Genomic DNA, 72089 nt, shown 5'->3' with positions numbered 1-72089 from the left:
AGGAGTTTTTCCTTAAACCGTCAACTCCAGGGTAGTGGCCTTTTTTCTAAAGGCTGGAAAATCTACCTTGGTCTTTGAAGATTTTATCTGAGGAAGCAGTCCACCTGCTGTTCCTGTGACTCTGGGTACCAGGGTCAGTCTTCTGTTTTGAATGCATGTCTTTCAAACTAGCCTCAGGACACTAAGTGGAGTCATGGGAAGGCGTCAGGGAGGCACCGTCTAAAACTACTCTGCGAACCTTCAGATATCTTCTGAGCCGAGGTGGCTGTGGGTGCTAGGGATGTGTGAAGCGAGCGAGTGAGCGAGCCTCTAAGCCCTGCCTTCATTGCAGCCCCTTTTGTAAGACCCTCTGTAAAGCCACCAACCACATCAGAGCGCTAATGGACATTAGTAGCAAGGGCGAGCAGGGTAGAAAGCCCAGCGGCTCAATTACCAAGGACAAAAGATGCGTGGCCCGTCGCATGCGCAGAGATCTCTACCATACGGTGAATACAGGTGGTCTCACCATCCCCACCCCACCCTAGGACCCAACCCCAGGACCTCATGCTTTCTACCACTGAGCCTCACTCCCAGGTACTGCTTGCTGATTTCCCACACAGCCTTCTTATTCTTTTGATAAGACCGAGGAAATAGCCCAGAGAGGTGAAATAACTCCTCCAAGGTCACAAAGCGTCTAAGTAGCAGAGTTAGGATGCAAACTTTGTTTCCTGGGCTGCTGGGATGTCTGATTTCCATGCCACCTGCCTAAGGAGGGGGTGATCCCAGCATGTGAAGCTGTGTGTTCTCACTGGGAGGTCAGAGAATAAAGAAATCATTGAACCCCTGAATTAAAAGCCTCAAACAGGGTCATTACAGTGAGGAACTGAGGGATGGAGGAAGTTCCGACTAGAAATGAATAGCCCTGTGAATTGTGGCTGCTTAATGGGAAGGAGGCACAGAGACAGGAGAGGCAGAGGTGAGCCTGGGGGGGGGAGGTGCGGGGGGGATCTGAGCCCCATAGAAACAGAAACAGTGCAGGAAGAGCCGCTGATTCCAGACTGGGAGCAAAGAAGGGCAGAGCAGCCCAAGACGGTGCTGGCAGCCCTTGTTTCCGAGCGACTGGTTGCTGACTGTGGGACGCTGTGGCTACGTTTCACCTTCACATTTATACCGCGCTTTTCGCCCAGAACATCATTCTCTGAGCTGAAAGAAATGGGAGTGAGCCGTTGTGCAGTGGTGCATGCCTGCTCAGCTTATTAAAACGTGGGGAGAAGGCAATATTTCACCCCCCAGAAATAAAAAAAAAGAAGGAAAGATAGACAAGTGAGAGCGGCTAATCCATCGGAAGAAATTAGCAGGCAGAGTCGGTAGCTGTTTGAGATGATGAACGAGGCTGAAATGGCTACACAGGCTAACATGCACTTGGATAATTACTCCAAGCTCTCGGGCTAAAATCTGTCTTGGAGGAGCTGGAAGGCTTTGATGACTCAATTTCAATGGGGATGCTTATGAAATACATAGTAAAACCTATTAAAATTGAAATTGTTCTTGGTAGGTATTCTGCGACTGGGCTGGTGACCCTGTCAGGCGGCTTTTTAATAAGGTACACACTATTTTTATTCTCAAAGTGGCATGCACTTCAGCTGCTCCCATACTCAGTTTTAACCCTGTATGGACCTGCCTGGGGTTTCCCCACATGTGAACGCTAAGCAGTCTGCATTCTCTTTATATAAAATGATGACTTTCCAGTTGAATGTGGATATGGTTGCCTTTCAGTCTGTGTTTCTTTCTTACTCTGGGATATTTTTCTGCTCCACAGACAAGGACTTGCTTTGTTTATATTTATTTATGGGGGAGGGGCATTTGTGCCATAGGACATATACAGGTAATAGCTTATAGAAGGAAGTTCTCTCCTTCCACCGTGTAGGTTCCTGGGACTGAACTCACACCATCAGGCTTGGTGGCAAGCACTTTTACCTACTAGGTCATTTTGTCATCCCAAGAAGGATTTGTTGGCAAGGTTTATCATTCCTTTGTGGAAACATCTGTAAAGATTTTGATACTATGTATCCACCCGTCTAAATCGACTTCTTTATCAGGTCAGTGGTTCTTGTGCTCTGCTGTGGCCACGATGAAACTACTCATGTAGACGATGTCCAACCATAACCCAAAACAAACCCTATATTTACAAATGAATTAAAATGACATCATTGTTTTAAGGAACCCTCCTCCCAAGCACCATAGCAGCTCAAGGGTTTCTCAGGCTGCAATACCCAAAGGGTGGTATCCACACCACAGCTCGAGGACCCAGGAGCCTGCAGGCTGCCTCAGATGCCAGAATCCTCATAGTTATTACAAGATTCCAGGATCATACACACTCCTAGGAAAGCTTGTGGCACACTATGCTCATGCTCACTGTTTCTGATCCATCTGTCTGCTAAGTGCCCAGCCAAGTGTTTCTCATGTAATACATGTTTGTGGGCCAGTGAGATGGTTCAGAGGGTGAAAACACTCGACAGACAAGCCTGGTGAACCATTTGGTCCCCAGAACCAACTCCTGCAAACTGTCCTTTGACCTCCAGAGGCAAGCCATGCCATTAGAGTACATGCAGACTCTCTCTCTCTCTCTCTCTCTCTCTCTCTCTCTCTCTCTCTCTCCCTCCCTCCCTCCCCTCCCTTTCTTTCTCTCTCTCTTTCTCTCTTTCTGTATCTCTCTGTGTGTCTTTCTCTTTCTGTTTCTCTCTCAATAAGTTTTAAGACAAGTTTGAAGAAGACATTTATGCACAGATTCGATCCCTTTATTCAAAAAAAATGTATAAAGAGACCCAAAAACTATGACAAAGAAACCAAACAGCACATTCAGATGCTACACAAAACCATAGGACACAGAGACAAGTTGAAACATAATTAATTTTCCAATTAATCCTCTCAGAGACCTCAGAAGCAAAACTGTGATTCACAAAAGAACAGGCTTCTCTGAGAGCGAGCCAGCGGCAGAAGATGAATGAGCACTGTAAATGAAAACTAGAACTTTCCAAATGAAAGATCCGCTTCACAAAGACTGGAAATGAACACACAAGCCAGTTCAGCACAGAGAACCTTGGGGAGAGGATGGAAATGTCCTCCCTACCCATTCCTTGAGCAAGCATCTACTGGATGACTCTGCCAGCCAAGGGCGTTAAACGTGCCAGTGAATAGGAAGTGGGAAGCCATCCTGGCTGCTAGCACTGAGGAGGTGAAAATAGCATAGAAGAGAGAAGACAAGTCAGTGGTGGAGACTCATTCACAAGGAACTTCAAAGGAGAGAACAGAGAAAATAGAATATACCAGAAAACTGAACAGTGCCTTAAGCAACCATTTGTCTCCCATAAGTTCCGATTTCTGTTTTTTTGCTGGCTGGCTGTCATCAGCTGCTAAAGCCCATGGGGTAGCTGGTAAAGCCCACCACCGCTCAGCTGTCCTTCCAGGTAGGAATCTGAACTCCCTCCAACTCTGAGCTACTGCCAGGCACACATACACATCCATATTCTTCATCCTTGCTTGACCCCCTCCTCAAAACCCTCATGGCCTTCACCTTGACCCATCCTTGGCTCCAGGGTTACATCATGGAGTATTTGTGTATTCTTTCCAGCTGATTCACAGCCTCAGAAATCTCAAACTCTGTGCCGAAACTCCACAGCACTCCAACCTTCCCTTCCTTCTGCTCTATCCCAGGAGTCCCCAGTGCTATGAACTGTTCCTGGTCTCTCTCCACTAAAGCCCTCCTGGACCCATGGTGGATCACAAGAACCCCAGCACTCTTGTTTTCCCACCAGCCTCTTCATCTGGTGAGATGTGGACTTCCGTTGGCCAACCACTCAAACCCAAGCCTTGGGCTTTTAGAGAAAAAAGCAAGAAATCGTTTAACTCTTGAAAATCTCTGACTTTATTATCACTCTGAATCAAGCCTTTCCTTCTCACCCACCCATCTGCTCTCTCCTTTCCTTCAGCATATGTCAACCGCTCACCGCCGTCCTTCCACTTTCTTTCTATTCCCATGCCCCTCTGTCTCAAGCAACATGTCCTTCCCCACTCTTGTTTTGGGTTTCTGCTCTTCGGTCCTGTCTGTGTCCTTAGCAAGCAGCCCTCTCCAGCCGACTCTATGGCCTTGACTCCTCAGTCATCTCCTTTCTTCTTTTCCTTATGTCTTCAGTTCTTTTTCCCTCTTTTCTGGTTTATTGATTTCACCCTAAAATTATAGCCTCACTTCTCTCAGACAAAAAGGGAACAACCAAACTTAACTCATTACCATTCCATTTTGGAATCAAAATTCCCCCATGGTGTGGTTTCATTTCATATTTTCAACACTCAACTCAACTCATGGCATGTCTGACTTCTGTCAACCAATTGCACAGGCTGATGTGTTTGTCACCTCTTATTGCCAAGTCTGAATTGGCATCTTAGCAAATTCCTCTACAGTATCTGGTCTTTATTTCTCTCTTTGCAACCAAACTCTATTGTGCTGGCTGTCCTCTCTCTAACCATTTCCTTCTCCTGGTTTCAATGTTGGTATTTCTGCACTTAATCCAAGGCTTAATAAAAACTTTAATGTTTTTTCTTTGGTGATCGTATTTACACACTTCTCAAGGGAGTAAGAGACTAAGTGTGTATGAAGGGCAGATGAGGAGTCCTTAGCCAGAAAAAATGTACCGGGAAGTCTGTGGCTGCATTAAGACTAGAGGCAACAGATTTAGACTTTCTAATTCCTCCAATCATGTTATTCTACTCATGTTCATCCCCCATATTGGCTCCTCTATTTATACCCATCCTGATTATTCTTGTTTTTTTTTTCTTTTTTTTTTTATCTCTTCTAGACCAGGCTGGCCTCGAACTCACAGAGATCCGCCTGCCTCTGCCTCCCAAGTGCTGGGATTAAAGGCATGCGCCACCACCGCCTGGCCCATCCTGATTATTCTGACCATGTCCATGCCCACCCTATCTCCTCCAATCTTACATCTTGACCCCTCTAGTCATGACCATGCCAATCCATATTCCTCTAATATACATCCCGATACCTCTACTCAATTTCATGCTCATCCTGGATCCTCTTATCATGTTCATGCTTAGCCTGGTTTCTGAACTTATATCTGGATTCACTTTGATTCCTCTAATGATGTCCATGTTCATGCTGGTTCCTCTAAGTAATTCATACCCATCGTAATTCCTCTAATTTGTATCTATACTTATCCTGATTCCTCTGAAAAACAACATATTCATTGTATACTGCTGCCTTTTGAGCCTGTAATCACAGCGGACATGGAAAAGTGACATGTGTGGTAGAAGCTGTGGGATGCAAATATTTTATTTTCATCAGGAAATATGTGTAATTTATTGCATCTCTGACTGTTCATTTGGGAGGATTTGGTGTTAGTGGAAAGAAAAGCATACAAGCACCCTAATCCCTTTCCCTGCCACAAGGTCTTATTCCCTGTGGAATGTAGAACAATTCTGTCGTTGGCATCTTCTACTACATGAGGGTTTTATGTTGCTGTAGTATTTGTGGCTTAGTCAATGCTCATAAAACAGACACAGCGACTAACAGAAAGTAGAGATTTATTGCTAAAGAGTTAAGTCTCTAAGACCTTTTATGTGTTTATTTTTATGGTCATGTTATCAGAAATTACACAACCTTTTTATTTCTCTTTCAGGAACAAAGGAGAGTGAGTATTTTTTAGTCGCAGGGGCATGGCTGTGTTTCTGTTTTTATTTGCTTGTCATTTGGAATTTTGCTTTTTTTTTTTTTTCGATTTATTCACTACCCAAGCAGTGTTTAGATTGTGTCTGTGGTATACAAATATGACATGTGTTTTCCTTTGCTGAGAGAGATGTTATATTTTCAGTTCAAAAGATGTTTTCCAGCTAAGTGTAGGAGTCCTCCGGTGTGATCCTTGCACTTGGGAGATAGGAGGTAGGTGGATCAGAGCTTAAGACCATGCTGAGCTGTGTAGGAAGTGTGGGTCTGCTCTAATTCTCTTTACTAATAGAGCTTCTGTTTGGGGACAAGTTGAATATTCACGCCATTGAGGAGCTACAAAACAGTCTCATAGGTCAGTGTCACTTTTTTGTATGAATCAGTCAGTGCCAGTATTAGTCAAGCTTGAGTTTGCTGTCGTCCATGCTCAGTAAGCAGCTGCTCAGCAGACGTTCACATATATAAGGTGTGTCCAAACTTTCAATGCGGTAACACAACTCTTGTCATCTCCAAAGTATACATTAAAAAAACATGTAAATGGTTTACAAAGTAACTGCAAAACACATCATAATACCTTAAGTAGCTTATGAATTTTCTCCACTGAGAACATGCATAGATATCCTGTGACACACGTGTATCATTTAATAGCCTTCTCAGCTTCTCATTTAAGGAGCAAAACATGATAGATAGCATTCTTAAATTAAGGAAAAATACTAGGTAAGCCACATTGAATCACAAAAATGAATAGAATTTCTTTGAGACCCATAAGTCATCTTATTTCATTAATTCAACACTTTCAAATTTTTGTAATAAACTATCCACTTGACTTTATTTTAAAAACTATATGCACCAGAGGACTTTAATTGTGTTTTAAAGCAATATTCCATAAACAGCTAAAATTATTACTTTACTTCCTTCTTAATAAGTAAAAATACAAAATCTAACTGATAGATATATCCCACCCCAATATGATAATATGAAAAAATATTTATTTAAATCAGCATATTTAAAAGATTTTAAAATTAGCTTTATAGAAGAACATATATCAAAAATGTAAAAATTATTCTATTTGTATGTGCAACAGATGCATACAACAAAATTGAAATTAAATACAATACAAAAGATAAAATTAGATAAAACTTTCAGAAATTTAAGGATGCAAATCTCTGTGAAAGAAATTGAAAAGACTCCCCAGGGGGTATAGATGAGGGTGTGCAATCTCCAGAGGTTAAAATGAGGGTATGACATCCCCTGGGGCATAATGGGGGTGTGCAATAATAATAATGGGAGTTTATATAACAACATGTCTACCTATCTATAGATTGATCTATAATTTATGTTATAATTGATCTATTATCTATCATCCATCTACCTATCCACCATCAGTTATCTCATATATATATATATATGAGATATATATATACACAAAAGTCTATCTATTTACAAAAGTCAGCAGAGGAAAAGTAGAAAATGATGGAAGAATTTTTGTACATTAAAAATTATGTCTTTATGAAACTAAAATAATAAAAACATTGGATTAAGTGGTTAGTCCAGGACAATGGAGCAATGACTGTATTAGAATGCTCTCAATGATACCTGTCTCATGTAGGAATTTAACATATTACGGGTGTTTTTAAATCATGTGTATGTGCATGAGTCTCTTGACTACTTGTACTTATATGCACTGCATACATGCCTGGTTCCCACGGAGACTAGAGAGGATGCTGTATCCCCTGGATCTGGAGTGGATTGGAAGTGTTATGTATTATTTCACCTAATCTTTGCAGTAACTCTTTATCCCAGCTAGGGACATCCCACTTTTTCAAGGTAAAGAAACAGATGAGGGGAGGAAAAGTGGGTTGTCCAGCTCTCACTGCTAGAAAGTAAGTTTAAAAGTAGGCAGATAAATATATTGGCTTATAATCCCAGCACTGGGGAAGCTGAGACACAGATCCCTGGGGCTCACTAACCAGCCTGTCTAGCCTGCTCAGGAAGCTGTAGGCCAATGAGAGGAAAATACATGGTGGGTTGCTCCTGAGAAATAATAGCTGAGGGTGACATCCATATGCACGTGTACATATGTGCACTCAGAACTGCACAGAAGTGGGGGACACAAAGCAAAAAACTGGAATTCCACCTCAGAAGTGCCTGGTTAGTCTCTGCTGTCAGCTACTGTTCATATTTTTCTTATAAAACAGTGTAGTTGTGTGTACTTCATTGTGCCCTAAGAAAGCTTGAAGACATAAATGCTAAATATATAAAGATTTAGAGGAAACATAAGCATAAAGATTTCTGTAGCAGAAGTTTCTGTCCTGCCTGGTCCCACATCATTCAGTCCCAAACACACACATAGAGACATATATTAGTTATAAACTGTTTGGCCTATTAGCACATGCTTATTATTAACTAGCTCTTACAACGTAAATTAACCCATAATTCTTGTCTATGTTTAGCTGCATGCTTTGGTACCTTTTCTCAGTAAAGCATTCTCATCTTGCTTCCTCTGCGTCTGGCTGGTGGCTGCCTTTCCTCTTCCCAGAATTCTCCTAGTCTGGTCACCCTGCCTATACTTCCTGCCTAGCTACTGGCCAATGAACATTTTATTAAACCAATAACAGTGACAAATCTTTACATGGTACAAGACCATTGTTCCACAGCACTCCTAAATGACCTTGGCTCCACAAAGCATTGTGAATGAAGCAAGCACGTGATGGAAGAAAGGGATAAGGAGAGGCCAGTACTTCTGAGTTCTATCTTCTTATCTTTGCAAACAATATAGGAATAGTCCATCTGGGAATCTCAAGACTTCTCACAAGTAATAGGTACAACTTTAAATCCATAAATCCATCTTTCTTCTAAGGTGACTTTTCTTCTATCCCCCCCCCCGTGTGTGTGTGTGTGTGTGTGTGTGTGTGTGTGTGTGTGTGTGCTACTAGTACATATAGACTACAATGCCACTCCCTCCCTACAGACTAAGTCAAAAATCCCGAGCTGCTTCTGTTCTTTCTCCCTGCTACATTGTATTTCTAATGGTTTCTGGGGGCTGGGGAGGACAGTTTGGTGTGTAAGCATTGTACAAGCACAAGGATCTGAGTTGGAACCCCAACTCCAGCACAAGAAAAGCTGGGCACTGAGGCATCTGAGACCCCAGTGATGGGGAGGCAGAAATCAGTAGGTTAGCCAATCAGAGAGGCCTAAAATCCATTGAGAGACCTTGTCTCAGGAAAGGAGGAGAGTGTTAGAGGAAGACACCTTGTGCCCGATATTGACCTCTGACCTACAAACACACTGGTATGTGCATCCCCCAATCCACAAATGCATAAATATGTCACACATGCACACACACACTGATAATAAATTAAATACTCAGTCTATAGTACAGTAATACCTGTTTTATTGGTCATTCAGCATCTTCCTTTCAAATGAAAGTATTTTATAGGACACAAAATTACTTTATCCTAATCGATTGTAATATTGAAAAATAACATCTCCATGACTAGATGTCTGTACCACGTAGGTAAATTTTAATCAAACATGACAGAGTTGGGGGAGAAAGCAATGTCAGACTCATAAAAGCCAGCTGATTGGTGGAAGCAAATGTGAAAGCTGACTGAGTCCAATCATTTTAGCTGTTTGGGGTTTGCCGTGACGCTAATGTCACCGAGTGACTTCAAGGCGCACATTTATGGTTTTGTTACAGATTAGGAAAATCAGAGTTTACTGACCTCATCACCGACCTTCCCAGGACCTGAGTGGAAACCTCCCTTTGCACAGATCGTGGGAGTGTGAACGTGGATCACATTCTCAGCCCCTGATGGAGGAGAGATGAAAGGCACCTGTGCAGAAAACAATCCCTCTGCGCCATTTGGTTGAAATGGCGCTGCCTTTCATAAGCAGGCTGTACTGCTCCTCCACGGAGTTGAGCGCTGGAGTGTTTAACACATAAACCTGATCAAACCTCATCAGCAAGAAGCACCCTAGTCTTAAGGGGGACACCCCTCCTCAAAAGGCCTCTGGAGCCCATTTGCCTATCAATTTGTAGGTAAATACAGGACAACTGTGTGCTTCAGGCTCAGCCGCCCTTGGTAGGAGAAAATAACAGTCCAGGGTATGCAAACTGGGCATGGAAACCTAAGAGATAAGGAAGTGCGGCCTTGGGAAGATGTGACTGTTAGATTCACTGGAAATGAGATTTCTGTCATGTTCAAAAATCATGGTGGAATTATGTCCATTTCCCTTGTGGTTCCTAAAAAATCCACAAGGAGGAATTCTTGTTTGTACTATTGTTTCTAAATGCTAAAGATGTGTTCAATGACATATTTGGGTTAAAATTCACTTTATGGGGAACCAAGGTACAAATGAGTACCCGTTAAAGAACACAGGACATAGCGGGACATCCTCTTTTCCTCCTTGTCAATCCTGTGACAGACAGCCAGGGAGGGGACCTTCAGCAGCTATTGCTGCCTGAGTTTTGTTTATTTCCTTTGATCCCACACTTAGAATTGTTCTGGGTAAGTGTGCTTCATTCCTTGACTTCTAAAAAGCAGATCCAACTTAACCATGATCTTATAGAAATTTAATTGCTAAATTAGAATAAAAATGTTGGTTCACCATGCACCTACATGATTCATTTTCTAATAGAACATGTTTTTTTGTTGTTGTTGTTGTTGTTTGTTTGTTTGTTTTTTTCTTGACAAGGAGCAGATGAATCTCACATGGGAGACCTGTCAGTTTCCAGGATGTTGCCATGGCTTCACTTGGGCCTATTAGCATGGGTTCAGGGTTAATCTGAGTCCACACACACACAGCTCTCATCCAGTGTCCTAAAGAACTGAGGAAGTCATTGAGGGGTCATAGCTTGGTGTCCAGTGACAGCAAAGTGACCCTGGGTAGGCTTATAGAAACCCTCGGCAGTGAATACCGTCCTGATTTCCCCTACATCCCTCTTGGAGAACTTTCCATGTGAACCTAAAGCTGAAAGTTAAGGCTCTTTTTCTGTTTTACAGGTTATCCTGCTTCTCTCTCTTAGATCTTGGCCAAATCCCTTCATGGTTTCCGAATCTGTTTTGAGTGTAACGTTCCTACATTAAACTTACTTCAGTGTGTGATAAAAAAAAAATAGCCCACTCAACCCAACAGAGAGGTTAATCTGTGATTAATCCCAGAACTTTGGAGGCTGAAGTAAGAAGATTGTGTGTTTTAGGTACTGTGATACATAGCAAAACCCTGTATCAAACACACAAATAATAACATAATCAACTTGTGGATTTTTCATAAAAACAATAATATTCAATTAAAGTGAGAATCATAGTAAAACTCATTTGTACCAGAAACAAATAACAGTGTTGAGTCATTTCATTCACAGAATTCCCAACACAGTTTTAATTTGAATCAAAATAAACAGCCAAGTGATTGAGTTATCTATAAAAACAGACCCCCACAAATAAGAACTATAACATATTATAAAATTCGTGGGATGCTACTCATGACCAAGGGAGCATTACAAAGGATGTGTCTGCTAAAAGACATATTCTAAATAAAAGCAAATCATAAAGCATATTTCTTTTGCTTTTAATTACTATTATGTCTCTCTGTGTGTATGTGTGTGTGTATATGTGTAAATACAGGAGAATAGTATATACTGCCTTTTCTGTTTCATTTGTTCCAATTGTCCAACCACTGGTAAGAGAAAACAATATCTTTTTTTTTTTTTCGAGACAGGGTTTTTCTGTGGTTTTGGAGCCTGTCCTGGAACTAGCTCTTGTAGAACAGGCTGGTCTCGAACTCACAGAGATCCGCCTGCCTCTGCCTCCCAAGTGCTGGGATTAAAGGCGTGCGCCACCACCGCCCGGCAAGAGAAAACAATATTAAGAATCACTTTATTCTCTATCATCGTAACATACATAATATGGAAAGATGCAAATAATTTTCTGATCATATTATTGAGGAGCTTTGTGCATGATAAACTAGACAACATCTATTAAATGAAATATTGAAGATAAGCAATTAAAGCTAAATTCTCTGCCTTGACCAGTAATTTGAGTATTCCTATTTATAAACATACAAATAAATCATATCAATAAGGATGGAAAATTAATTTGATACTTACAAATGTTTCTATGTATGTTTATATAAATATGTGTGTGTTTATCTATCTCTAGTCCATCCAGTCCAATCAATAACTAATGTTCAAGCAGAAAACTCATAAAAGCCCATTTCTCTATGATGGTTCTTAGTATCAACAAAATAATGATGGGAATGCTCAGCCATGCCTGACTAGGTCTGCTCGGGAACTCACTTTTCCTTCTCATTTTTGCTTATATGGAATATTGATCTAAAGTACTTCCTTCCCCCTGGCCTGTTAGTGCACATATATGCATACATATATATTCTCAGCCACTCAGGAGGCTGAGGCAGGCAGACTGTAAAGTAAATTCAAGAACTGTCTAGGCCTACATAACTGATTAAAAGTCAACCTAGGAAATTTAGTGAGACCCTGTCCTCAAAATACAAAATTAAAATATTTTTTCAAAAGTGTTTCTGGCTGGTGAGCTGACTGCATAAGTCAAGACGTTGGTAACACAAGTTTAAAGATCTGACCTTGGTCCCAGAGTGATACAAAGATACCAGGAGAGATTCAAATTCACAAGCTTTCCTCTGGTCTCTGCACACAGGCTATGGCATGTATACCCTCCCTTCATGTGAAAAGAAATGTACACATACACACACACCACACAAACACACGTGTGCGAGTGCGCATAAATATAACACAGATTAAGTCTGGCGTAGTTCAGCGGTAGAGTGTCTGCTTAGTATATCTTAGTACTGGAAGAGAAAACTTCCCATTACAAGTAATTTTTGTAAAATGCTTGTCATAAATCTTAACAATTAAGTATAAAATAATGCTTTTGTTGTCCATATCTCTTTGGAGAAACAAAACACAATTTGAAAACTCACAAATGAAAAATGGGGCGTTTGAAAAGACGCTAAGAACTCGTTGGTGTGAAATTCCACAGTCTAGTCAGAGGAAGGAAGGGTTAAAAAGAAAACGCCCTAAAGCTTAGATGACTTTGGAAACACAGATCAAAAACAAAGAGATGGAAAGTATAATTAACTCCATTACTGCTCAGTCAAATGAAAACAGCCATGACATCCTTCCTTATTTATGACCCCGGCCAGTAGCTCATTTCCACTCCTGGCTATTGCTGGAGAAAACACGGAGTCCCCCAGCCGGAGACATGAAAACAAGCCCCGGAAATTCAGGCCACTCGATCATGTTATAGGTGTAAGATTTATGTACAAGTCACTTTTATGTCTTCTTATAACAATCCTGGCTCCCTAGCAAACCACAGTGTCTGCATAGAAAGCCAGAGTGTCCCAACGTGCATTTAAAATAATAAAATGCAAATTTACTTAAATGCATATTTTGTCTCAGATATGGAATGGTATCAATAATGGTAAAAAAACCTCCATACAATAAACCATTTATATCTATAAAATATATGTTTCAGAGTTGTCTTCCCTAGTAATTGGAAAATTCATCCATGTGTACATATTTGCTACTGATAACAAAAAAAAAACGGAGAGACGGCGTGGGGGGCAGGGAGCAAAGATCCACTCACAACCCTTCCTCTTTTTGCTGCTCGTTACTTCTTCCCTCTCCTTCCAGGTCACGCCTTGCCTTACCCCATCCCTCACCCAGGGAAGGTGGAGAATAACCTTCCCTTTCTCTGAGGACTGAGAGAGTTTCTTCACCTGGTCTGTCACTCACCTTACCATTCCTTCAGCCTGAGACAGTACCCAGATTGTATAAAATAATAGCAAAAGTAGGTGCCTGCAAAGAATGTCACTGTGCACCCGAATCCCATTACCCAGAGATACCAGAGACTCCCTTTTAGTTCTCTCTAGCTGTCTCCAAACCACAGCACAGGCCCTTTATTTAGGTTTGAGGCAGCTGTCTGCTTTCCCTAGTTCATTATTTGTTAATGATGTAAAACCTCTTTCCCACGGCTGGTGGGTGTGTCCGCTGGAGCGATCACAGGCATGGCAGTTTGTTTCAACACTTGTCATCAATACAGTTCACGACGCATTGTGAGCAGGAATGTAAACTGGTGTAGCCACTATAGAAATCAATGGAAGGTTCTCCAGAAATCCTATCACATGGTGGAAGCTATCTTCATTGTGGTAAGATCAAGTCGTCAGTCTCTGCAGCGAACAGAGGTGGCGCTGATGAGGCTACATCCCTACCTGATTTGGGTCTGTAAGACTTAGTTCAAAGCCAACCTTGAAAATGCCACTCACACATTCTTTTCTTTCTGTTTCGTTTTCATTTTCTCCTCTCCTTGCCCTTTCCTTCCCTTCTCTTCCCTTCTGTTACTTTTCATTCCTCCTTTCTTTTTTCAGTTTTAAAGCAAAGAACTGTTCCCATTGAGTAATCAGTTCCACTATGTGTTTGCAGAGCAGAAGTATTTGCTTGCAGGACCTTGAGGAACCTTCTACTCCTGGTGACCCTGATAAGATTGAGAAGCATCAAATGGAAGAGACCATGAGGACATCATACTTTGCTTTTATTTTGCTTATGCTTGTTTTGCGCAGTGGTGGTTTGAGTGAGAAAGCCCCCATAGGCTCAAATGTCTGACTATTTGGTCAATAGTTGGTGGAACTGTTTGGGAAGGATTAGGAGGTGTGACCTTGCTAGATGAGATGTGTCACTGAGGGAAGGCTTTTAGGTTGACCTATTCTCAGTGTTTTCTCTACCTCTTCTTGTGACTCAAGATGTGAGCTCTCAGCTGTTCCTGCTATCAAGCCTTCACTTGACCATCATGGACTCTAACCCTTTAGAGCCATAAACACAACTAAATGAATGCTTTCTTTTATAAGTTGCCTTGGTAACTCTTTTATGATAGCAATAGAAAGGTATCTAATACAGGGAGGTATCAGAAAATGGAGATTATAACTCTTAAAGCCTTAGTTCCCTCTCATTCTTCTCAAGTAGAATACACTGAACTAGCTGCCACAGTCCACTGTCAGCCAATAATATTTATCATAGAAAATGAATAAAGCAGTCTGTGAGACAGACAACTGCTCACTGATGTTGGCCACCAAAAGCCATAAGAGCCATATCTGAAAAAGTGTAAAATTTGATAAAAAAAGAGTTCAGAGTATAAAAAAGGCATTTGCAAACTAATTTGTTTTCAGTATAAGACCTTATATGTAAGGTTCCAACACAGTGAATTTTTACAGCAAAGCTATAAACACTAAAATGGAGATTAGGAATGTGGACAATATAATTGATAACACTTGCATAGCTTTCAATTATTCAGGTGCTCAAATTCTAACAAATTGAATAATGAACATGGAGTAATGAATTGAGCCCTAAGAACTACATAGAAAACACAGGGAAACCCCCAGCAAGGAATTTACATACAAGAGAATAGGCCTGCAATGAAAGATACATTTTCTCTTTTAAGCCAAAACATACATAGAACAGCCATGCGATTGGAATGCCTTCAAAGAAACTCCCACTAAGGCATAAAACTGATGCTCTGTAGTGTATCTCAAATGAACAAAACCAAGGATGAGACTCATCAATGGTCTGTTGCATTTTTCTGAGAGTGTGGGTTCTCTAGTTATTTTTAACAACATTGAAGGGGAAATTTGGGCATAAATTATTAAGGACCATTGATTTAGATGTAGCTTAGAGATTTGCTGGCATTTCACAGAATCGAAAGCACAGCTCTCAACAGTGTTTCATACAAGGTTAAGGGTCAGGCAGTTAAGCAATGAAATGACTTCTGTTTAGATCCCAGCCCAATAATGCCCACAACATATTTGTAGGGATGGTGTGCACCCAGCCTCACACCCACTTCTCTGCCTCAATGATGTTGCTAACATGATGCACACCTGTCAAAGCTCCTAGGAAGACTTAAATCGAGTCCTGTGGCCATTCATCTGGCCTACTGGATGGAGTTTAGAATCTCTGTGGACACAAATCCCTCCAAGATTAGGCTAATAAGGTGGGAAGATCCACCTTAAAAGTAGGCCACCCCATTCAATGGGCTTAGGCACTGGCCTGACTAAACAGGAGAAAGTGATCTGGGCACAGGGTTCATTAACTCTCTGCTTCCTGACTGTGGATGTGAGTGACAAGCTGACTCTTGCTCCCACCGCTATGTCTTCCCAACTCTCACCATGTCTTCCCCAGTATGAAAGGATTCCCTTGAGCTGTAAGTCGGCCTTGACCCTTGCTCCCTTGACTTGTTTCTGTCAGGTTGTTTATGAGAGCAACACAGCTAACATTATGAAAACTTTAGCAGTTCCCTCACCTCCAACCTCCACCCCACAGGAAGTAATTTTATTCAAAGCAACTTGAAAAAAAAAATCTGTTTTCTAGAAAGAAAACATGACATCGTGTGGTGGGAGTACACACGTACCGAGGGATGAATACTGGTTTACAGTTTCTGATTTATGGTCACAGGGCAGAGAACAAGCGCCAGTAGCGTGTTCAGCCTGTAATGGGTTGTCTACTTCACATTCCCTCCACATAGAGCTCAGGGCATTGTGAGAAAGAGGAGCAGGAAGGAATGCAAGCACTAGGTGTCAAGAACTAGAATGAAACAGTTTTTTTTTTTGGGGGGGGGGGGAGACAGGACAGCTGCACAGATGACCTCATGGCAGCTGCATTGGCCTGCACAAGATCAGAACAAGATCAAGCCAAGGGACATTTGTCCATGGAATAGGCAGGGCTTCAGGAGCCCTGACCCCTCACTGAAGAGCTATGGACAGCTGATGGCTTCTGGGAGAGAGAGACTGAGTTTTCTTTAAGGGCATGCTCCTGTAGGTCAATCACACTCCAGCGGATGGGCCTAAACCAGGGAGTGTACGGGTCTTCCTCTTTGGAGTCAATGAGCTATTTTCATACAGAGGTGCATAGAGCTATGGGAGTAGGAAGATGAAGTAAATTAGAGAGAAGTTGGAAAGGAGTTGGAGATTAATATGACCAAAATATATTGTATGAAATTCTCAAAGACTTGATAAAATATTTTAGAAGATTGAAAAAAAATCTCAGCTTTACTATTTTCATGATGAAGCTTAGGCAAACGATTTAATCCTTTGATATCCATATTCTCTGTCTTGATATTGAGAATGACAATACTACTTGGCTTATAATGTTAAATGAAGTAGGCAGCACGCACAAACACACACACATACACACGCATACACACACAACTATAATAATAATTTTAAAAATTAAAAATTAAGTTTTATAATGTTCTGTCATGTAGACTTCTCTGTGCCAAGCTGCCGTGCTGTAGCATAAGTAAAAATAAAACTCAATGGTACTCTATTACTTAAAGCAAGAAAAACAAAAAAACCTCACAGGGCTAAAGAAATGGAGCAGTCTGTAAAATGCTTGCCATACAAGCATGGGAACCTGAGTTTAGATCCCTATCATCCACGTGAATTAAAATAAGAAAAAGACCAGGGGCAGTGTGGGTTCACTTGTCATCCCAGCTCTAGGGAGACAGAGGGAAAAGAATTCCTGTGACTCTCTGGTCAGTCAGTCAAGACAAATTGGCTAGCTTCAGGTCAGTAAGATATCCTATTTCAAAAAATAAGGTGGGGTCAATTGCAGAAGACACCCGACATCAACCTCTGGCCTCCACATGCATGGATGCACTGTGCACACACACACACACACACACACACACACACACACACGTAAACATACACACAGTGTTTCTTAGTTTATTGAGGTGCACCAAGGCTTTGCGTAGACCTAACCATAAATCTTCTGGAACATTCGCTGTGTTTCATCATTTGCTTTTGATTGCCCATTCACAAAGACTCATAAAAGGGAGAATGAGTAGGTACTGGAGGATCACGTGGCATGAGCACTGTATGCCAGGGATGAGCCAACCAGGGTCAGGAGAAGACAGCTGGGCTGCAAAGAGCCAGGACTCAAAGCGAAGCTCTCCCAGATAACAAGCACACACTCAAAGGGCTGCGGAAAATCCCATACAAACGTGCTGCTAGCCATGCTATTCGTATTAGAAAGGGCAACTTGGAATTTCTTTTCGGCGCCTTCGGGTTACGATCTCTTACAAATGAAGGGTGGCAGGCATGTCATTGCAAATCCATGGCGAGTGGTCTCTTTGAAGGAAAGCTGGAAACAGTAAACTGTTTTACACAGTAGCACTTACATATGCACATCTAGTGTTTAATCTGTCTACTTGCTATTTAGAATTCTGAAATTCTCAGTTAAATCAAAAGCTATTTCAATGCTGAGACCTCTTTCCTTTTTGGCTATTGCCCTGTAATGGTTTAAAATGCTCGCATTTAGTGTATGGTATTTTATCACAGTAATTAGAAAAGTAACAAACACAAACCTCAAAAGGTAAAATGCAAAGACCTATGAGATGGCTTAGTGTGTAAAGGCACGTGCTGTGAAAGCCTAGAGACCTGAGTTCAATCCTTGAGCCCAGGTAACGGTGGGAGGAGAAAACTGATCCTATGACCTGTCCTCTGACCTCTGCACATATGCACTATGGTAGCTATTTCCCCATCCATACCATGCACACACAAATAATAACAACAACCAAATTAAATGCTATATAAACTCTTCAGTTGAAAGTATACATTGGAAGTTTTCATTGACAAAGTGACAAAGTAGGGCCACACTCATTGCCTTATAATTTCCATAAATACATGAGGAGTTAATATTGGTCATATTGTAGAATTCTTACTTTAAGTAGATCATCATATCAACAACTAACTCGATCTGTAGTAAACTAGAATCTGGCTTTTTTCCTATGCTGTCTCTGTGTCTGTCAGTAATAAAACTATCTAAGCCTCAGTAAGCTACAAATGACAGAGTATTCCAAAAGACTTTTAAGGAACAAAAATAAGATACCACACACACAGCTACTTGCAGTGATTGGACCATAGCAGAACTTCAATAAATAACAGTGAGAATTATTATTACCCTCGTTCCGTTTTTCCTGGACAAACCCCGTGTACCATTATCTACCTTCCCCTTATAGAAATAGCTGTATTTTGATGAAGCTTTTCACCACAGGGGAATCTATTATATTTCCCTCATAATAAATTATATGGTTTATCTTGTCAGTTTCACAACTGTAAAATCATAAAGACAGAAATTGTTGTACTTACCCAACTTATGACCTCTCCACTCAAGTACAGCCACCAACATAGACACTAACAGCTACATTATCGAAAATGATCATTGTTACTGCCAGTTGAGCCCTTACTCAGTACAAGCCACATGCTAAGGATTCTGCATGGATTCTTCATTTAATCCTTCTAGAAGCTTTGTGATGTTAATGGCTTCAGCCCTCATTTTCTACGTGAACAAGGGGGATGCATTAACGATTTATCCATCTTAGTCATGTCTTTGTGCTTCTTATCAGGGAAAAAACTTCACATTTTTCTCCTACAATAATTGTCTTGTCTCCTTAATCATTTTTATTACTTTTTTTCCTGAAACCATCACTAGATTGTATTATGGACTAAACATCTGTGTCTTTTCAAAATGTGTATGTTGAAGACCTTGTCTCTAATCAGTTGGTATCAGAAGATAGAGTTTGGGAGTCAGTCAGAATGTGAAGACCAAGGAAGCCCTTGCCAGGGAGATTAGAAGCCTTATGAGAAGAACTAGGGTAGCTCTATTCCCCTTCCCCTCCCCTTCCCTTCCTCATTTTCCAACTCCCCTCTCCCTCCCCTTCTTCCTCTCCCCCTCTCCCTTCCCTTCTTCCTCACCCTTTCTCCCTTTCCTCACCATCTTCTCATTTTCTCCCGCTCCTCACTGCTAAGTAAGAATACTAAGAGGAGCTAGTGATCTACAGCCCAGGAAGAAGGCTTTTTACCAAGAACCTGACCATGCCGGCAGTTTGCTCCCAGATGTTCAGATTCTTAAGAAAACTGTCCTAATGGATAGAAGTGGGGGAGGGGTTTGAACAGAAGAATCAGTTGGGGTGGGAAAGGGAAGAGGAGGACAAGAGCAGGAACAGGAAAAAAGACAGCTAAAACTGAGGGCTACTTGAGGGGAGTATGGAAACCTGATACAGTAGAAGCTTTCTAAAAATATATTCATATATGAAAGTGATATAAATGAAATTGCCAAATAATGGGAGAGACAGAGCTCCAATTAGCCATCTCTTGTCATCAAATGCTGTTTCCCATACTGAGATTGGGTGAATTGTTGACGAAAGAGGTCCCATGAGAATCCCCAAACAACCTAGCCTGTTGCCAAGACTATAGGTTGTTCTCCACGAACCAACAGTTCCCCAATCCCTAACCCAGGAATAATCTCCAGTATAGAACCACTTGCAGATGAAAGTTTAGTTTCCTTCAAGGGAGTCTCACTGGGAAACCAAACTACTCTTAGTGGTAGACTGTGGCTCTGATGGGTGGCAGCTGTATAGTGAGCATTTGGTCAGTTCTCCTGGAACTGATCATTTTGTGGTCATCCACTTCCCATTGGCAGAGCAAGCACATGAGGAACTCCCTAAGAGATGAGTCTTCCTGCAGCTCTGGGAGTTCGAGTCCACGATCAGATGCTTGTGATGCTTTCAGGTCTGTGGCAAAGCAGCACAGGATGGCAAGGTCACTCAGCTCCCACCCAGAAAGTGAAAAGAAAGGAAGAGGACAGGCTCCCATTATCTGCTTCAAGTGTGTGCTTCAGTGACAGTGACGTGCAGTCCAGTCCTAGGCTCCACCTCCTGAGGACTCCATTCCTCTTGAGCCAAGGACCAGGCCTTAACACAGGGGCCTTAACAAGCAAGCTGGAAAACCTGTACGTGTTTAAGCGATAAGTTCAAAACTGAATAAAAACTAAGTTGTTTAAAGGTAAAGGTAGAATGACCATTTATAGACACTCGGGCAGTATCTGCTCCTGGTTCTTAAGGAGAGAATCCGTTTCTTTGATCCCACTTTACAGCATTTTACTGACCCCCTCTCTGTCCCAATCTTACTAAGACTGAGAAACCAACAGTCTCTTGGTGGTCATTTTCACCTAGGAGTTCATGAGTGCCAAGGCTGTGGAGAGGCTTTGCGGTTCACGGATGCCTCTCCCTCTGCCCTCTAGAGTCGGTTCAGGATTTTTTTTTTTTACTAGCGAGAAACAATTTTTCAAAGAGTAAACAATTAGTGTATGCGATTCAGTACATTACACAAACTTCATCATCTCTTTATTAGTCTTGAATGTGGTCATTTCTGGGAAATTTTGAACCAATGTGTTTCTAGTTATTTTCCGATGACATTTAACAGTGAGACTTAAAAATACAGAAGAAAGCATTATCAGTTTTATCCAAAATGATTATGGCCGCCATTTGAATGAAATACACATTGTGCAAGCTATAAACCATATCATTACCACACACTGGCCTGAGTGAGGTTTGGTTCACAAACTACGGTGATCTAACCAAGCCATTAAATCTGTCTAAAGGGGGCTCATTTGAGAAGCAATAAAAATTTTAATCATTTTATTATTAAAAGAGTGTTTAATATGTAGCTAATTAAATGCCAAAGGCAGGTTATCTGAGTTTAACCTTCAAAAAGAAAATGATGTATCAAAGTCTGCCTCTGGCATCATGGGATAGAAATGTCATCCTCCTAATCATTGCGTTGACAACTAGCTGGTGGCCTTTTCTAGAGTTATAGTTAAATTACCTGATTAAATTAATAGCCATTTAGATGTTTTAGGAACTGCACAGACCTATACTAAATGAAAATTAGGTCTATTACATTCTCTGAGTGGGCTAGATAGGTCCTAAAATAAAACACGTATGCCATTGCCCACATTACTTAGATTAAGCAATTAAAAGCTCCTTCTGAAAAGCGACTAATTCCCTGTAATGTGGGGACAGCTGGATCTCCACTCACGCCCACAGGTAGGGCCGCTTGGCTTTACTGCTTGTTTTTCTCTCTCCTCAAGTCTTATTTGTTGCAAAACAGAATATTAAAATTTAAATACGCCACATAAATATGTAGCTACATGAAACTACTTGCTGCACATTTACAAGATTTTGAAAAGTAATGCTACAGAAGCAAACTAAGAGGCCAGAAAGTGGGCTGGAAATCATCTCAGTTGAAATCACCTGTCACAGACCTTGTGGGATGCAGGCTTCAAACTTGTCCATCCCAATGATTCCAAAATAAAAAATAAAACAAAAATTATACATATATCCTTCACTTCCCAAGTCAATTCTTTAACATGAATCATATTATTAACTGTATCAAAAATACAATATATTTAACAATGTATAAAGGAAGCAAGCTGCCATTCCTTCTGAATTATTCCTGTTGAAAATTTGGAACTTATTTAAGTTTTAAGGACAGATTCTTGGCCACTGCTATGTCCCTAGTACCTAGAATAGTGTCCAACGCATCATAGCTTTTCAACAAATACTTTTTGGCCTAAAAGCTAGTCTGGTCTTCTGTCTCAGATTTCATTTCTAGCACTCATTTAAAATTTATCTTCAACACTCACATTTTGACAGCACACTATAAAATTCAATATTTGCCAAGGAATTTTTAGGCCAATCTGTATGGTGTGAATCTATGTGAAGAATTAGCGGGGCCAATTCAATGATTTCCTTTATTTACAATTAAGGCTTTGCTTGAATTCATTTCATATCTACCAAAGATAGAAGGCTATAGAGTATTTGTGGGCCGTAAGGAGCTCAAGACAGACAAAAACATTTAATAATATTTATTCCAGGATCCTCCCAATGGCTAAGAAACTTAGATTTCCTCGAAGATACAGTGTTAATTATAGATAAATTCTAAACTGCAGTGTGTTATAATCAGGCTTAACGCTCTCAGCTAAGAAGGCATTGATAAGAAAGTGCAAACAAACAGTGTTTGGGAATCAACAACGCAGGTATGCGATTGGGTTGAATGTGTGCCAGTTTTTATTCTTTGAATCAACTTTTATCTGGAAGGTTATAGAATATCTGTGCTATGCTTTAAAAATAACCTCTGTGTGTGTAATTGTGTATGCATGTGTGCATAATGGTAAGCGTGAGTGTGGATGTACACATGGAGTACACATGAGTATGGATGTGCACGGGGGCGGGAGGAGGCAGACGGAGGCGGAGGACAACCTCATCTGCTTTGTTTCATACAGGTCTCCTTGTTGTTTGATGCTGGGCACCCCAGGTTAGCTGGGGGATTCTCCTGTCTACATTTCCTTCCAGCTTATCATAGGAGAGTTGGGGTTACAGACATGCCATACTCCATCTAGGTCTATGTGGGTTCTGGGGACCTGAACTTGGGTTTTCATACTTGCTTGACCAGTTTATCTACTGAGCCATCTCCCCAGTCCCTTGGGTGACACTCTTAGAATAAATTTAGAGATTAATAGAACACCCACCGCTGTCAGTCGAGTGTGGACAATTCATCGAGTGTGTGTAAAGAGATAAACGCGAGAGGGTGCAGAAGGAGCAGCAGTTCGGCAAGCAAGGTCATGCTTGGTAGCACTGAAAAGGTGTGGAAGCCCAACAGAGTGCAGGGGAAACATGGTACTGGGGGAACACGATGCCGAGAAAGGACTTCTAAATAAGACAGGGTCCGAACCTGTCCATGACACAGCAAAGGAGGAGGCCGCTGCAGAAGGATGTTAAGTGAAAACAGCTCCGTAAGGATGACCTGCAGGGAGACCATTCATTTACAGCAGCCCTTCCTAGGAATTGTTCAAGTTTAACGTGATCCTATTTGGTTTTATATGAAAAGAAAAAGACACTGTCCTATTGATAATTCAAAGATAGTCCGATTTCCATGCCTTTCCAGTTCTCTGGTTTTCTGAATTTGGCATGGAGAGAATCCCACAGGAGAATGTCTATAAACGATTCATTGGCAGGGAAAATGGGTCAGTAGGTACTCGCTTTTAATCTTAAACCTTAAAGAAGGTTCTCCATCTGCTGACCTCCCATATTGTCTAGGAGATGAACAACACGTAAGTGTCTGATGGCAATTCCTTTTTTTTCCCTTACAGAAGTAAAGAGGAATACAAACAGGGGTGCTTCCCAAGTTTTTGTGCCCAGGTTGGTCTATTTTCATTTCTTGACTTGGCCCGGCTGCCGTCTGCCATCTGAATGGGACCATGAAGCTCCATTGCCCGTTTTTATCCAGCCATTATGCAGAGTCAGCTTGGCACCGTTTAAAATTTAGTGTCTCTTTAGTGAGGCCTGACAGGTGCTCGGAGGGTCAGCAGAGGGAGGCTGGAGGGACTTAAGAGCACTATGAGTACAGCCATGTAATTTACAAGGCTTGTGTTCATAAAAGCACAGCAAGCAGGTAAGGTCAGATACGCTGTCGTGGGGATGTCAGCCAGGCCTCCAGATGCTAGACAACCTGTCCACTATCACGTGACCTGCATACAGCACAATGCACCGGCATGCCTCTCCGGCACTATCGTTAATCTGCCGTGACCGTAGAGGAGAACATGACAGCGGCAATACCGGCGTCAGGCATGCATTTAGAAAGCAGCAACTGTGTGTGCACATAGAACTCTGGGCCTGTTGCTGACTCTGTGACTTCATGGCTGCGACCCGTGTGGCCAAGAAGGGGGATGTACACAAGTTGTGGGTGTGGGTACTGCTCTTAACTTTTGTCAGTTGACTCATCTTGAATTGAGGAGTTTCAGCTTTCTTCAGCTAGAAAAATTATTGATTAAGATAAAGCCAAATCTTAGACTTCTTGAGAGACATCCAAAGGAAAACTGATTCATGTAACATATGCCAGACAGAGGTTGACAGATGTTAGACACATCTGATGATGGTAGATCACCAGAAACTCATCTATGACGTCAGAATAATTAGTTTATTTTATTTTCATTTTTGGATGTATTTATTTTTATTTTATGTGTATTAGCCTTCTGTCTTCGTGTATGTATGTACAAACTGTGTATATAGTGCCTACAGACAGCACAGGAGGGTACCAGATACGTAGGTTGCAGATGCTTGTGAGCTGCCATGTGGGTACTGGGAACTGAACTCAGGTCGTCTGCAAGAGCAGCAAGTGCTCTTAACTACTGAACCATCTCAACAGCTCCTGAGAATAAGTTTTCTAAAATTTATTTTCTTTTTAATTTTGTGTATGGGCTGCTATTTATACATGGAGTGTGGGTGCCTAAAGAAGCCTCAGTAGGGGGCTAAAGAGATGGTTAAGAGCACTAACTACTCTTTCAGAGGACCCAGGTTCAATTCTTAGCATCCATGTGGCAACTCACAACTTTCTGTAACCCATGCATGGGGTGCACAGACAGAGGCAGGCAGAACTCCAATCCACATAAAATAAAGCTTTAAAAAGAAGCTGGAAGAGAGTTGGAATAACAGGCAGCTGTGAGCCACTTGATGCAGGTGCTAGGAGTAGAACTCAGGTCCTCTATAAGAGCAGCGAGTACTCTTCACCACTTGGGCCGATAATTAATGTTTTTAAGATTTAGCTATATCCTTCTTGGCTGATTTGCTAATATAAATATCACTCCATTTTCTTACTGGGCTGATCAGATTGGAAATCATGAAGACGTCAAAACTCATACTTTGACAACATCATCAGAAGTATCTGATTGAACAGGGAGACAGTTGCACACACGTCCTAGAAATTAGAGGTAGGAAGCCGCAGTGTCTCTACTCAACAGTGTGCCTAAATTCTCCTCCTTCCCTGACTCAGCTCTCCTGCAAATCCCGTGGCTAGCCCAGCAAGGGCACAGCTATTAGGAGAGAATCTCACGTGCTAGTTTTGCCATTGACAAAGTGCAGCGCTACCTAAAGCCGTTCACAAATTCCCTACAACAAAGAGTTCCCACGACATTTGAGACACTGAACTTCTTTGTCAGATTGGTTTTGTACCAACGAGGCATTTTTTTCTTTTCTTTTTTTTTTCTTGTAAATGGAGGAAGAGGAAAAAGGAAGCAAGTATTGGCACCCCCACCCCCACACCTTTCAACCTTAGAATGGAGAAGAAAATGATCCACGGGGATGTGTTGGATCTGCACGGAAATGAAATGTTCTGTTCAGGAGCTGACATAAGTACTCTGAGGGAGGGGCAGGTGGGGACAGACAGGCCCTGCATTTTTTGCGTCTTTCCTTTCTCGTCAGCTGGCGCTGTGACAGCGTTAGTAGCAAACCCTCTGTCCGCTATATAAAAACCAGGCACTCGGGCGTTTTTTTGAGTGATAATTTAATAGGATTAAATTACACCGCTACGACAGCTGCACCTCACTAATGAGGTGCATTTCAGTAAACTGTTGACTGAACTGTCGAGAAGGTTCCTCTAATTTACCAACATGTAGCGGCGCGGTAACAGCATTAGTCAACTGGATGAAGAGGATACGCCGGGAGGGCTGTGGGTGTTTTACATCAATCCCTGTCACTATTTAGCCCGAGGCAGACGTAGAATAACTGGTACCTGTTAGCGTGATTGACTCACCAAAGCAATGAAAAGAAGCCTCATGAAGAGGGCTGGATGGAAAACATGTCAGAGAAATCTCCGCTCTTTTCAGGTAGAGGAAGGGTGTTCCTGGCAAAGTGGGTGAGGGTCGGCAACAAACTTCAAAGATGCCTCAGTTTTCATAGTCCTTGAGTTTTTCCTGTTAGATGAAACATGAAAACTCTGTATATACTTCCCGCCAAGTGGTGATTCGAGCCCTAGGAAGGCTAAGCCTTGCCCACTGAAGTAATGTATTCCAATCAAAGGGAAGAACGGGAACAGAGGGAAAGAAAATGTCACAGCTAACGACAAGGAGAGCTGAATCACTGAGACATGGCATGCCTGTCAAAAAACATCTCTAGCTATGATTATAATGGGCAAAAGGAAAGGGAGAGAGAGAGAGAGAGAGAGAGAGAGAGAGAGAGAGAGAGAGAGAGAGAGAGAAAGGAGGGCTGCAAGAGCATTTGCAATCCTTTCAAAAAAACTGCTTTAAAAGTTGTGCTCCTACTCTTTCTGAGAAGTTGTGTGGGAAAACTGCATCAACTCCAAGCTAATGAATTAGGGAGTACTGTGGGTACTGATGGGCCCTGGGCACCAACGTCTGTTTTACAACGTCTGTTGTTCTTTAAAGCCAATCAGTCACAAAATGTTAGCTTAGAGATGTGTTCTGGCCTGTATCTTAGCCATGTGCGGTGGCACAGGCCTGTAACCCCAGCACTCAGGAGGCAGAGGCAGGAGGGTCAAGAGTCTGAAGCCATATTAGACTCTGTCTCAAAATCAAAGTCTGGGTATTTAACACAGAGAGAGACAGTGCTTGCTTAGCCTGTGCAAGACCCTGGGCGTATCCCTAGTGCCACCAAAAAAGGAAAGAAATGTGCACCACCGTGAAATAAAGGTAAAAAGAGCATCTTGTGGCATCTGCACACCCAGGTCCATTGTAACACTATTACAAAGACCAAGTTCAGGGGACTATGTAAAGGAATCAGGGGCATACACACAATGGGATTTAATTTAGGCACAAAGGATGGCATTATCTCATCTGAACAGAAAGAATGGAAATAGAGACCACAGTCTTAAGTGCAATAGCAGACTCAGAAAGGCAAAAGTATGCCTTTCCCCTTACATTAAATGTAGTTTTGAGAGTAAGGGTAGGTGGTTGGAGAGATGGCTCAGTGATTACAGGTCTTACAGAGGACCTGGGTTCGGTTCCCAGCACCCACATGACAGCTCACAACTATCTCTAACCCAGTTCCAGGGGACCCAACATCTACCTCTGATATCCGTGGGCCCTGCATACATCTTGTGCACATGCATGCAGGAAAGCAAAATACTTGCACACATAAACTAAAAGTAAATAAAAATTTAATCTATTTAAAAAAAAACATTGGGGAAATGAAAGAAAAATGGGACGATTTGAGAAAAGATAGGGACCAGCCGGACAGGTAGGAGGACAAATGACAGGACAGGACGGCAGGTGGTTAAGAATGAAGTACATTATCTGCCTGGACGAGAAAGAAGGGCAGAATGAAAGCTAGTACTTTCTACAATTAATGGATGCTAATAAAAACGGGAGGGAAGGGGAAAATACTACCTTGCTCTAAGTAGCTAGGAATTTTATGAGAATTAAACTTTTTTTTTTTCTTGAGACAGGATCTTATTGTAGCCTGAGGTGGCCTTAGATGCATGATTCTGCATCAGCCTCCTAAGAGCTGGACTGATGGGTGTGCATCTCCATATTCAGCTAAGAATTAGCTCTGGAGTGTCAAGCACGCCAGAGAGAAATGCAGGTTTGACCAATCCAAAGCACCAGCACCATAAGCCACATCTACTGGCTTCAAAAGCACAAGGCTCCTACGGATGCTGGCTCAAGTCATCTTTTTTTTTTTTATTACTGTTTTGTTTGTTTGAGAGAGGGCCTTGTAGCCTGGCTAGCCTGCAATTCCTTATCCTTCTGCCTCCATCACCGAAGGACTAGGATGGAGGTGTGTGTCACCAGTACCCCCTGCTGCCCTTTCTCATTTTGATCTGACTGTTGCTCCCATGAGCTAGTTGCTTGTCTGGTGACCCACTGGAGGCTCCAGAGAAAGGGGTTAAGGGGAGAGCATGGTAAACCTGCATGAGAAAAAGAACTTCATAGTTTGGGCTGAAGTGCTTGAAGCACAGGGAAAAAAACTGAGAAAAGCACCTAGTCATACTGCCCACACATGTATATGTACAATTACACACCCTGGAGCAAGAGAGGAAGCTATCATAGTGGCCAAGAACAATGACTGGGGGTTGGTATAGTAGAGTGGAAATAAAGACCTGACCATTATGAGGACAAAAGGCTTTTCCTACAGTGCCAACAAAGGCTCCTTTTGCTTGCCCTGAGTCTATCTTGGACTCTGAACAATGATAGTTATTATTATTGCTTGATTATACAATAATCATAGACTTCTTATTTGAATACTTGATCCCTATATTATTTGAATACTTGGCACCTAATCCAGCCCTAACCCTGAGCCTCTTCAGTGCCCAGATGTCAGTCCTGTTTGGGGATGGTCCTAGATGCTTAGGATCTGGGGTTAGACTGGAGGAAAGGGGTCACTGTTTATGGTCCTTGGAGACATATCATCCTATGTTGATTCTGGTCTCAACCCCTCCTTCTTGGTCTGTTGCACTGAGCGGAGATGCTCCACTGTCTGTGATGTCCTGACCTCTCTGAAACCCTGAGCTGGAATAAATAAGCTTTTTCTTTTCACGAGGCATCTGTTCATGGCCACAAAACACTATTTACTACAGTTACAAAGTGACAAAAATCATGACCCCCCCTCCCCCATGTTCTCTTACTCAAAAGGTGCCACCCTCAATCCAGCTGTTTCTGGGCGTTAGGCGAGCTCAGCACTTCTACAGCTGACTTCACCTCCGCCATTCACAAGGCACAAAATACTCAGTTTTCCTGACTCCCAATTGAAGTGCTCTCTAAGCCCTGTTAGGTTGCTCATCGGTGTTACTTGTTGGAATGTTTAGAGGCAAAGACCCTGAGGAGACCTGGGCAAGTCCATGTGGGAACCAAATATCCCAGGAGGCAATTCACTAGAGCAGCCCCTAGGAGAAATTCCTGACAGACAGTTCCAACCTCCTCCACTCAGTCTGGACCTCAAAGAGGCAAACAGCTCAATCCTGTCTTTTCTTTCCTTTCTCCCAACTACACACACATACACACACACACACACACACACACACACACACAATATGACAGGTGTGGTCTCAACATATCAAAGGCCAAATATTCTTTTTAAATACCTTTACAATGAAATATTAATAATGAAACAGAGACTGAGAAAGAAAACAATAAAAATTAACACTCTTAAAATATTATTTTAAGATCCCAGAGTTGGAGAAATGGCTCAGCAGGTAAGAGCACCGGCAGGTCTTCCGTGGGACCTGAGCTGGTTCCCAGCACCCACATGGTGGACTATAACTGGCTGTAACTCCAGTTTCAGGGGATGGAATACCCCTTCTGGCCTCCTAGACATCAGGCACACACATGATGCCCATACATGCCCGCAGGCAAATACTCATACGCATTAAATAAATACATAAATATTTGAAGATCTTACCTGAAAATCCTTGTCTGAATAGCCAAATATTATTTCTCAATAATTTATATGCCATAATACTAACCTTTGGGGACATAGTTATTTACAAAAGTCATCCGAAAGTACTGTGATCAATTGATAACTGCCATTTAATAACTCAGTGTCAATAAGTTAAAAATTAAAAATAAACAACCAAGTTTTATTCATGGTTAATTTAGCTATCCTCAATTATTTAGGGATGTTTTAAAAATGCCAGTTAGTTGGGCCTGGTGTTCTGGCACGTGCTCATAATCTCAGCAACCGAGAGAAAGAGAAAGATAGATCAGAGTTCAAGGCCATCCTGGGTTACACACAGAGTTTGAAACCAGCCAGAACTGCATGTCTCAAGAAAGAAAGAAAAAAACAGCTAGTAAATGAGTAAATAAAATAATGCTAGTAGTTGATGGTGACTATTATTGTTATTAATTTAGCACATAAAATAGTGTTTTTCTAATTATGATATTTTAATGTTTATGTATCTTACATGGAGGTGGACAATAAATGAGTATTTGAAGGAGGTGAAGGTAGACCAAGATACACCATAATTCGGCTTTGGGTCTACAGTATCCCAGCCCCTCCGTGATCACTGAAGCTATAATCAGCCAGTCAGCCTTATAAGGCTAAGCTTCTTCCTGACCAGGTTAGTTCTCATCAGCTTACTGGGTACCACATTTCTGTCGTGGATCCCAGGAGGAGATGGTGAGTCAGTAGCCGGGACAGCGAGCTCCAAGTTCAAGAAGAGACCCTGTCTCAAAAACAAAGGTGGAAGACACCAGATGGTGACCCTGGCTTCCACAGGTACTAGTTTGGATAAAGGCGCGCGCGCGCGCGCACACACACACACACACACACACACACACACACACACACGACCATAGTGAAATGTGTAGACTTCCTGCACAAGGAGCCATTAAAAGGCTAAACACAAAAGGAGACAGGAGTGTTCCAGGAGCGAAAACAAGAACCAGGACTTAAGAAAACACGGAAAAGGATCTGAAAGGAAGCGCTAGAAACTATGGCTAACACGGTGCAATCTGGTCTGGTTTACTCTACAAATCCAAGGCCTAGAGGTCCCATCTGGCTTCCTAACAACACACTACTTCACCAACTAGGTTCATAAGCACTGGAGCTCCATAGGCCTCAATATTAGGCAGCGTTTGCAGAATGCAACTCTGAGACAGGCAGCCCGGAGAGAACCGATGGTCCCAGGCAGCAGGAGCATTCCCAGGCGCCCCGCAAATTGCTGTCCCTGGTGCTTGACCCCTCCAAACCATAATGATAATGGCTGCAGCGTCGCCAGCTGGGCTTCTGAACAACTCAGGGGTTAGCGCCCTCCCCTCACGAAGGTGCCTTGCTAGTGGGAACTCCACACATCTGATTGTGATAAATTACTAGGGGACCGGTAATCAGCGCACAGTAGTAGGTATTTTGTAATATCACCAAAGCAGAAAACAAAGCTTCTTTTTTTTCTCAAAAAAAAAATAATACAAAGCCTGCTGCTTCAATATATTTTTGTGAAGAGGAGACATCTGTCCCCCTTTGATCACGTGCACAGTAAATCAAGTATCAGATTTAAAACAATGAACTACGATGAGCCTCCTCGAAGTCACTTAGCATTGATAAATTAGTAATGTATTATTAAAGTATTCATATCTTTTTTTCCTTTGGACTGTAATGATATACTGTACACCGCACTGATAATTTACTTAGGCTGAGTCCATTCATTTGATTATGCTGCTAAACTTGGTAGGCCAATTGGTCATTCTGCGCGTTTCCAGGCAAGCTAATCACAAATATATAGAACATGCCCCTTATTGTCCCCAGCGGCTGAGTGCTAAAACGCTATTCAATGCTCAGAAGGTTAATGCCCTGCTTATGTAAATTGTCCAATTTAACATTCAGTGGCAATATCATAAATTCTGGCTCTAGGATTTCATTAAACGTATGTTCAAACTAGTTGACCTTAAAGGTTAACAAGCAGAAGTTAAACAGGACAATTACTTAACTCACTTCTTATCAAGAGACAGAGGTGCACCGGCTATTTAATAGCCCGGCATACTTCACAATTAGAATTCTTATAAGGCCTCTGATAAAACGGCAGGTCATGAATTTTCATAAGGATGTCAGATAATAACTATTTATCTGCGCTTGTTTTTCTTTCTTATAAACTTAAACTTTGATCTTAACATTCAATTAGACGTGACTCCGCAGAGAAGGGCTAGGTAACGGGAGGGGGCAGAGGTCCTTTGGGTCTGCAGAAAGAGCTAAAGAATAGCATCTGCATTGTCAGGAGGGGGAAACACGGCAGAGGCTCACCAGGAAGTGGGGCCCTAAGCACCACTCACTGTTTTCAGATGTTGAGCTAAACAGTGGTTATTCTCTTTCAAGACGCTCTTCCACCACCACCACCGCTGTATGGCTGTTAGCCTACTGGGCAGAAGACGTTCTCCTTTGTGCTTATATAGCAATGGGGTTATATAACATAGACAGCGAGGTCTAGATATCTACGGGAAGCAGAAGCACCTGTCCTGCTTTCTCTCTTCCTTCTCTGTGAGTACTGAGAAACGAGGAGCACAGCTCTGGGTGTGATTACCTACAGCTCAGGCAAGGCAGTAAGAGTAGCCCTACACTAACATTTCACACACACTGCTCTGAGAGGCTCAAACATTGGCTTTGCGGAGACATTAAATTAGTATCTACACATTAACAATTTTTTTCTTTTTTAATTTTTTTCTTTTTTATTGATTTTTATTAACCTCTACATTTTTCTCTCTGCTCCCCTCCCTGCCTCTCCCCTCCTCCCTTTTGCCCTCCCCCCAAGGTCCCCATGCTCCCAATTTACTCAGGAGATCTTGTCTTTTTCTACTTCCCATGTAGGTTAGATCTATTTAAGTCTCTCTTAGGGTCCTCATTGTTGTCTAAGTTCTTTGGGATTGTGATTTGTAGGCTGGTTTTCTTTGCTTTATGTTTTAAAACCACTTATGAGTGAGTACATATGATAATTGTCTTTCTGTGTCTGAGTTGCCTCACTCAAAATAATGTTTTCTGGCTCCATCCATTTGCCTACAAATTTCAAGATGTTGTTTTTTTTTTTCTGCTGTGTAGTACTCCATTGTATAATGTACCACATTTTCCTTATCCATTCTTTGGTCAAGGGACATTTAGGTTGTTTCCAGGTTCCAGCTATGACAAAGCTGCTATGAACATAGTTGAGCACATGTCCTTGTGGCACAGTTGAGCATCCTTTGGATATATATCCAAAAGTGGCATTATTGGGTCTCAAAGTAGGTTGTTTCCTAATTTTCTGAGAAATCACCACACTGACATCCAAAGGAGTTGTACCAGCTTGCATTCCCACCAGCAATGTAGAAATGTTTCTAACAGAGGAATCTATAATGGCTGAAAGACACTTAAGGAAATGTTCAACATTCTTAGTCATCAGAGAAATGCAAGTTAAAACAACTCTGAGGTTCCATCTTATACTTGTACCACGTGCAATGTGGCCACTCCGGTTCTTTCTCCTTCAGATCTCAACAAAGGCTGAGGAGAAGAGCATTCCCAAAGCCTAGAAGTTCATAAGAAATATTCACGGATGTTATTCTTTTTAAAAAATATATATATATTGCTGGGTGTAGTGTCAAATGACTTTTATCCCAGCACTCAGGAGGCAGAAGCAACCAAATCTTTGTGGGTTTGAGGCCAGCCTGGCCTGCATAGTGAGTTCCAGGTCAGCCAGGGCTACATAATGAGACCCTATATAAAAAAACTTATTTATGTATGTATTTATTTATTAAAATAAAAAACTTTAAGCTAAGCATGGTAGTGCACACCTGCAAGCCCAGCATGGGGGGAGTAGCAGTAAGAAGACTGTTGTAACTTCTGGGCCAGCCAGGAATGCACAGCAAGAGCCAGTGTCAAAAAGACAAAAACGCCAAACGCAATAAAAATGTTAGCTGTCATTGCAATGGGATGACGGTGATGAACCGGAGGCTTTTTACCTGCTTTCTACTATCTGTAAACAGTGTATGGTGAATAATTTTATGTTAGTTGCATATTTCATATACCAGTACCGAAAACTTCTCTTCAAAATTGAGACTTTAAAAAAAAAAGATCATTCAGTAAGAACACTTACATACAGAGCACAGCTGTATTATACAAATCACAGTATAATTCAAAAGGATACAGAATGTGTAAGTTTGCTACTGTGAATGGACCTTCCCGGAAAGAAGCTGTGATTGCAAAGGTGTGGAGAGGTCAGAATATCTCCAGTGCAGAGCCACAGTATGGGGTAACTTAACAATTGCTTAATGCCCACTGCCCTAGCTTTGTTTCCTATGGCTGCCATAAAATATACCGAAAAAAGCAACCTTGGTCATGTGTGTGCAGGCTCTATTTGGCTGACAATTCCAGGTTATTACCCATCATTGTGGGGAAATCAAGGCAGGAACTTTAGCAGCTACTTAGAGAGAATGAATGAATCCATACATACCTAGTACTCTGCTCACTTTCTCCATTCACATAAAGTCCAGCATCCAAACGTAAGGAATAGTGCTGCCCACAGTGGGCGGGGTCTTGCAACATCAATTAACAGGATAATCCTGAATTGTGTCAAGTTGTCAATGCAATCAAACCACCGTGCCCACCTCTGTGTGTGACTAATTTCCTTATGACGATTGGGTAAATCTTAGGGGATCTATGAACAGACCTCTATAGTCTACCAACCCCAAGGCTGAGAATGTTTGCAGAGGGCATTTGGGGCCTTAAGCAGAACTTTTCCCCTGATTTGCAGTAACCTGTCCATCTGACGTTTCTACCAATGTATTTGAAGAATCTGTTGAAGAAGATTTTCTTTGTTCATAAAATGGCTGCTACATTTGAACATGGCCATTGAGGTGACTTGAATTTATGTTCCCGGGCCATGTTCACTCATATTTGTCTCTAGAGTAAACAATCCCCATTGAAGAGACCGTTGTGTTTCTTGTGTTGATGATACACACCATTTGTGTTCTAAATGATAGGGTCCACTCCCTCAGTACAATACAATAATACAATAATAACAGAATGCAAAACACTAGAACCCCAAAGCCCACTTTCTTTGTCCTAGCCATTTTGCAAACTCACCAAGTTCCTCTAAGTCCCTAATGTGCATTCAGGGTGACATCTGGGAGTTATCCAGAAGTCTTCTGGATGGTTCTAGAGGTGCGGCCTGAGGCAGTAGTGCAAGTGGAGAAAGGTTGTTAGCTTTGGATCTGATCACCATTTCAGCTGTGCCTCATTTACTGGTTCCTCCCTGGCTCCTGTTTGTTATCAACTACTGACTTCTACTGGTTATACTTCTACCCCAGCTTCTGAAACCTCTTCTGCTTTCTATGTAGAAGGGGTCATTTCTGTATCTGAATTGCTTTTTATTTAGACTGGCCTTGGACTTCTGTGATCTGAAGGGCGTTGTATGCATTGCCTTCCTTAGTGGACCCTGGGCTGCATATGTCCTTTAGATTTATTTTTTCCCCTGTGTAGTTTGTTAAAAATGAAATAAAAACAACACCTATCTCTCCACTAATCTCTACTTGAAAAGCAATACTCAGGAATAAATGATATGTTTATAGGAGAAGATCCTATGGAATCTGCCCCATCCGGAGCATCTGCTGAAGTCAACAGAATCATCTTACGGTTGCCCCATGGAAAAATCAACAACTGTCAGAATATATTTATGAAGTTATTCAGCACCTTTCAGCCCAGCCTCATTATGCCCACCCTCACATGGCACAAGGCCTTTTCCATTAGTAGGAGGAGGAACAAAAGGTCAGAGCTTCCCTGCAAGCTCCAACCACTAATTAGAGAGACCCTTTGGTAGAGAATGTAATTGGGCCATTACCGAATCCTACAAAAAGAAAAATATGGTTTTACTCCTATTGGTTTTCTTGTGAGTGATGCACAGACCATTAATAGATGTTCAAAGAGTAACATGGGTATTACCAGTGGGTTTTCTAAGCATGAGCTTCCATTCCCAGAGATTCAGTTAATATTCCTCATATTTAAAAGGACCTTCTTGGCCAAATAGCTGTTTAGGATGGCCTCTGAATCAAAAGTCAACCTCAGTAGCTATTAATAGCCTTGGGGTGATCGCCATTGTTTGAATATAGTTTCGTTCCTTCTAAAATTCAGACTGAAATGGAATCTCTATTGTGAGATGTCAGAGGATAGAAATGTAATCAATGCTATTTAGAGGCTGGGCCTTTGGGAGGAGGTCAGAGCGGAAACCTTGTGATTGGATCCTGGTGCCTTCACAAGAACGAGATGGGGTTTAGTAGTCAAGCTTATACTTAGCATGTCTGGAATTCTGGAGTCAGTGCCCAACATAATAAATCAAAAGCAGAAAGGAGAGGCGAGACTGAAATGCATGGGTACTCCATCTTCTGTCTCCCACTTGCCTTTGGAGAAATCCACGTACCAGCTTGGGACCCAACCAGCAAGCAGTCCACCACAGGATGGTGCCCCTTACCTTAAGACAGAGCTCTAAGCCAAAATTACACTTCTTTCTTTTATATCCCAGCCTACGGGGTTGAGCTATTAGCAAAAGAAAATTAGCAAACAGTGAATCCCATGCCATGACAAACTCAGGAAATACTGACATTGAGGTGAAAAGTCCAGCAGCAGGGACATTAAGTTTTCTTTAAAGCTAACAATGTTCTGACAATGTTAAAATTCCTCTTCCCCCACCCCCCCCACACTTGGAAATAAAAGCACTAGGGGTTCAGAGCTGCAAACATGAGGCAGTTTATTTTACATGTTTTCAAAGCTGGGTGCCAGTCCAGAAAGCAGGTGAGCTGATGAGTGCAAGGATCAGTCTTCCTGCCCTGAAGTCAGGTCCCTCCCTCCCTCTCCTCACTGGCTGAGCCATCAGGATACCTGGAACAGTCTTCTCTTTCCTTCTGCACTTTCTTAACAAGCCCCTGTGTGGGTTTGCTTCTGTGTTTTACTTCCGGCTGATGTTAAAGCCTCTGTGGTGGTTTAAATAAGAATGAACTCCATAGGCTCATGGAGGTTGATGAACAATTTAAGATTAGGAGGTATGGTCTTATTGGAGGAGGTGTGTCACTAGAGCTCTCTCTCTCTCTCTCTCTCTCTCTCTCTCTCTCTCTCTCTCTCTCTCTCTCTCTCTCTCTCTCTCGTGTGTGTGTGTGTGTGTGTGTGTGTGTGTGTGTGTGTGTGTGTGGTGTTTCTTTTTGCCTGCCTGTCTGTTCATCTCCATTTTGTGGATCAGCTGTCAACTCTCAGCTACTGTTCCAGCTCCATGCCTGTTTGCTGCCACCATGCTCCCTGCCATGATGATCACGGACTAACCTTCTGAAACTGCAAGCCGGCCCCTTAGTTAATGTCTTCTTTTATAACTTGTCTTGGTCATGGTATCACAGCAAGAGAAACGTAACTAAGCCTACCACCCATAGGACCTTGTCAGTCTGAAGGTCACTAGGTTAGCCTGGCTGGTAATAATTTTCTACTCTAAACTTTTAATTTGTGGGGGGTTCAGTAGCTAGCAGATTGGAGGGGGGCATAGCTAAAAAATAATGCACATGCCATCAGGGGTCCAGGGTTTTCTATTTTCTGTGTCTCAACCTGAGCTGGATCAAGGCACTTTGGGAAATAGACCATTATTCTATTATTTCTCACTCTCAGAAAGATCTGAGGGAATATACATACATATACATATATACACATTTACATATGCAAAATTAGCCTAGCACTGGAGTCTAAGATATTACTAAGATATCTACCTCTGGCCTTGAGTCTCTGGGAACCACTTGGTTTATGGATTCACTGGTTCCTGTTTTCGTGGTGATGATCCCCATACCCCACCCCACCCCCACACACATATATCCTGTTGCTACAGATGGAACTCAGGGATTTGAGTGTGCTAAGCAAACACAGTACTGCTAAGCTGGACCACAGCTTAAGCAACTTTCTTTGTGGATGTGGAATGGTAACTGGCTGCTTCTGCAGCCTTGTGTCTGGAGTGCGAAGTCCCCCACAGGTTCATGAGTTAGATAATACTTAGGGGTTATTTGGGGAGTTTGTGGAAACTCTAGGAGGTGGCATCTAGCTAGACTTGAAGAAAATGGCTGAGTTCTGGGAGGCTTCTTTTGGCTGTGTGACCCACTGGGGACACATTAGGGAAGGAAGTCACAGCTCCTCAGACATAGCTGGTGATGTTTTTCCCACCAGCTGAAATGCAGCTTAGAGAGTCTAGCAGGATTCCCCAACTCACTTTCTTTTGTTAGTCTGATTAACTAACAAAATCTCATTATGGCTGATGACTGCTACCTACCCGCTCCCCTAGTGGAGTGGGTGTTAGTGGGTAAGTTTTCTGCAGGGTGGAATGTGTCTCCTTGACGTGTGATGGTGCCTAGATCACTGATGCGGGCTGTGACACCAGGGATCCAAGAATAATTTGTTCCCACGAAATAAAACCTGCTGCTCTCCCAGTTTTCACTTGTTCTTTTGCTTCATGCCAGCCAGCAGAGTCTGTCCTTTCCCAGTGTTGAGGTTTTCAGAAGGCTGCCAGCACACTGAGGGCTCAGGCTGGTTAGGAATCGAGAAGGGAGCCCTGAGTGGGCCGGTCTTAGTCACATCACAAGCAGGAGTGTCATACAAGAAGACATGGATGTAAGCAGAGATGGCTCATGGTTAACAGCGAGTACTGCTCTCACAAAAAAAAAACCTGACTTCAGTTCCCAGTACCTATGTTGGGTGGCTCATAGCTGCCTATAACTCCAGCTACAGGGATCCCAACACCATCCTCTGGCCTCTGAGGGCACCGTAGTCATGTGTACAAACACATGCATACAATAAAACTTAAATCTTTAAAAGAAAACCAAAGCAACAAAAAGAGACTAATGATGATAGGAAGTAGTCCTTGGTAAAGATTCAATGGATTTGGAACCTGGTATCTTGGAAAGAGAAATTTGTCTGGGGATGTGGCTCAGTTGGTAGAGCACCCGCCTAGCGTGGGTGAAGCCCTGGGTTCTACTCCCAGTGTTCTATACACTGGGCATAGTGTCGCACAGAGGCCTGTGATCTCACCTTTTGGGGGGTAGAGGCAGGAAAATCAGAGTTCTAAATCTGACATTCAAGATCATCTTTGGCTACTCAGAAAGCTTGAGGTCGGTCAGTCTGGGGTGCATGAGACCTTGTTTCCCGAAAGAAAACAAAATGAAGTTTGAGGACTCAGAAGGAGATTTACAAACAGGATTTGAAATACAAACTTTAGAAATAGCTCACATTCCAGGTTCTGGCTATTACAAACAATGCTGCTATGAACATAGTAGAGCATATACTTTTGTTGTATGATAAGGCCTCTCTTGGGTATATTCCCAAGAGTGGTATTACTGGGTCCAGGGGTAGGTTGATCCCGAATTTCCTGAGAAACCTCCACACTGCTTTCCAAAGTGGTTGCACAAGTTTGCATTCCCACTAGCAATGGATGAGTGTATGGCTTTGTGGGAGCCTAGGCAGTTTGGATGCTCACCTTACTAGACCTGGATGGAGGTGGGTGGTCCTTGGACTTCCCACAGGGCAGGGAACTCTGATTGCTCTTTGGGCTGACGAGGGAGGGGGACTTGATTGGAAGAGGGGGAGGGAAATGGGAGGCGGTGGTGGGGAAGAGACAGAAATCTTTAATAAATAAATAAATGAATGAAAAAAAAGAAAGAAAAGAAATAGCTCACATTTTCTTAAAACAAAACAAAACAAAACAAAACATGGCTTATGAAGGTGGAGTTCTAGTTACTCCTTAGTGGATCTCAGAATCTTAAGGGAAGCACCATATTAGTTTCTCATTATCTGTTGCTGTAATACAACACCATGACCGAGATCTTAGGTTCCTGAGGGAGAGTCCATACTGGCAGGGGAGGCATGCTCAGAGCCAGTCACCGATGACCGGAACACATTTGTTTACCCCAGTCTTCAGATGACTCCAGCTGTTTCTGGGACACAGGGGATTTTATTTCTATTTAAAATAGATTTTTTTTTATACAATATATTCTGATTATAGTTTCCCCTCCCCTGTCTCCTCCCCGCCTCCCCTCTTACGCAAATCCACACTCTTTCTTTCTCTCATTAGAAAACAGGCATCTAAAAAATAATGAGAACATGAGAGAAAATGAAAACAAATTCAACAGAATAGGACAAAACAAACACACAGAAGAAAAAGAGCCAAAGAAAAAGCACAAGAAACACATGCAGATGAAGAGACACCCACCTCCCCACACACATGCAGATGAAGAGACACCCACCTCCACATACATGGAAATCTCATGAAAGCACAAAATTAGAAACCACAATATATACACAAAGGAGCTGTAAAGAAAAACAAAGCTCCAAAAATGTCGTTGAGTTGGTTATGTGTTGGTCATCTACTAACGGGGTCCACTTTTAGTGGTTTGTAGTCCCATTGACAGGGGATTTCTACTTGAGTCTTTTCATTATAAGAGAATTTTTTTTTCTAATTTGTGAATTCCAGTGCTACCCGAAATTTTTATTGCTTTTTTTTTTTTAAATGTCATGCTTTCTAAGTGTTGAGACGCAACAATGTAAGTAGGCTATGCAGGTCAATGGCCAAGCTGCTCCAGGACATAGTGATTTTGAACAATTACTTCTTTTCAGCTTTGGTTTCCTCATCTATGAAACAGAAATAGTAATAGCAACTAGCTCATTGGTTTATTATGAAAATTAAAGGAAGTAATACAGCTACTTCCCACTATATCCAATTCTGATAATCAGATTTCCACACACAAAACCTAGATTCCACTTTATATTGCCTTAATAAAGAAAATTTTGAATGTGTAACCAACTATTTTTTCTCTTCCAAGTAATTTAAACTGTAACCAAGCCCATAACAATATAATATATAATATAAACAATCTTTTATAGAAACCATTATATTTATGTAAAAGCTGGGTTGAATGGCACAGGCTCGAAACCCCAACTACGGTAAAGGCTGAAGCAGGAACACAGTAAAAATCAAGACCCGCCTGAGCTACAGAGTTAATTCAAGGCCAGTCTGGGAAACTTGTGAGACACTGCCTAAAGACTAAAATAAAAAAGAAGTGGGTTCAGTTCATGGATGGGGGAGGAACTAATGAGGCCCTGCCCCCATATGAGGAGCTTTTGCTAACTAATGACTGGGTGGGGAAGTAGTTTTCCTCAAGTGGCCAATGGTAGGTTGTCCATGTAGTGATATTTCATTTGTATTTTAATAAATAAAGCCTTCCTGAAGATCAAAGAGTAAAACAGCCCCACTGGTCAGTATTACAGACCAGGCAGTGGTAACACACACCTTTAATCCCAGTAGCCACCCTAGTTAGTCAGAAACCGGGCAGTAATAGTGAACACCTTTAATCCCAGTCCTAGAGAGGATTATAAAACGGGAGGAGACAGCTCTCATTCAGTCTCATTCTGAAATTCCTGGAGCAGTATCGCCATTTCAGACTGAGGTAGAGGTAAGAGCCAGTGACTCCAATATCTGTCTCTGGATTTTTATTAATCATGCTACAGTCCATGAGCAAAGTCAGTACCAACTGGATTCAGAAAGTTACAGGGGAAAAAAAGACATGAAAATAGGAGGGGCACATGATTTGTGTGGGTGTGGGGTAGTGGGAGAAGATTTCAGGATGACTGTTACCAAGATACACTGAATGCATGCGTGGATTTGACAAAGGATAAATAAAAAAAGAGAGAGAGAGAGGCTGGGGGCTGGAGAGATGGTTCAGTGGTTAAGAATGTTAACTCTTCTTGCAAAGGACCCAGGTTAGGTTCCCATGTTAGATGGTTCTCAAGTGAATTCCAGTGCAGAGAATCCCACACTCTCTTCTGGCCCCCACATGCATTGCCACATGGGGCCTACATAAATATACCCAGGTTACAAAAATAAGAAACAAATCTTTAAAAAATTAGTTTCTCTGTTCTGGATATTTTTGTTGATATTTCCCCTATTCTTTGGGTAGAGAGGAGAGAGAAAAAATATGAAGTTGGGTTGGTAGGGAGATGGGTAGGATGTTGGACGACTTAGGGGAAGGGAGACAATATGGTTGAACTATATTGTATGTAAAAATGAAAGTAAATATTCAAAAAAAGAACAGGTGTTAAGGGGCTGGAGAGATGGCTCACTGGTTAAGAGCTCTGGCTGCTCTTCCAAAGGTCCTGAGTTCAATTCCCAGCAACCACATGGTGGCTCACAACCATCTGTAATGAGATTTGATGCCCTCTTCTAGCCTGCAGGGATACATTCAGGCAGAGCTCTGTATACGTAATAAATAAAAAAAAATAAAAAAAAAACAGGTGTTAAATATGAGACACAGAAAGAAGCCTCAGGGCCAGTACAGCATTCAAATGCAAATATTACAGTGCTGGAAACACAAGAAGATCTCGGGAATCAGTAATGACTTGGGAAACTCCTTTAAGTTGAACACAAATTGTTCTTTTCAGAGGCTTATGCAGGAATCTGACCTAGTCCTAAACTGTATTTACAATGCCATATTTCCTGCACTACTTTTGAAATGTCTTGTTTTTAGGATGGATGTAAAGATAGATAGATTAGATAGATAGATTAGATAGATAGATAGATAGATAGATAGATAGATAGATAGATAGATAGAAATAGAGATATAGATATTGTTTCCTGCATAGGCACCAACCAAAACCCATTAAAATGAAGATTCATATTTTCTGTTGCTTTTCTTTTTTGTTTTTGGTTGTTGTTGTCACTTTGAGACAGGGTCTCTCTGTGTTACAGTCCTAGCTGTCCTGGAAGTAGCCCTTTTAAGATACCAGGTTGGCCTTGAACTCACAGAGATTCGCCTGCCTCTGCCTCCCAAGTTCTGGGATTAAAGGCGTGCGACACCACCACCTAGCCTGCTTTTCTTTTTTTTTAAAAAGAGAAAATTTGGATGCAAAAAAAACATAAACTAAGGAAGGAAAACCTGGATGGAGTACTAGTTCACTATAGGCAGGGGCTGGGATATATGTTAGGTGATGAGTCCTTTAATATCACTGGTGAGTTTGGGGGTAGAGACTGGGTTATGGTGGAGATCCAACAACTCACAAAACAGATTCCTTGCAGTTTAGACTTTGGAAGAAAGGGTGGAGTCTGAGTTTAGTTTAATGTGTGTATTAGGTAGGATTTAAGAGATCTTGTAAGAATGGCCAAGATAAAAAACACTGATGACAGCTTATGCTGGAGAGGATGTGGGGTAAAGGGAACACCCCTCCATTGCTGGTGGGAGCACAAACTAATATAGCCACTTTGGAAATCAGCATGGAGATTTCTCAGAAAATTAGGAAACAACCTACATCAATACCCAGCAATACCACTTTTAGGTATATACCCAAAGGATGCTCAATCATCCCCCAAGGACATGTGCTCAACTATGTTCATAGCAGCATTGTTTGTCATAGTCAGAACCTGGAAACAACCTAAATGACCCTCGACCAAAGAATGGATAAAGAAGATGTGGTACATTTACACAATGGAGTACTCCACAGTGGGAAAAAAAAATGACATCTTGAAATTTCCTGGCAAGTGGATGGATCTAGAAACATCATATTGAGTGAGGTGACTCATACCCAGAAAGACAAATATAATATGTACTTACTTGTAAGTGGCTTTTAGAATAAAGTAAAGAAAAATCAGCCTACAAGTCACAATCGCAGAGAACCTAGACAACAAAGAGGACCCTAAAAGAGACATACATGGGTCTAATCTACATGGGAAGTAGAAAAAAAGACAAGATCTCCTGAGTAAATTGGGAGCGTGGGGGATCATAGGAGAGGGCAGAAAGAGGGGGCGGGGAAGGGAGGGGAGCAGAGAAAAATATATAGCTCAATAAAAAGAAAACAGTGACTTAATTTAGGAGGATACTCCTACTGTCGCCCCTACATTAGGCACTACCAAGCTGTTTAGCAGTTTATGGAAGGTGCTAGCCTGGCCTTTGACGTGGCGCATCCCCCCCCCACCCCCCCCCCTCCCCCCCCCCCCCCCCCCCCGTACCCGGGCAGCAAGAACACCGAGCTTTGGAACACTTATTAGAACATGCTTGGTACGTTAAAACAAACAAACAAATGCGTGAAAGTCAAGTTTGCCTTCTGATTCTGTAATTGCATTGTTAGTCATCCATTCACGGCTGGTCTCAAGACTGGGAATGAGGTTTCTAACTCAGAGAGCCCAGTGGGAGAGAAATCGGAGCGGGCTGGAGGAGCCGCCAGGAAGGGGGGCGGACAGGATCGAGTCCCGACTTCAGCAGGCCGCCGGTGGGGCAAGGGTGAGAGCTGGAACCGACTTCGCCTTTGCCTGAGAACACCTGCGGATCGAGACGTTTCTCCGTTTACTCCCGAGGTTCCAACCCCGGAACTTCAGGCTGGACATCGGTGTTCCGGAACTTTCTAACCCGGGACTAAGGGGAGGAAGTTCCGTTCGTTGCAACCCGTACTGAATTATCAGACGGCACTTCCGGCGGGTCAAGATGGCTGCGACCATTCAAGACTCACGTGTGAGTTCAGGGAAAAAGCTGAAGTGTTCCCCAAAGAAGAAGCGAAAGATGAAGCTGGTAGCCAAGGCTGAAATCTCTAATCTGGAAGATGAGCTCAAAGACTCTTCCGACGGGGAAGGTAACACGGTCGGGCGGAGCTTTGGCGGCTGAGAAGGTCGGGCTGAACTCCCCAAGGCAAGGGCTGCATTTCTTCGCGTTGCGTGTGTGGGACGAGTGAAGTTGGGTGAGGAGCCCTGCTGTTCAGAGATGCCTTGCTGTCAAGTTTAGTTTTGTGTTTCCACTCAGGCAGCTGTTGCTAAGATGGAAGGAACTGCTTGTGCCAACGAGAAACTTAACAGGAGGAAAGCGGGAAAGGCAGGCTCTCAGTTGAAGCAACAGGGGTGGGATAGGCTCAGAGAGCGAGGAGCAAAAGGCCCCAAGGCGGAAGAAATACTATTCCAGTGTAGCAGGGGCATGGAAGGAAGCCTTTGGGAGTTGGAGACAAGATAGTATTCAGTGAAGAAGAGTAAATGGTAAGGAGAGAAAGTTTGAGAGTGAAAGGAAGCTGCGCTTTGGGAGGTCTTTCACCATTATGTGTCTGCCCTAGCTGTTGCGTTTAACCTTCCGGCGTTGTCACCAGCTTCTGAGTTTAGAAGGAAAAGCGGGCATTTGCTTCCTACGCCCTACTTACTGCTCCTGTGTAGTAACTGATAACTCACAATCCCACGTGTGTCTCTTCGTGTCAGTCATCGGGAATGGCTTTACATCCGAGAGTAACTTCCCGCATTTTCAACTTGTACGATGTGGCTGGTCTCTTCTCCTCATCTGCCTCTCTGCTGCTTGGTAATAGTTTTCTGTTCATACTGGTTGCTTGACACATGGAAGGTACCCGCATGCTGGAGTTTCTCCGCCTTTTGTCTGTCCTGCCTACAGTACTCTTTAAACGCTTGCATGTCTACCTGCTTTATCGTTGGCTTGAGTCTCGGAACCACTGGATATTTCTCCTTATGTTTCTAATACATCACTGTGCTCCTTGTCACGTTCGCTTGGTGGCTTAATGCTCCGCTTTCTTTAGATTTGCCGTTCTCATTTTTAAATTACATGCTTTTTCAATATTTTTATCTATGTGTGTGTATGTCAACATGTGGTTATGTGTACATACATGGAGGCCAGAGGCATTAGATTCCTTGGAGCTGGAGTTACAGGGAACCGAACTCAGGTCCTCTGAAGAGCAGAAAGTGTACTTAACCCTCTACCCCCCCCCCCAAAAAAAAAACCCCACAACTTTTCTGTGTGATGTTTGGTATCAAACCTCATGAGTGCTAGCTAAGAGCTCTCCCTCTGAGTTTACTGCTCTCCATCGAGTTCTTTTTTTTTGGCATTTAAGCCATCTCTGTGCCAGTGGTAAAGAATAATAAAGGGCCCTTCGTCTTATAAATTTGGTAATAAATAGTTATTGGTTAATGCACCTTCTTTGGTGTGACTCGCAATTTGATATTTAACCTAAGAAATGGTTGTTTTCGTCTTGTGAATTCAGTCTTTCTGGAAAGATTTTTATAGAACTCTCGCCAAGATTTCAGATGACAATAACTGAAAAACTATAAAGGCTGAGGCCTCAGGAGTGGTGGGCAGGTTACAGGCACATGGTTAAGTTGTGCCTGTAACCATGATAAGAACCTGGATCAGACATATTTGACTTTTCAGCTGAGCATGACAGTGGTTAAGGGTGGACCTTACTCGGGGGATCTGAAGCAACCTCTTTTAATTGTGTGGCCTTGCCTCACAGATAGCACGGGTGTGGCTTATGTGTCTTGAGCTGTACATTTTTATCTTCTGGTTGTGATTTCTTTTGACATGCTGTACAAGAAAGGTAGAAAGCTGTGCTTTTAGGAAATATGGTGTGTTGCAAAGACTTCCTGATCTCTTGAGACAGAGACATTGTTGACTTTGATAGCGGCAGTATCTGAGGATTTAGCGTAGATCTGATGCATGTGTGGTGCTCAGGAGACTTTTTTTCATTCAGTACATTGGAAAGATCTCTGTTCTTCCACCAATGGACACCTCGGCTGATACCAGAACATGGCTGAGTGGCACTGTGGTAAACACGTGTGTGCATTCCTCTCTGACATTGGTTCCTCTGGGGAGTGCTAGAAGTCATGTAACTAAATCACAGTTCAATTTTCATTTTTTGTTATTAAAATACCTGCTTGTATTTAGGATGTAACATCTCTAGCAGTAGAGGATTAGTAATCATCCTTTTATGGTCACGGCTTTAAAAATTTTTAAGCAAAATTTTTAATTTTTTGAAGGACCCTCATTAATTTTTTTATAGGTGTTATCAATTTTATTTCTACTGATAGTTTTAGATGGGATCTCATGAGCCTAGACTTGCAGTGTGTCACAGAGGCTTCTAACTGAAGGTCCTCCTGTGTCAGACCATGTCCCCTCCCACCTCTGGCCTCTCCATTGCCTGCATCTGTGGTTTCTTTTGTTTAGATGATATTCTGATTGGAGTGACATAGAATCTTACTGTAGTTTTGATTCGTGTTTCCTTCATGGCTAAAGACGGTAAGCATATTTTCTGTGTTTTGGGTTATTTGTACTTTTTCACTTGAAGAGTGACTGCGTAGTCCATTTGATTGCCTGTTTGCTCCTTTAGCACCGTGGCTTTGACTTGACAGTCCTCCTGCCTCAGCCTTATGCAGCTTGACTCAGCTACAGTATGCATCTTAAACAATATATGAATGTCAGCTACTGTAAGAGGGAGGGAGGATGACATCCCTATAAAGTTTTCCTTGAGCTGCCTAGATAAAGTGGATAGTTTATTGCTTCAAATACAATATATACTTGGTTCTTCAACAAAACCTAAAAACTCAGTTCTGTTAAGCTTTGGTCAAAACATTAAAACAGATACTATTAGCTGAGGAAGGTGGGACTAACTGACTTATTACTCAAATTGTCAAGTCAGTGCAGGAGGTTCAGGCACAATGAATGCTATTTGTACTCATAGGGAAAAGCTCTTATACTCCAGTCAATCCAGGTGACCAAGTCCTTGGCCTCCCTTCATAGCCAGGATGAGAAGAGACACTTCTCAGAGAAAGTATCCTTTGACTGTATCATAAGGTGGGTGGTAATGTCATTCTAGGGCTGGAGATATGGCTCAGCTGTTAAAGGCTAGGCTCACAACCAAAAATATAATGTCATTCTAGACAGTGAAAACCCCTAAATTGTCTTGGTTACATGTGTAAAAAAATATCTGTCCACTTCTCACACTGGACTTCATAACAATCTAGCCCTTCATTTTTGATGAACTACAAAGCTGCATTTAAGACCGAATAACCTAGCAGAACGTGTGCTTTCATCAAACTGCAGCTGTCTTTTTCGTTAAAATTACTTAAAATAGCAAAGCAGCACACCTAAGAAACGAAGTGTCTAGCAGCCCTGTGCGAGTGGTGAACGGTTTACAGCACAACCACAGGTTGTAGGACTTTCCCACAACCACCAGTCACCAGCATTCATTCTTTTCTCTTAAACACTCACAGCTTTTATCGAACATTTCTTTATCTGCTGAACTTGAGTTCTTTGGTGAGAGAAAGGTAGTGGTGGGTGTCATTATTTCCTTGGTCTTCATTCAGAAGTGCCTAGAAATGTCTGAGGGGTGTGCATGCTCTTAACGGTTTGTCTTGGTCCTGAGGAAAACTCTTACTTGCCTGCCAGCCTCTAGTCCTCTGGGCTGAAGAACTGGTAGGTAGACAAGTTTGTGTGGCTGCTGAGGGTCTGGAAGAAGCAGAAGGTGCGAAGTGCCCGTGTCTTCTTCAGTCTGCATTTATATTGCCTTTAAGGTGGTGGGAGGGTGAGAGCTGAAGAACTGAGTTCCTCGGTCATGCTGACATAATGAAGTATGCGATAGCTTGTGGGTGACGGGTGGAGCATTGCTGTTGTTGGAATTTTTGTCATTATTTGCAGTAAGCATCCTCTGCAGGTGTTTTCATAATTTTAAAGTAAAACTCAGTAGTCACTTTAAAAAGTAATATAGGACGTGGAGAGAATTTTATACATGTCTAGTGATTTCTAGTCATGCGTTAGGCAGCTGTGTTTACTTTCTGCTGCCAAAGATTGGTTAGTGAAAAATTAGCAGAATCTGTGTCAGGATACAGTTGAAAATGAAGAGTTTGTTGGTTTATTCGTTTAGTTCTAGTTCTCATAATAATTGCTCTTCAGTATCCTATAAGGAAATTATGTCCCATGTGTGTGTTGGCAGATCTTACTACATTGTTATATTTTTTATTTATTTATACAGAATGTTATTTCCGTTAGTACCAAATGCTGGACTCATTTGCTGAATCTGAGCTTAAAAAAAAAATAAAATAGGGATTTCTTGGCTTCCTGTGTTCCCTGTCTTTTTCTGTGTCTGCTGCATGCGATTTTCCTCACCCCCAATAAAGGCTTTCACGTGCTGAAAAACAAAAACATCACTTTTCCAAATTCTTCTGGAATTCTTTTCATTGGTAGGGTGCGTTCAGGTTGTATAAAATATTGCTATAGACTTTTCACAGGTTTGTGTGTGTGTGTGTGTGTATCCGTCCGTCTATCCGTCCGTCCTGTATTACTCTGAGCAAGTAGTGAGCTGCAATGGCTTGCATCATGGAAAGACTTGTTTCTGCCTTTCAGTGTGGCTCATTGCTGCCTTTGCTCAGATTCATCAGAAGGAACACTAGATGTCAGTGTTGTACTTTGGTTATTTTGGATATTTTCTAGGAGTTGGGAAAGCCTTTTTTTTTTTTTTTAATTCTCATGTTCCAGATAGTGTTGGTTANTTGGTGTGTGTTTTTTCGGGGGGACGACGACACACGAGATGCTTCTGGGGAGAAGTTGTCTGGCGCTTGACTGTGTAGTTTTCACTGTGCTGATTTTACTGCCCTACATAGACTTTGCTAGCGGCTCGTCCTTGTCTATAATTGGGCAATCCAAGGAAATGCTCCCAAATCCAATTCAGTTCATTAATATGGCACTTCAAAATTTCATATTGCAGTGTTTAGGATTTTGGATTTTTGGATGCCTGACATGTATTATTTAAAATTAGTACCTAAAGGCCGTGTATTATAGTCAGTCCCTGGGTAAAAGATCTAGTCAGCTGTTTGGCTGATTTGTAGCTTCACTCTGAGGTTGGAAGGCTCTGCCTCCATGAGGGGTGTCAGATGGTATTAAGGGGAGCAGTGGAAGCTCATGTTTCTCTAAGGCAGCTGCTGTCACTGAGTTTCCTCTGAGAATTCTCAGCTGCCTTTATTAGCTCTTATTAGAAAACGTCGCGGGTCCCTTTGAAGTGTTTTCCAGTGGATTCCATGGGATTCTGGAAGAAGACACTGGAACTCTGTGAAGTGCTCTGGGCCTTATAGCTGCCTGCACTATCCCAGCTGCTCGGCAAGTTTTCCCAGCCAAGCCCTTCTGTGCTGCTGTTGCTGCTAGTCCTCTGACCCTCTGACCCCTGCTGCCTGGGCTCTCTGAGGAGCTAGTTTGCCCACAGTCTGTGTTCTGGTGAATTCTGCTACACCCCTAGGAATGTGGTCGGTCTCCTCGGAGGCTGATGTGTCCACTGTTGCTCAGCACTGCTGGTCTCCCCAGCCACCAAAATGTGAGAGTCAAAGTTTCATTGCTATATCCTCCTTTTAAAAAATCAGGTGTTTTTAGTATTTTTCTGGATAAAAGTTCAGAATTTTAATGTGTGTGGCAATTTTTTTAGAAAAATGGAATCTGCACTAAAATGTTTTTCTTAACGAATTAATATTTTAGTTGTTTTCTCTTTTTTTCTTAATCTTGCCCCCTTTTTTGAGACAGGATGTGTACAGTCCTGGTTGTCCATAGACCAGACTGGCCTTGAAACTCAGAGATCCACCTGCAACTGGGATTAGAGGCGTGCACCACCACTGCCCAACTAATACTTCAGTTCTTAAAAATAACCTATGTTAGTCTCTTCAATAGTGTAGAGCTCAGCTGGGATCTGTCTTGAGAGCACTCGGCATTGGACCTCCTGGTCTCCCACCTTCCCCACTGGTGCGAAGTGAGCAACTGTTGGGTTTGTCTCCACCACCTGCTCCTGAAGGCACTCTGACCTGCCTGTCAGCGCTGTGGGCTGCTGTTAGCAGCATGGGGATCCTGGTGCTCCTCATAGAGCTGCAGACACGGGCCTTCGGAAGGCCTGCCAGTGCTCTGCCCGGGGCTCTAAAGCTCAACTTCCTTTTACTTTTAGGTTCGGTAGAAAGCTGTGATGCAGAAATGGACCAGTCCTCAGATGATGGCGCAGCAGAAGCCGACAGCGAGGACAATGTGGAGTCCTGTGAGGAGGAAAATGAAGATGCTGCAGAGCCAAGTGCTGGGACTAATTCTGGCTGGGCAGATGCCATGGCCAAAATCCTTAACAAAAAGACTCCTAAAAGTAAACCCACCATCCTCACCAAAAACAAAGAGCTGGAGAAGGAGAAGGAGAAGCTAAAGCAGGAGAGGTTGGAGAAAAGGAAGCAGGTCTGTCCACACCGCTTGTCTGTGCTGGCTTTGGAGTCTGTCCCAGAAGCATTCAGCTTTAAAGGCTTCTTGAGTGGGGTGGGTAAGCAGGGTTAAGTCAGAAACACAGTCTTGTGTGGGCCATGGAGCAAGCTCTACTGTGTAAATCTGAGTACTGAGTTGTGTGTACTTCCGAAATGGTTTTCTGCTGACAAACTGAATTCTTTTTTTTTATTATTATAATTTTTTTTTTTATTTTTGAGACAGGGTTTCTCTGTAGCTTTTGGTTCCTGTCCTGGAACTAGCTCTGTAGACCAGGCTGGCCTCGAACTCACAGAGATCCGCCTGCCTCTGCCTCCCAAGTGCTGGGATTAAAGGCGTGCGCCACCACTGCCCGGCGACAAACTGAATTCTTGCTCTAGTCAATCACTGCTGATAAAGTTAGTCTAATCTTGACTAAAAACCTAAATTTGCACATAAGTTAGCTGTTATACAGTATAAAAGAAGCTATGGTGAGCTTTTCGTGTTCTTTGTACTATAAGTATCAGTATGTCAAAATATTTGGTTATAAAAATAAGTAGTTTCGAATGAAGAAAAACCTGAAGTATGGAAGTACTTTTCAAGAGTAGTTTCCATACAGATGAAAGAAGGAGGCATGAGTTAACGTTGTTTTTTTGTCTGGCACTCCCTTGTTCCTGTAGGTTACTCCACTTAAAAGCTGGACTCTTGTGGCCTTGCTCTCGACATACAACTTGCTCTTACTGAGAATCCTTTGTACTGAAGAGAAGCTTTGTCTCTAAACCTTAAGAAAGCTTCTCCATTGAAATTTGGATATTTGTTTATTAACTGGCAAAGGTTGGAAGTGGTTTTACAAATGTAATTACCTCTAGTCTCCAGATTCCAGGGAGGGCAAGAATTTCAAGCTAAGGGGAGCGCATAGGCCAGCTCTGAGTGCTGGAGGTATGCTGGGCACGGAGCACATGGAAGCACACTTGCTGTGGCAGCAGTGGCGGGACTGTCCCCCTGGAGAAGTCAGGTAGCAATGTCCTGTGACTTGCTAAGGTTTTGCTTCTCACTTAGTGTGGTAATGAGCCTGCTAACTTTGAAATGCATCACGGGAAGAATGCCTTTTCTAATGTGTTGTCAGATCTGGAGTGTTAGCAGCCAAGTTCTGTTATTGTTTTTTGTGTTGTTTTTCTGAGGCTCACCTTGTAGATAGGCTGTCCTTGAACTCATAGAGATCTGCCTGTCCCTGCCTCCTGAGTACTGGGATTAAAAAATGTGTGTCACCATCACCTGGCCTTAGCCATGTGCTTACTTCAGAAGAAGAGGGGGAGCTTTTCTAGAGAAAAGCCAGAATTTTCCACTGTTCTCAGTGTAGATGCTTAGTGGTCCCCAGGCGAGTAGTTCATCTGGTCAGTATATATCATCTTGGGAAACAGACCTGAACAGTCAGTCTGTCAAATCAGGCATGCGGGACCAGGATGTTGCTCAGAGGCCATTTTACCCTAGCCTGAGGGTTGTCTGTGGAGCTTCCTTTCTCCAGCTCCCCTCTGTATTTGCATGGTGGTAAGAAATGAGCTCCTTTGAGTTTGGGACTAAACGACTGTATGTGATGAGAGCATTGTTGGATATGCCTGGGGAGGAGAAATAGAATTAAGTGCTTTTTATACAAAGAGAAAGAGACAATCGTGAGACAACATGTGAATATCTAGTTAGTGAGTCCATTCTAAAGGGAACAGGAAGCTTCTTGCCCTTACCGGAGTGGGCAGTGTGGTTTTGTGCATCCACTGATGATGGGCTGTGGCATCAGGGTGGCTGGCTCACCCTGCCTTGCACTGCCTGGCTGTATGTGTTGGCAGTTCTCCAGAGCCTGACTCCAGGGGTCCTCTTAAAGACTGCTTCTCACATGACATGCTGAGTGCTGACCACAGGTTGTCGGAGCTGAGCCCCTAAAACTGTGGTGAAAAACACAACACACAGAGTTGGGTGATTGATTACCTTTCTCCTTTCACAGAATGGCATATCAAAGTTGCCTGCTCTTTCAAAAATGCCTAATATCCTTTCACATAACTATTTATAACACAGCTCGATAAGAAGCGGGAGTGGGAGATGCTGTGCAGAGTGAAGCCAGATGTTGTCCAAGACAAAGAGACAGAGAGGAACCTTCAGAGGATTGCAACGAGGTAAGACAGTGCTTCTGCCTTTAAAACAGCTCCACGAAAGCAAAAGCTCTGCTAGTGATCCACCTTTCAGACTGATCCCCAAGCTCTGCCTTCCCTGAGCCGAGTGACACGCATCCAAGGCTGCTCTTGGACACTAAATTTCACCAAAGACTTTGGAGGTGTCATGAGGCAGAACTGTAATATGCTAAGTGTGTATTTGGTCTGCATCTGCTCAGGCCATCATTTTTATAGTTGTGGGGATTGTGTTTTCACACCGCTGCTTGCGTCTTTCTCTAGTGCTTGTCTGACGCATGGTGCTGGGTTTGTTTTCTTACTTTGTATGAACAGGATGGTGTGCCACACATTATGCCAGCTTTACCTTGGCCTTCCCCTCTAGTCCCTCACCCCAGCATGAGCACCAAGCATTTGCCACTTTGCATATCTAGAGCTGAAGAGAAGATGGTGTCTTCTGTGTGATCACGTGTCGTCGTCTGCAGAGATGAGTCTTTGGAGAATGGGATGTTTTCTGTTATAGTGGCAACTGTGGGAGTTGGAGAATTGGGGACGGCTTCACAGGAGGCAGCATTGAATTGCTCCTTAGAAAACATAGCGGTTCTGTTTAGTGGAGTGATAGTCAGCTTCTAGTTGATGGGTTACTCTGGTCATTTTCTGGTCTATGGGGGTTACACAGTGAGGTGCAGAGTCTGCCTTGACTTATCTGTTATTCCCAGCCTGTGAGGATCCCTGGAAATGGAGACACTGCTCTTTTGGTTTGAAAAAAAAAAAAAAAAGAAAGAAAACCTCAGTTTTCAAATAGTTCCTTAACCATTGTTATTTTAAAATAACTATGTGAAAATTCAGCTTATTGACATATCAGGACCATTCACTTGTGGATTCAATGTGCTTTAAAGTAGAAGTAAAGCCAGCTTCCTACCTGAAAGACTGAGTCGTTGACCAAGCAGACCGATGAGTCAGTTCAGCTCAGCGTTAGCTTTCGAGAGTAAATTAGAATATTTGCTTCCTGAGAGCGCTTGCCTTTTCCTAAATTGTCATAGTAAGACGGTATTCTGCTATGCTTGTCTGTGTTACATTGCTCTGATATTTTGCATTCCAGGGGTGTGGTGCAGTTATTCAATGCTGTTCAGAAACACCAAAAGAATGTTGGTGAAAAGGTTAAGGAAGCAGGAGGCTCCATCAGGAAGCAAGCTAAGTTGATGTCAACTGTTTCCAAGAAGGATTTCATCAGTGTTCTTCGAGGAATGGATGGTACAAATGAGAACAGTTCTGCTGGGAAAAACCCCAAAGCCAGACAGGTAAGACTCTGCATGGCTGGGAATCACTGCATCAGACACTTGGTTAAAATGCGGCAGACAGGTGGGACTGCATGGGGACAGTCACTACATCGGACGCTTTCAATCTAACAGGCTGTTAAATACTGAGATGGAGAAAGAGCACCCGGTAGAATTAAGAATTCTGGCAGATCTGTTACAATTCCTGTTTTCCCACAACCTAACTAAAGGTTTGGATTCTTTAGTTTCATAATGATATTCTATATGGAAGTTACCAGTTATTGCTATCATAACTCTGTTGATAGAACTCAGGGGCCAAGTGGAGTCATAAAAGTAGTGTGGAAGGGGGTTTGAATCATTCCTGTCTTAAACCTATCATTTCTGCATCTTGGAAAGTGGAAATCCAGGTGATGATGACAGTTCAAAATTTGGTCCACAGAAATGGCTGTGATGGGATGTAGCTTGTAACATGTGGTGTCAGGACCTTGAGGAGCAATGGTGGATAGCCTGAAACATGATTAATAAAAACTCAGAGACAGAAATTGGGGTTCATCCTGAAGGTTAGTAAAACAAAGTGATGGCAGAAATTACAAAATAATAATAATCTCACACTTGTTCAGATGAATAATAAAGAGTTATTTAGGGGAGACTTACTGATCACTGTCCTAGATCAGAGTTCTCTGTAGGAGTGGAAAATAGGAACAGAGTCTAGCAGCTGGAAGTAAGAGCCTGAAGCAAGAGCCGACCACAGGCTTTACAGCTACATTGATAGTATAAGACCATGCCCAAGTGGGCTGGTATCTTAAAGGTTATTGGCTGAAGGAGCTAGAGTCCTGAAAGGTAAACCTGAAGGTGCCTTATGGACTCATCTCGGGAGGGACAACAGCTTCAGTTTAGGAAACTTACTTGTCATGTGTAAAATTAGCTGTTGACTGTTATATATGTTTAGTTTAACATTGATAATGTCTGTCTTCACTCCATGGGGGAGGGGCACAGAGGCTGACCTCAAGTGTCTTCCTGCATCGCCTCCCTTCCCTTCTGAGGCAGTCTCTCACCGAATCTGGAGCTTGCTGGTTTGGCTAAACAGCTCCCCACAGTTCTCAGGGACCCTCCTGTGTCTGCTTCCTTAGCCCTGGGATTTACATGCTACCTCTCTGTGGTTGGGGACCAAGTACAGATCCTCACGCTTGTGTGGCTGCTGCTTCACTGACTGTTTTTTGTTTCTTCCCAAACCAGCTGAAGCTCTGTCAGCTGGCAGAGGATGCACACGATGGGAATCCATTGCAGCACAGTGCACCTTTGGCCTTCACTGATTTCACAGTCTTTGCTTTCCCTTTTAGAAACTTCCATGCTTATGTGTGGGAGGAAGTCATTAATTGTTGAATGAACCACCCAGCATCTGCTCCTCAGTAATGGTGTCTCCTCCATTGTTGGAATAATCTTGGTAGGTGATATTAAGGACTTCCTCTACCAAGTTCACTTTTTGTTGGTTTGTTTTAGATAGGGTTATGGAAAAACATAGATTAGTTGAAGTGAGAAGATTTAAGCAAAGAATGTTCCTAACTCCCAAAGAGAAGTTCTGAGTAAAGGATTGAAGGTCAATTTGGTGGTTTGCTACCCAGTACTTCATTTACAAACAGGAAGAGGAGCCTTTGCACCATTGTTCAGCAAGCTGGGTGTGTTCATGAAGATGGAAAGACTCAGCTGGGAAAATGTGAGGATGTCAGCACAGCAGGAATAGTGACTGTGAGCGCTGTGCTCTGAGTATCAGGACCCAGCCTGGGTTTAAAGCTGTTGTGAGGTAGATGCCTCATAGAGAGCAGTGCCTGCCAGTTTGCCAGTTCGCTGGTGTTCCATACCCCATGTAGTGGTATGTCAGTGTGCAGGCAGCGCTCCTGTAGGCCCCCGCATCGGTGGTGTCAGACTCTGAAGTATGTACATTTTAAATACCCCTTGGGTATTTAACTTGGGGTGCTTTTGGCCTGCTGTGCTTGGCTGTGCTTTTCAGGGACAGTGGTGTGTAGCTGCTGGACATTTTCTCCCCACCTGTGGTGTTTTTGACTGATGGTGGTTGAACCCAAGTTCTTTCCTTTTTGTTTTCTTCTCCATAGAAGTTGGCATGGAAGGTGCTTGCTGATGGGTCATAAGGGATTTTGAGGACATGGGTAGGATCAGATTGTCAATCTTACCCTTCTGTTTAGGGATTTGGACTTGAGTTCTTAGGGTCTGATTTCTCCAAGTATGTACTCTGACCAGATTTGATTGTTTTCAAGGAAAACAAAGGAGGTAGAGGTGGAAAGGTAGTTTCAGAAGGTCAGCTTGTGGGAGGCCACTGCCAGAATCAGCAAGAGGAGAGAAGCTCAACGAAGACCATGTGGGTTGGAAGGGGTGTATTGGTACCCAGAGAAGAACCAGATTGCAGAGGCAGATTGGAGGTTGGACTAGTTTACCTTCAGTACATCAGAAGGATTGTAAATGACTGATTCACAGCAGGGAGACTCAAAACTGATATTTTTTGTTGTTTTTAACCATAATTGAGAAGATAATTATCTTTGGGAGGTGGAGACTTTGGGAGGTGGTATTTGCTCCCAGTTGTAATCAGAAAGGAGACAGGGCGGTAATGACACATTGAAGCGGGCGTGGAGAGAAACATTTTCTGGTCGTAGGCACCAGCATGGCTGCAGCTGGGGAGGAGAGTGTGTGTGGTAAGGCCGCTTGTGGCAGGAGCTGATGGACTCCAGTGTCTCAGTGGGGCCCCTGAATGGTCAGGCAGGATGCATAACATCTTAGGAAGTGTTTCTGGTGTGTAAATTGAAAAGTTCCTAGGTTCTGTGAACTGGTTTTCCCTAGACCATGGGCCTTCTCTGGACTAGGTAAGTCACAGCTCACATGGGCGCATGTGGCTGGGCCCTCCTTAGTGTAGGGTGCTGTATGAGGAAGCAGGGAGTGCATGTGTTTACAAAGTTAACTTGTAGAAAGTCACATGACAGTGCTTTTCCAGTCCAGATATGCACCTTCTGGAAGGATTTGTTTTCCCTCAGATGATAAAATAGTCGATTTTTTTAAGACTGTATGAAGATTGCTTATTTTATTTTGCTTATCTTTAAACATTGTGATTATTTCTTCAAAAGCCTGGTAAACTGTGCTTAGGTCTTGTGGATTGTAGTTCTTCTCCCAGGCCAGGATCGCATATACTGTACATTAAATCTGAGTTTCCGAGGAGACTGTGAGCTGCCATTAAAGAGGCATTGTTCTGTTGACTTCTGCCCTTGGTTACAGACTTCTACAGGATTTTCATCCCCCAGAAATTGACATTCCGTCAGTTTCAGATAATTTTGCGGAGGGGAATAGTAAGAGCTGGCCGCTTTCTGTGGGAGAGTTCCAGGATCTGTGCCGGACAAGTCCCAGTGCACGTTCATGCAGAAAGCAGTCATTTGCCCAGGCACGGCTGCTGATCTTCCTATGTGAGGTCTCTAACTGTTGAACAGAGATGGGGGTTGCTGCTGCTTGTCCCTTCTCTCTTAAATCGCAGCCCCGGGATATAACCAGGCATTCAGTGTTGAAATGCCTTTGAAGAAACAGGCGTACTTGCTGTCTTACAGCCCAGACCTTGCCTGGGTAGATACTTTTAAAGCTGTGTGCTTCTCTGGTGCTTAGACCTGCTGAATCCTTGCCCCTGAGAAGAGCGCCTAGAAGGGAGGTCACAGGGGTCTCCAGGTGGCCTCAGCATTCTCAGGGCCGTTCCAGTTGGTCTGGAGGCATAGAAGCCTGGGAATGGGTAGCGGAGGTACTGTCCTTAGATTGCCTCTTGCCCGGCAGTCATCAGGGCTCTGCTCCCCCTTAGGATCTGCAGATGGAATGTGTGGAATGCCAACTTTGTAAATAATCCAGCTTAATGTTTGTTTACCGAAAATGCCTAAAGAGTAGAGTTTAGACCAAGCAAGACTCAAGCTTAAAATGAAAGAGCAGCGTCCTCTACATTACTGTGAATGGGAACAGCTTAAAGTCGGTTTCTCCTTGTAGTCACTCACAAAAACACTGTAGTTATGGTGTAGGATACTATCTGACATGAACAGCAGCTTTAACTGGAAGGAGTTGTGTTGGGATGGGAATATGGGCTACATGTGGAGGAAGAACTAGTCATCGTAGGGCTGTTGTGAAGATTCTGTCTTTAACTTGAAATGAACGATGCCTTGTCTGAGGCTGAGCCCTGTCCGTTCTGTGAGTCTGCACCCGTCTTTCTGCCTGTAGTACATACTATAAAATCTGCTAAGTATTTTCTTGTTTTTTCCTAAAAATCATCATTTTGAGCACCAGACGGTTAAGAGTCTTATGAGGATGTTATATACAATATATAGTGACCAAGGCCACAGATCCTGGAATCTAATGAGATTCAAAAGTTGTGTTCTGAACAGAGAAAGGTGTGCTGCTGCCTGGCTAAAGGGACTGGAACACTGAGCAAATTAAGTTCTTAGCACCCTCACAGAAATAAACTTCTCTTTTTTGTCCCTTGATACTACTTTGCATTTTTTGAAAATGAATTTCATTTTTCTGTTTATTACCCATATATTGAACCTGTCTATATCTCTCAGAATAAATTCTATACATCAAAAAAAAAAGTTGTGTTCTGTGCACAGCCTGCATCCTGAGGATGAGGAGAGTCACAGCAGCAAGTGTGCAGAAAGGTGATTGTGTGCCCTCACTGCTCTGTTATGGCTGTTGCTACTTTGACCTGTCAGTAGTGCGGGCTCTTTCCATTGTGCGTTTTGTCTTCCTAGAAATAACAGACAAAATGAACTGACACCTGCAACCAGCATTAAAGGGGCTATTATAACTTCTTATCTGGGTATTGTAAATTCAGAGGTTTCTAAAATACTTCAGCAAAAATTAGATTTGGAACATTCTTACTCATTTCACATGTGGAGTCTTTAACAATAATTCTTAATTAAAGAATAGAGTTTGAAGAAGCTAGAAGTTTGTCTGCTTTGTCTTGCTATTATTTAACTATTGCTTAGAAGGCTTCCGTAACAAGAAACACAGTACGGGGTGGGGGGGTGTTGCAAGACAGGGTTTCGGACTCACAGAGCTCTGACTGCCTCTGCCTCCTGAGTGCTGGGATAAAGGTGTGTGGAGACTGTCATACTGTTTAAATCAGGGTCTCACTTTAAGAATGTGACCAGATCTCATCAGAGGATCATACATGGGTATATGACTCGGAACCTCAGTAAGAGCAGTGGGACTGGGTGGGAAGTGTCTCTGTGTGCTAGGTGGTGTGCAGGGTCCTTTCTTGCAGCTGCTGTTAAACGTAGAGACTTTTCTTAGAGTTGAAAAGCCTAAGTCAGAACCAGTTGAGACAGCTGAGTTGGTTCACCCTGACAGCGCCCAGTGGAGTCTGGACTCAGATCAACATGACTCCGTCCCTGCTGCAGTCATTGTGCAGACAGCTGTTGGTGCTGCTGCCACACAGACCTGACTGAAGCCGAGGACCACAGACAGACTCGAAAGAGGGTGGGGAGGCAGCTGTTGGTGCCGCGGCCTGCACAGACCTGATTGAAGCTGTGGGACCAGAGGCAGACTAGAAAGATGGACAGGCAGGCAGCTGTTGGTGCCGCAGCCTGCACAGACCTGATTGAAGCCATGGGAATACAGGCAGACTAGAAAAACGGACAGGCGGGCAGCTGCAGCCTGGATTTTTCCCTAGGTCTCTCATCCCCGCTTTTGATGTAGAAGATAATAGAATGCCTGTAGAAAAGTCTTTGTAAAGTTACCTGTTAGAATCTACTTTTTAATTGTTTTTTACAAGAGATTAGGATTTTTCTAGAAAGCACATATATTTTTTATTTATGCTTTGTGCACTGAATACAAAATGTAGACTGCCTCCTTACACGGTGTATGAAAACTCCGAAGTAGGAAGGGAATCTAACTAAAAGTGTGAGGGGTGCCTGATTCTCTTATTGGGGCTGTAAGCTATTGACCCTTCTTTGTTTTATGTTTTGCTTGCCCATATTTCTTCTCATTTAAATTCTGGTTACTGATTAATAGAAGACTGTAACTATGTGGGCACCGAAGATTCTTATTATTATTACTTGGGTTTTTTTTTTTTCTTTTTCTTTTTTTTTTTTTGAGACAGGGTTTCTTTGTATCTTTGGAGCCTATCCTGGAATTCTGATGTAGGATTCCCCCCTGTATGCTATGAATATGTTTTACTACCATTGGCTAATAAAGAAGGTTTGGCCTATGGCAGGGCAGAATAGAGCTAGGCAGGAAAACTAAACTGAATGCAGGGAGAAAGAAGGTGGAGTCAGGCAGATGCCAGGTAGCTGCCCAAGAAACAAGATGTGAGGTGACAGACCATAAGCCTCATGGTAAACTATAAAATAATAAAATGGGTTTATTTAAGATGTAAGAGTTAGCTACATTGGGGCCTGAGCCATTGACAAACAGTGTTGTAAATGTTTGTGTGATTATTCAGGTCTGGGTGGCCGGGAAAGGAAAGCACAGTCTCCATTTACAGAACTCACTCTGCAGACCAGGCTGGCCTTGAACTCAAAGATATTCCCCCTGCCTCTGCCTCCCAAGTGCTGGGATTAAATGTCTGTGCCACACCACTGCACAGCACCAAAGATTATCTTTTAAAAATAGGATTTTGAGATATTTCACGTACCATAAAATTCAGAAGATTTTTTTTTATAACTTTGAGTACCAAAATCCAGTCATGGTTAACATAATAGATTTGTTGGTTTTGTCTTGTCATTTCTTCTAGCCCAGTAAAACAACTGAGAAAACAAAAACAGACAAAAATATCACTGACTTTAAAAGAAACAAGGTGGTTGTTTTGAAGAATTAATAATGAATGCATGGGTTTCATTCATCCATGTTTGTTTATCATTGTGCCTTTTCAGTTGTAAGCCAGAAAGCAGGCGCTAAGATGCTGATGGGATGTATGTCAGACTTTTTGGCACAGTTAATTCTTGGGTGTGCCTCTTTGATGCTGTGCTGAAGCACATTGGGTATGTGGCCAGACGGTTCCATGGAGTGATGTAGCTTCCCAGTTTAAAGGGGAAATTAATTGGTTAGTTTCTTTTGATAGAGGTATGTGTCCTGAGCAGGTAGGGAGGGCATGGTTTGGGGGATGCAAACTTGGGGAGGAGATAGTTAGGTCTGCTGCCTCTTGTACTGCCTTGGTTACTGATACTGCATGAAACATGAGTGGCATTGGAGGTTAATCACCTCCTAGTCCAGCTTACTAGCAAGCATTTTGAGATGTGCTGAAGTTTCTAAAGATGGGAATCTATATCTCTCCATTTGGTCACCTCCGTCCGTGGTAACGGAGCCTCCCTTCCCTTTGACTTTTGTCCATCGATAGAGGACTTATGAGTCATTTATTATTTTCAGTCAGTTCCCTTCATATTTTAATGCTGAACTTTGCAAATGTGGCAGTAGGAATGCCAGTAACCTGGTCCCTGTACCCTTTAGGGATGGCCTAGTTTTTTATTGTATAGAATATACATTGCTTTTGTTTATGCTGCATTTTCAGAGCTTTACCTTTGTAAAGATGTGTTGCTGTTTCACCTTGCCTGCCTAAGGCACCTGATTGGTCTAATAAAAATCTGAATGGCCAATAGCTAGGCAGAATAGGGATAGTAGGGCTGGCAGGAGAGAGAAAAGTAAAGCTGGCCAGCCAGCTGGGGGCCAGATAGACAGACAGGCACAGAGGAAGCATGAAAGTAGGACATACAGAATGAAGGAAAGTAAAAACGCCTGAGACAAAACATAAAGGAATAGAAACAGGTTAAATTAAAAGAGCTAGTGGGACGAGGTAAGCTAAGGCTAAGCATTCATAATTAATAATAACTCTCTGTGTCTATTGGGGAGCTGGTTGGTGGCCCAAAGAAAAATCCATCTACAGTTTTTATTTCAGGGCTTCATGTTCTGGGACAAGGTATCCCGCTCAAATATTTGCTTTCATTGTCTTGTCCCCTAAAATCTCATTCTTCTCCAAGGAGTTCTGATAGGACCGTCTGTATTATTAAGTCTTTTATTGAGTTTGATGTATAGATACATTCATATTCCTTATTTGGACTCAGCATTGGAAAAGAGCTGTTTCCCAAAGATTTTCTTACTCAGCAAACTTGTCCCCTTAGACATTGGACCAGGTTATTCCCTGTGTGGTTTCACAGTTGTAAACCCGGGTTTTTTGTTTCTGTTGTGTAACTATAAATAGGGATGTGCTTGAATACTTTATGATCAGTTGGCAGAGACTATTACGTATTTCAGCCTCCTAGTTTGGTGTGAAGGTATCCAGGGCACACTTGATGCTTTGTTCGGTCTTTGGTTATGCTGGTGAACTTGAACTTAGCCATCATTGTAAGACACTGAGTGGTGAGGGATATTAGTAGTGTGTGAGTATTACCTGAGACACAGTGTTATGGAACTAGACATGCGAACAATGGTTTGGGATAGAAGTCACCAAACAGACCTGAGGGAGGACCGCTGCGGTGAGGGGGCAGAAAAGAGCCCCAGTAGCTGTAGTGCAGTGGGCTCAAGCTCGAAGCAGAGCCTGTGCTTCAGGAGGAACAGCTCTGAAAGGGAATTGGATTTTCTTTGAGAGCTCTGTACATTTGACTTGGACTGGAGTTAAAGGTCGCTTTAACTCACTCTCCCATCTCTAGTTCCTTATCATATCTGTCTAGTTTCTTGGGCTTATCCATTACTTGAGTGTGGAAACTGCACACATTTGTTTGCTTGTTTGAGATGGACTTTCCCTTTACAGCTCAGGCTGGCTTTGAATTTGTGATCTCGCTGTTTTAGCTTTCCATGTCATCACAATTGGCCATTTGAGGTCTAAACTACAGCACTGTATCCAACCTTCTGTCCCCAAAGGTCCAAAGACAAAGCTTTGAGCTGCACCCTGTAGAGCTCTCAGAAGGTGGTGGAGCCTCTAAGAGGTTGAGCTTATTTGAGGAGAACTGGGTTGCTGGTGGTGTGACCTTAATGAGCTGTTGAGACCCCCATACCCTTTTCTTTTTCTTCATCCTGTACTCCCATCCTGCTCTTCGGCCTCACTGTGGAGATCTACCTCACCATCCAATGGAAGCTACTGACTGTGAATGCAGGCTCAAACCACGAGCTTAGTTAACCTTCCCTTCCTTGGCATTGTTTGTCCACAGCAATACAAAGCGTGTGTAGCTCCTGCTAAGGTTAAATCAGCTGGACGTGTGTAATGTGACTGACTCTAGAGTCCATTATTTTTACCTTGGTGTCAGCCATGAGGAGCTGAAGCCATCGTTGAGTAAATCCTTCCCTTTAAGGTGTTTGTTGGTTTCTAACAGCAGCAAAACCCCCATCTTACTACAGTTGCCTCTAAACCCAGTTAAAGAATTGATCGTTTCTTTAAGAAAGTACAGAAGTCGCTTGATTTTTGTTCTTAAAAATAATAAATCAAATTGTTGCTACTTCTTTATTACAAAGAAACCAAGCTCTTTGTTGTATCTTTACTTTTTTTCTTTTAAATCACATGGATTTATTTACTAGTTGTATATACATGCCCTGCACATGTGTAGAGGTCAGAGGCCAACTTGCAGGGTCAGTTAGTTCTCCTACCATGTGGAGCCAATGATGGAGGAGGAGGAAGGTCAATGACCTTCCTCCATCAAGCCTGGGATTGAACTCAGGTCATCAGGCTTGGCAGCCATCATCTTATTTCCCCTTACCCACTAAGCCATCTTGCCAGCCCCTGATAGCTTCACACCTGGAATTGACCTCAGCCTTTCTCCTGTGGCTATTTTGTTTGTTTATTTGAGATAAGAGTCTCACTACACAGCCTACCCTGACCTCATTCAAACTCCCAGGGATTATAGACAATCCTACCTTGTGCCTGGTCCTGTTCTTGTGTTAACTTGTGATCATTCGTTTTATCTTTTCATTGTGGATACTCTAAGTAGTGTGCTAAGATTGTTTATGAAACGTTCATAAGAGCAATGTAATTTGCTCAGATTGGAATTTGTATAGAGGTTATTGTAAGCAGGGGCTGGGGCTATAGCTTAGCTGGCAGAGTACTTGACCAGTATACACAAAGGTCTGGATTTTAGTCCCAGAATGTCAGAAGCCATGTGTGGTGGCACATGCCTGTAATTGCCTATGTTCAGGGTCATCCCTGCCTTACATAGTCAAGTTTGAGCCCAGCCATATACAGGAGCCATGTGGATCCCCTTGCAACACACCCACCTCAAGAACTTAAGCCTAGTCAGGCATTTCCTGCGTATTTTAGCATTGATTCTGCTGTGCGGCTGTTGTGGTCACAGGTGGTAGAACAGAACGTCTTAGAGATGGCACCATTATAGTGCGTTCCTGTGGATTGTGCAGAGATGGGGACTTGGGAGCGTCTTTCCTGTGCTCCAGTGCTGACTTATCCATCAACTGGACTTGACTAAACTGCTTCGCGTCCTGGAGCCTCAGTTTCCTTGCATAAGATGAGCGGAGGGAGTTGGAAGTGTGCTATGAAGCATCTAGCTACACGTGCCGACTTGACGGCACGGGGAATAAAGTTAAAGTGAGGTGGAATCGTGGTTAAAAGATCCCATCGTCCTTGGCAGGACGAACCTAGAGGAGACCTGGGAGCTGGAGAAGTGGTGCAGGCGTGTTTTCACTTTGTTTGTTTAGCTTTTAAGGTTTCTTTGTATGTAGTTTTGGAAGTCACGTCCTCCCACCCAAACTCATTTATTATTTTAATATAAAGCTGGGTTAGGGTGTCCTTTGCCCACTCTGCAGCTTCTAAGCCAGGGGCCTCCATACTTCCCTGTGTTTCTACTGGGATATCCTCTCTGGAAGCCCTCATTCTCCTTTGGGATCTCTCAGGTAGTTCCCTGGTTACCTTTCTACTATTTAAATAATTTGCTGTGCCATCTGGAGTTGCTCCCATGTTGGGTCCTGCATCTTCTGGTTCTTGCCTCTTGACTCCATCCCCTCTTACTAGTGAAGACTCCTCCAGGCTTTGTCCAGTGCTGTCAGAAAGGCTGGTGGCTGAGTGATAGGATCTTTGCCATGCTTCTGTCTCTTGAAGTTACTGCTGCAGGCATCCCTTAGGCCTGATGTCAAGTTGTTCTAGAACTTTCCTTCACTTGGAGCCTGGAGACTTTCTTCTTCCTTGGCTGCACTGATGACATCCTGTTTTGGTTTCTGTCCTCTGAAGTTCCTTCTGATGAGGACTGCAGGGAAGTACCTTTGTGCCCGGTTCCCTCCTTACACTTGAGGAATGATGTGGGTGAGCATTGGACTCTAAAGCACGGATTGTAGCCTCCGTTCTGATCTTCTCTTTGCACTGCTGTTCTGCAGCCTCCTGGACTGCTTTCTGCCTTTCTTTTTCTTCTGTTTGCCTCCTTTTGTATGTGATTTCTGAGTTATCTTCTCACGCTTCCCCATATCGTGTGTTTTAGCTTCAAGCCAGACTTGGCTTCCCTTCATATCTCTAATGGGCACTTTAAAACCAAGTGAATCTGAATTTAAGTTTTTGTTGCCCGTTCCTGTAGCTTGCTGTATTTTATTCTTTAAACATGAATTTTAGTTATTCAAATTACAGACTATGAAGTCTGTTTAACACAATTTCGAAACCCCCAAGACTATCTGGGTTACCAGTCTATTGTTATTGACTCTCAAAGGATAACACACCAGGAACTCGAAATCACCAAGCACATTGGTTTTTTTTTTTTTTTGCTGCGTTTTATAATTCTAAGTTGTTGATAAATTTAAAAAATTGAATTGAAACTAGAGAGTGGTGGCTTGTGCTTGTAATCCTAGCACTAAGGCAGGAGAATTGTTATGAGCTGGAGGACAACTTGGGCTACAGTATAACTTGGGTTGTATTATGAGACCCTAGTTCAAATCCCTTTTTTCTCTTTAATTGAAAGCTTTGAGTAATTAACTTGGCTGTGACTATTGGTCCCAGGTGCCTCTCAGGAGCAGCTATTTCTTAAGGAGACCAGCAAAGGGAATGTGGGCTAGAGAAAACCTGGGGTAAGAGGGCCTGGCTGCACACCAGGAGAGGTCTGCCTCCTGTCTGCAGCATGGCAAGCCTTGCTCCGTGGTGTCCTCACGCAGCACAGGGTTTCTGGTTCTCTGCACTGGGATCACTGCAGCTGGGTGTCTGATACTTGTCAGTCCTATACCTGTCCAGTACGAAGTAAGTTCCCGTCTGCCAAGTCTGAATGATGCCTTGCCTCTTGGTTCAAGTCGTGGTTTAGTTTTTATCACACAGATCTAGAAGTGATGCAGTAGGACATTTTCCCCCTTGATACGTCATGGGGAAGCTTCAGCAGAGTTAGGTAGTTAGCTTGTGAAACCTTGCGAACATTCTAGGGTCTTTTTTTTCTTTTAAAATGCTTACCACATAGATATGACCCCAAATGTGACAGATTTGCAAGACTGGCTGCCTTTGTGAGAATGGTACTCCTGCCACAGTGGTGCTGGACAAGGGTGGTTTGTCAGAGAAATGTGTTGCATTACCTACTTAGTCCACAAGATGGTGCTGTTTTACCGTGAAAGGAAGGCTTGTGTCCTTAGCTCCTGGTAGTCAATCCTGTGTCAGGATGAAGTGAACCGGCTAATTAGTTTGTTACCTGCTTCAGTTATATTTAGTCTCTGATTCCATGCTTGCGTCAGGTAGTGAGACCGTGACCAGAATGAGGGGTATTTTGTTCACATTTTACAAAATCTGGACGTGGCACCACCTTGAACACCCTGCAACCCTCTTCTCTGTTTAGTGCAGTTGGGGTTAAACACCTTTGTTAGACTTCTGTTAAAATAATTGCCAAGGATTTTCTAATAACTTATCTCTGGAGGTTAATTAATGTTGTCCAAGTGGTTAAGAATTGTTCCCAAGTGTGTATTTTACTGCATCTCTCCCAACTCCAGATTATTTTGCTTTTATATTTCATTGGTGAAATAAAATTTTTTCACTTTTCTCTGTGTTTGTATATACATGAGCATATTATATAAAATCAGTTTTATGTTACCTTGGTTTACTCTCATTTAAAACTACACATTGGAAAGCTTGTTTTGAAGTATATAAGTTTCAATTTTTTCCTTATGTTTAAATGGATATGTGAAAATCTTGGTTCTGTACATTTTCTCAGACTGAAGCGAAATCAGAAGAGGGCCCAGGGTGGAAGATTCTGCGAGATGATTTCATGATGGGAGCCAGTATGAAGGACTGGGACAAAGAGAGCGATGAACCTGCTGGCGGCAGGGCAGGGACCCTTGACTGAGCAGACTGGGATCCTCCAACTCTTCTCCAAAGACGCGGCCTCTGACTGTTGGGAGCCAGGAGGCCGTTATGAAGTACCCAGATTCCTGAGAACCCCTGCTTCAGTGCCTCCTGAGGTGCAAACTGTACTAAAATTGTATTGGTACTACTTACATAACTTTGAGGATTTTCCAAAATATTTGTACAAAGCCATCTTCTGCTTTTCTGAGCAGTGATGTGCACTTCTCCAGGACCCTCCATGTGAGCACATACTGATCACGCACCAGGGTTTCCAAAGTGCAGTCCTACCTGTGATTAAAGTGAGGTTGATGTCGGAGTCTTTGTGTCTGTGCTCAGCTGTGGGAGGAGATGTCCTGTATCTGTTGTGGGGAGTGATTGGTGGCATTTGTGTTAGAAAATATATGTAGTAAAATTTCAAATTGTAATATTTTTTTATTTGAATGTTAGAAACACTGATAAAGCAGTCTAATATCCACCCCAGATTTCCATGGAACTTGACTTAAGTTACAAAATTTGAAGGGAAATGGGCACTGGATGTGACGCGTTCTCTTTGAGAACTTCTTTCCATAAAGTGAGCCCTGCTACCACCCCTATGCACGAACTTGCATTACTGTTCGCTGAAGCCTAGTCCTGCCCAGGCTGTGCTGGAGCACAGATGTTTATGTTTTCAGATCAGCTCAAGGGCCACACATATTCTCTGACTACAGGTGAATCAGCCCCTGGCTGGAGTCTGCTGTCAGAATGAAAAGGACTTGCCCGTAGCACCTGCTTATTCGGAACTTATGTGTTGGATTAAATTATGTTGCTGGTGTCTGTAGTATTTTAATCTAAATAACTGTGGATAAGTTTTCCTTGGTCGTAATACAGGAGGAGTACTAAGTTACTCGGATACGACACAGCTCAGGGTACCATTTCAGTGTAATACAGTGCAGCTAGTTTCTGAAAAGCTTGTTCCACATACAAACTTCCTGCTCTTCAGAAGGAAAGTCATGCTTTGTTGTCTTCTGTTGACATTTGGGCCATACTAAGTGTTAGTAGTTTTTTCTTAAACTCATATTTGGATTATGAAAGTGGGCGAATGGCTACTTAAGAGAAATAAGTTGCCGTGGTGTGTGATTTGTGTTAGCTGAACCCAGCTTTCAAAATGCAGGTAAGGAAGGAAATGTTCACAGATTTATTCTTTCAGAGGGAAATTTATTCCATAATAAAATCAAGTTTCCACTGAAACAAAGTGTCACTTGTGAGAGAGGCCATGACATAATTTTGTCAGGTAGACATGTCTTCTAGGTTTTAGTGTCTGTGTCTTACTTCAGAATATTTTAGTAGACCAGGGTATGAGGAGTCTAAGGTGCACGTGTCTGTATGTAATTTTTGAGTCAGACTCTGATGTAAAGGTTGTTCTTGGAAATCTCCATCCTCCTGCTTCAGCTTCTCAAAGCACCACCACACCCAGCTGCTAGGTGTGCTCTGGGCTGTGTGTTGTAAACAGCTGCTGCTTAGCCTCTGCGCTGCATGCGCATTTCCAGCTACGTTCAAATTCCTCTGTCATCTAAGATCTTTAAGTCTTTTCTGGTTCTACGTTAAATTCTATAAAGAAGAGACTCACTGTCCTCTGTCTTTGTTATTTTTGTTTGTTGATGTGTATACGTGCATGGGTGTTTGTCTCCGTCTACATCTATGTGCCATGGGCATTCAATACCTGTGGAGGCCAGAAGAGGGCATCCGGTACCCAGGAACTGAAGTTACAGATAGTTATGAGCCACCATGTGGTTGCTGGGAATTGAACCTGAGTCCTGGAAGAGCAGCCAGTGCTCTTAACTGCTGAGCCACCTCTCCAGCTCCATTACTGTTGCTTTTATAAATTTATTTTTATTTATGTGTATATGTTTCTATTTAGGTATGTACACATGAATGTATTGCTCTTGAAGCCCAGAGGTAGTCAGATCTCCTAGAGCTGGACTTAGGCTGGGAACTTGTGGGAGGGAAGCCGGTGCTCTGACCCATCTGGAGTCATCTCTCTAGCCTTAGAGGTCTGTTGGTTTGTTTATTAACTAGATTAATAAAGTAATTAAGTAAGTAAGTCTTTAGGGTAGGTTGTTTAAAATAACAGTGATTGAACCTACAACCTCATGCATCCTAATCAAATACCTACACACACATACACATGTACATACATATGTACATACATACATGAGGAGTATGTGTTTTTGTGTCCATGTGTAGGCCAGGGGTGAATATGAATGCTTGACTCAGTTGCTCGTCACCTTATTTTAGGCAGGGCCTCGCATTAGACCTGGAAATTGCAGATTTGGCTAGACTCACCGGCTGGAATTGTGGTTGAACATTGACATGCCTTCCTTTTAGACAGTTGTGGGCATTGAATTCAGGTGCTCATAACTGCATGGTAAACACTATCAACGAACTATCTTCCCAGTGCAGGAAGTTCATTTTCTTTATCTAGGAAGAGCTATGGAGCCCAGTAGCCAACAGTGTGGTGACGTCTTACTCCCTTTCTGGACAGTTGCAATGATTGTTCTGTTTAAAGCATGGTTTCTCCTTCATTATTGTTGGAAAGTCAGAAGCCATTTTCAGAGTGAGAATCATTTGGAGTCGTTGTGATAGGTTAGCGTTTTAGCATGGAGTTGGAGTACTGACTCATTTTCAGAATACATAGTGTTCCTTACTCAAGGACTATTTAACAGATTTTCAAAACTCCTTGAATAGGGCTAGAAAGATGGCTCAGAGGTTAAGAGCACTGACTGCTCTTCCAGAGGTCCTGAGTTCATTTCCCAGCAACCACATGGTGGCTCACAGCCATCTATAGTGAGATCAGGTGCCCTCTTCTGGTGTGCAGACATACATGGAGGCAGACTGTTGTATACATAATAAATAAATCTTTATTATTATTATTATTTAAAAAAAAAACCTCCTTGAATAGAATAGCTCTGAGCTATCTTTGGTCCTCAGGCGAGCCAAGAATGAGTCATTAAGAGTTATTGGAAAGCAAGCAGACGAGTAGGGCTAGAGATGGCTCAGTGGTTAACAACACTGGATGCTCTTCCAGAGGACTCGGCTCAGCTCCCGCATGGCAGCTCACACCATCACACAGTCACACATGCAAGCAAAACACCAATTTACATAAAAATCAGTTATTAAAAATCTTTAAAAACTAGATTCGTGAAGAAGGGGATGTTTAAATTTTAGGGATGCTGTAGGGCTTTTTGATAAATGTGTTCTATACAAGTGACTATCTAGTGGCCATCAACTAATCGTGCTGTCTGTGGGGGTCTTCAGGCTACGTTAATATAAAGCAATTTGTGGATGTCCAGCAAAGGCAAGTGTAGTCACTGCGTCGCTCAAGACGGAAGTGTGGACGGAAACAGCAAACATGCAGAAAATATGTTCTGCCGCAGAGACTGAGAAATTGTAAGGTCTGAGAAAATGCCTCAAGTAGAATCTGAAGGAATGTGAACATTTCTATAAAAAGATAGGAGAGTAAGGAAAGCGTGTAAGTAAGCTAGCCATTGCAGGCTTTGGGCAGCCTTTTTCCCTTGTGTAATTTTTAGTTGTTTGCATTGTGTAAAAGAGTTATGAGTGAGATAGGAAGGACTGTTTCATGACTGGAGTACCATGAGATGTGCTTGGTGTATCAGTGTGCCGTGCCCCATGAATTCCACTTCTAAACAAGGGCTTATAGGTGCTCCCTCACAGAGAGAGACAGAGACATAATTCTTTTTATTTTTGAATAAACTAAGAAATAGCATTGCTGCGTTGCCTAGGCTGGCCTAGGCTCCGGTGCTCAGTGAGTCCTCTTGCCCCAGCTTCCTTGGTAACCAGGACTCAGGGTGCATCCACCTGCACCAGACAACATTGGTGTTTCTTAGGAAACATATTGACAGGTAACCAGTGGTGTGTGTGTGTGTGTGTGTGTGTGTGTGTGTGTGTGTGTTAATGAACTTTTACTTATTTTGGCTGGGTATTTTGCCTGCATGTATGTTTATGCATCATATGTGTGCCTGACGTCCTCAGAAGCTGAAAGTCTTGAATCCCATCACTTATGTACCAGCATGTGAGTAATGGTGACCAAACCCAGGTCCTCTGCAAGAGCAACAAGTGCCCTTAACTGCTGGGCCATCGCTCCAGCCACCGGGTTTTAACTTAGAAGTTTTAGCTACTGACATTTATTGCCTTGTATAGCTAATAGAATTTGAAAGTGAGTTCACACATCTTGGTAGCATTGATTGGACAGCTGTTTTAGGTGCTATGCTGTAAGTTTACGTATTTTCTTTCCAGCATAATAAGGAGTGTTTTAAAACTGTAATGTTGAAGTTGAATCTCCGTTTTCACATTAAGTTAAATTCCACAGTAAATGCTCAAGGACTCGCATGGGGGACCTGAGTTTGATTTCTCAGAATGCATGTAAAAAGCCAGTGTTGCCATGTTGCAGAAGGAGACAGGAGGGAACCTAGATGAGCCAGTGGTCCCAGGACCAAGCTGGAGACCCTGTCTGGAAACAGGGTGAGTGGCTCCTGAGGACAGTGCTTGAAGTCAGCCGGTCCTCACACACACC

General features: G+C 42.7%; 1 protein-coding gene across 1 annotated transcript; it reads left to right on the top strand.

The window, feature by feature from the left end:
- Positions 1-44287: 44287 nt before the first annotated feature.
- On the top strand, positions 44288-68107 carry Rrp15 (ribosomal RNA processing 15 homolog). The gene is made up of 5 exons (XM_050148224.1): positions 44288-44445; positions 50554-50825; positions 52893-52990; positions 54084-54282; positions 67389-68107. Exons 1-5 carry the CDS (start codon positions 44301-44303, stop codon positions 67518-67520), a joined length of 846 nt encoding a protein of 281 aa, XP_050004181.1. The 5' UTR covers positions 44288-44300; the 3' UTR covers positions 67521-68107.
- The last annotated feature ends 3982 nt before the right edge of the window (positions 68108-72089 follow it).

Source organism: Alexandromys fortis, unplaced genomic scaffold, assembly GCF_014885135.2.
Source record: "Alexandromys fortis isolate MF-2015 unplaced genomic scaffold, M_Fortis_MF-2015_v1.1 scaffold_62, whole genome shotgun sequence".
Lineage (NCBI taxonomy): Eukaryota > Metazoa > Chordata > Mammalia > Rodentia > Cricetidae > Alexandromys > Alexandromys fortis.
The sequence above is the reverse complement of the archived record's forward strand: the minus strand, read 5'-3'. Positions and strand labels throughout refer to the sequence as shown.

Excerpts from the sequence above, each read along its gene's own strand:
- Rrp15 (XM_050148224.1), top strand. The coding sequence starts at position 44,301 with ATGGCTGCGACCATTCAAGACTCACGTGTGAGTTCAGGGAAAAAGCTG. Across the intron at positions 44,446-50,553 it reads AGACTCTTCCGACGGGGAAG|GTTCGGTAGAAAGCTGTGAT; the intron begins GTAACACGGTCG and ends TTTTACTTTTAG. Across the intron at positions 50,826-52,892 it reads GGTTGGAGAAAAGGAAGCAG|CTCGATAAGAAGCGGGAGTG; the intron begins GTCTGTCCACAC and ends TTTATAACACAG.